Genomic DNA, 72,089 nt, shown 5'->3' on the forward strand with positions numbered 1-72,089 from the left:
AATTCTTCATAGAAACCATGAGAAATACTATGCTTTATGTTTCACATTTGTGGTATCCCTGTAGTATTTGAGCAGTTTTTGGCTAATGTTTTGATTAATACCCACTGGTGGTCAAATGTCTTGTACTTCGATGACCATCACTTCCTTGGTTTTCCTACATTTGATGTTTTTCTCTTACTTTTGCATTTTTAAGTCCATTAATATGGTAGTTCTTTTAAACATAAGCTATAACTGATGTGTTTATAGCACAGTTCTTAGTACCTTTAACAAGCATTGCATTTCCCAAACATACTGTTTATTACACTCATACTGAGTGCTCTAAACCACTTTCATTTTGAGAGTGTTTGGAAATAGGTATTTTACAATTATATTTATACAGATTCATCATAATTCTACATGTTTAATGAGTTTACCAAATGTTAGTTATTGTTAGAACTATTGCCTAGATACATATTTAAAATAGTGTTACCCAGTTTAACAACGTCTTATCACTCAGTACATTTTTATCTGATGAAGTGTCTGGTATAAAGAGCCTAATTCTCACAAATAAAAATATTTTAGTGTAGAGAAATGTCCATGTATATTTCTACACATTAATTTACCTACATTATGAGTCTTAAACAAGAAATGTTTTGTACTAGCTGTTATTAGACAAAGAGCATGATTCTGTATGATACGAGTACGAAATTAACACTAACTGTAAGTATATGAATTACAAGACACTATAGAGCACTATAATGCATAACATAAATACAGTTAATACTAATTGTTAATATATGAATGACATGACACTACAAGACAAAAGCTGCTCTGTATTGAGTGTCAACAGATATAAAACACAATTATGTGTGACGTTAATGTCAAGTTAACACTAAGTATTAATATGAGAATGACATGATTCTACACAATAAGAGTTTCTGTACTGACTGTTAATAAATATAAAGGATGATTCTCTATAACAAAGTAAAGATTATAAGTTAATATATGAATGATGATGCTACATAAAAGCTGTTCTGTACCGACTGTTAATAGATAAACATGATTCTGTTAATACAAACTTTTAACATGCAAATGACACAATATATAAAAAAACTGCTCTACACTGATTGTTAATAAAATTATATCTAAAGAAAGAATACTGTTCATACACACTTCTTGGGAAGAGGAAATATAATAAACACTTCACACTATAGCATTATATAAAGTTAGGTAGTTTTGATAAGAATTGTTTGAGAGACTTAAATGTATGACCTCAGAAGAGTTAGTCACTGAAGAGCATTAATCATTTGGACAAATATTAAATATCAAAAGTAAACAATAGCAAAAAAAAAAAAAAGACTGATCCATGGAGTGTTAATTTTTTCTGTAGTGCATCTGTGTAACAGAATAGTAAAAGTAAAAAAAAAAAATTAAAAAAATTAAACATTTATATTTTTAAAAATAATTTTGTCCGAGTGATGCCACAATTATCTAATAATTTTTACAATTACGATGTGCTTTCACATTTTTATTTCAATCTTTCCAAAAAGCTAGACAGAAACAAAATATTACATAAAAAACAATTACATGAAGTTGTATGTACATTATGAAAAAACTTACAGAAAATAAGAGATGCTTCAGCCACTTACTTTTAAACACAGATCACTAAGTAACAAGGAGGAAAAAATAGTAGTAGGTTTTTGAAAAATGACAATTCTTTGAATAGTCATGATAAGATCACAGTCATGAGTTAAACTGAATTTGAGTTTGCCAAAAACAAAATGATTAACCTTTGTAAATCATGACACTAAACAGGTTAAATTAAACAAGGTTTTAATACAGCAATTTGTCACTGTGTTGTTCAGAGCTGTCAAGTATTCATGAATATTCATGTCTATAACTGTCCTCCTTGTGTAGCATCCACTTATCAGTTCTTGTCTGCTACCACTCTGCATCTCCAATAGCTTTCTGAAAAACATAATCCTTACCCCTAAGGTTCATTATACCATCCTTTAAGTGAAACTTCCATCTGTTTCTGCTTCGAGATATCTAAGCAAATCAAAAGAAAGAAACATTCTTCTGAGTTAAAAGTTACGGACAAAATATAAATACAATGTTGAATAATTTCATAATAGCTTACCAATTGTGTTTATTTTTTACATCAGTGCTCTAAATGTTATATTAAAATAGAAACAGTATGTTTCAGAACTTTATAAGAGAATAAAAAAAGGATGATATTTTAAATTCTATACTGAGACCTCCTTCAAATGGAACTCGTTAAAGTTCTCAAACCTATTATTTCAAAACCTGATATTACTGAGCACTCCAAATGACACAGAACCTGGTGTCACTGAACCCTATCCTTGTTACAGTTCTGTGCAAACTTGTTAGGACAAAAGAATATTTTGTCATTCTTTCCATGCCATAGGGCTAATTCTTCCATGTCATTAAAGAATGTAAATTACAGCACTATCACAATGTTTCACTGATCCCTGTTGACAATGAGGCAGGGTGAGAATACTTGTTCTCTAGAACTTCCATATACTTGTAACAAGGGTATGCCATAAGAATTTTGCTTGAATGAGCATACTGATCAAAGTTAGGGTATAAAATAACTGTCATGGTACCCTTTGCAGTGTCTTAACTACATAAAAAAGAAGCTAAAATATACCACCAGTATATGTCAAAAGAAATTACTTTAATAGCACTCGATAAAAAAACCACTTAACATGTAATGTAAACCACTGTCTTTATCAAGTTTTTTGTCATGTCATGACCCAAAAAGTAAAGGAAAACTGTCAGTAGAGCACAGAGTTCACATAAAAGCTTTAAATGATGCTGGTTGAACTCTGATAAATTGCTGCAGACTTGAAATACTTCCCAAACATAGTCAAGTGCACCCTATATCATGAGACCAAAACATGTAAATTTGAAAATAGAAAAGGAGGTAGAACATCTATACTCAATGATACTGCTGTTGAGTATCTTTGTTTATGTAGCATTCAAGACAGAAGGAAAACTGCCATTGATCTCAAGCATGAGAAAAATGACCATGCTCTGAGCAACAGGAAAGTGTCCAAATTTACAGTACTAAATAGGCTCAAAGAGAATGGAGCTTGTGTGTATAACTGTAGAAAAACCTTTACTTTGATCTCCAAACACTGTCAAGAGATTGAAATTTGCTAAAAAGTACAAAAACTGGATTGTTTATGATTGGAATTGGGAAAAAAGCAAAATGATACCTCAATGCATAGTATGTATCAGGAAGCATGAGGGAGGCAGTATGATGGTTTGGGGGGTGTTCTTCTGCTGAGGCAACAAGAGATATTTCCAAAACAGATGAAATAATGGACCAGCACAAGTACCACCATATACTGACCTATCATGGTATACACAATAGTTTGCATAATATAAGTAAAGGATTCTACTACCAAGAAGATAACAACATATAACAATGTTTTGAAACAATGTGGGATCTACTTGTCCATCTAGGCTATTCCATCCTCTAAACCAATCTAAAATAAAAATCTTAAATCCAGTCCTTATTGTAGAACAATAACTGCCTTAAGTAAATATAAATGAAGCACACGCTTTTGCTTCTTGATTGACTGTCTTATTGCATAAAATGTAACATAACATTTGAGGGATAAGAAAGTGCTACTTAACTGGCCCATTGTGCCTGTTCCACTGGTTTCATCAAACACACCTGCCAATATCAAATTCTGATTTTAATGGTTTAATGGAAAACTCTTTATTATTATATCAGTATGATGCAAACTTATGTTACCTCTGTAATGTCAAGCGATGTATTTAAGTTTATGATTGCGTTATAAAGTTAAGTAATCAAAATAAAATACCTTTCAATTTATTATCCGGTGCTATTTCTGCTATCCATAATTTAACTTACTGAAACTTCAGGTAATTGCACATTTGTGGGCCATATTCTGATTATAAACTTTATTTTCCCCCTTCTTCAACTACTATATCCTCCTTGTCGAGATTGTCAAAAATACAAATGTATTATTATATACTATTAATTATTATTTTTGTTTTTAATGTCATTGTTTATTTTTAAAATTGTTTATTCCTAATTTGAATTTATTATAGTCAGTACTTATATGATATGTAAGTCCAGGGGGAGTGGAGAGGGGAGAAGTTCAACTACCAGCACATGGCCAGAAAGGACATGTAGATACCAAAGGTAACACTTTACCGGTGTGCAAGAAATACTGATCTTAAAATAATGTGCATATACAACTTCTATAAGCATACATGTATACTGAAGTTCCTGATTTACCTGAAGTAGATTAAACAATGATTAATATTTGTTTAGTTCAAGAGCTGACACGCACTGTGTGTCCAGTAAATAATGTTAATTATCTTGAACAGTTGAAGATGAAGTGGAAAAAGTAATAAAAAAAATCATCATGATAAGCAAAAGGTTTCTGTTGTAATGCAGTTGTTTTATTAGGCCAATCACGTTTTAACACAATTTTATTCATCAAAGCTTTATATTTTAAGTTATATTTGACTTTTGCAAACACACTTTACCATATGCTTTACCAATATTATTTAAGGCAAGGCTTATGCCTTCTATCCAAATATTTTAGGAAATGTCATTTTACCATATACAGCTTAATCCAAGAATATTTTAAAAATATAATCTATCCTAAATTTTTAAGTAAATTGTTATAAATATGTATTTACTATTCTCTTTAAATAAGCATTTTAAATATTTTTTATTTACAAAGGGTGTTTTAAAAATATTTCTAATATTAATCTTACTCAACCTAAAACATTTTAACAATAATATGACATGCAAGATACAAGCTAAGGTATTCGTTCTTTGTCCAGATAATGAACTTAAGAAAATATATGGATAGATGCTATGATAAGTTACACAAATTGCTAACTTTGATACAACTTTTTATAACAAAACTTATTATTACACCACCAAAAGTTTTCAATACGTATATACTTAAAACATCGTATAACACTGTACAATGGTCAGTATGACTTTGTTGGAAGAGGTATAGTAATTAAGAGAGATGCATAAACATTTCCAGAATTTAGAAAATTGTAGATGATATATCATTATTGAGGCATTACTAGTGATAGTAGTATCAACATTACAACTTTATAAATTGAAATTCAGAGACAACGTAAGTTAGGTACAACAGAAGCGTCGCGGCCAGGAGGGTATGATTACGACGCTTTTTCAGCCAAATACAATTTATGAAAGAGTGACTGAATCTTAATTTTCTGAGCTTTGTCTTTAACATTTTAAGATATAGACCTATGATATCTTTGAATGAATAAATCAACAAGACCAGCTCGTCCTGGCTACAACATAACATGTCTAAACTATGAAAATGCTATCATTCTCTCACTAGAGTAGCTGCCACAAGGTAGCAAACTTGCACATTAACGTCCTTCCAATGACCTTGCCTGATTTTGGCAACATACTATATGAGTGTGTAACCAAAGAGAATTGCAAGTGTATAATGAAAGTTTTGTCAAATGTGCGGTTTTTAGCACGTAAGGGTCTCACACTATGAGGTCATGCTAACAAATCTGCAAGAAGCAGATGATACTCAGATTTTAACTTGGATTGGTAAAAAGACTAAGAAATACACATCGCCTGAAATCCAAAATGAAATGCAAATTTACAGTACTAAATAGGCTCAAAGAGAATGGATCTTGTGTGTATAACTGTAGAAAAACCTTTACTTTGATCTCCAAATACTGTCAAGAGATTGAAATTTGCTAAAAAGTACAAAAACTGGATTGTTTATGATTGGAATTGGGAAAAAAGCAAAATGATACCTCAATGCATAGTATGTATCAGGAAGCATGAGAGAGGCAGTATGATGGTTTGGGGGGTGTTCTTCTTCTGAGACAACAAGAGATATTTCCAAAACAGATGAAATAATGGACCAGCACAAGTACCACCATATACTGACCTATCATGGTATACCCAATAGTTTGCATAATATAAGTAAAGGATTCTACTACCAAGAAGATAACAACATATAACAATGTTTTGAAACAATGTGGGATCTACTTGTCCATCTAGGCTATTCCATCCTCTAAACCAATCTAAAATAAAAATCTTAAATCCAGTCCTTATCATTTATATACTAATCAAGCTTTTCTTTAAACTTACTTAAATTTACTGCTTTTACAATATTCAAAGGCTATCCACCCTAATAGAAAAATGAAGCTGTAATAGCCAAAGATAACTCCTCCCCTGCCAAAATCTATACTTGTGTCCTCTAGTCCTACTATTCTCACAGTGGAATATATATATGCATGCACGCACGCACGCACACATACACACAAGTACTTTTTTCTGTAAGTTTTGGATAATTTTTGTGTATTTATTCAAATTTTTTGATAGTTTTACCTTTACAAAATTAGGGGTTAGTTGTTCTTTTCTACATTGTTGAATGAAATAGATGTCATTTCTTCTATTGATAATTCTTTGGTTTAATTTTCTTAGTTTCTTAACGATCGTATGAGCGTCTACTGTTAATAGTGTTGTAAGGTATGCTAGTTCAGACATAATGGTAACAGGTAAGTACAAAAAACACAAAGATTTACACTTCTCGTACAATCACTGTGATGAAATAATAATCAGTGATGTCGAGAAAACCCACTTGTAGAGAAATATATATGTAAAAACGAATTCTTGACTGAAGAAGGTCGAAACGTTGTTCACTCCTCTACGTAAAATATTTTCTCAACCCAAACGAGTCGTTTTTACATATATAATGGACGTATAATTACTGGCAGAAATTTTATCACTTCCTTTAAAAAGAGGATTGATATTAGTTAACTTCCAATCCTCTGGTACCTGCTCACTGTTCAGAGACTGGCAAAACAAAACTAATAAGTGGCTCACATATCCAATCTTTAAACTTTCTAATTTTTACTTATCCAGCTCAGAATTAATACAGTCATTCTGACTGATCTCATTATCATTTACCAACTTTTCAAGATACAGACTACCCCTTAAATCTTTATTTGCAAAAAATGAAGAAAAAGCAAAATTTAATAATAATAACCCAGCCACCTCATAATCATCAGGCATTTGCCTTCCTTTATCATCCCCTCAAGGGTCCTACTTTCATTCTAATATTGTACTTAAATAATAATGTGCTTAAAGAAATCCTTAATGTTAATTTTTACATTTTCAGGCCAATCTTTTCTTATACATCCTTTCTGATGTCCTAATTTCCTGTTTCACCAACTTTCTTTATCTTCTATAATCTTCTCAGTCTCCTCTTATAACAGTCAATTTAAATTTCTTAAATTTATGATGCTTTTCTTTAATTTAGTCTCTTAAACTATTTGAGACAACCTGTTTTTTTTACTTGTAGCCACACTTTTCTTTCTGTAAGGAATGTGTTTATCTTGAATATTTAAAAACTTATCTTTAAAAATTTTCTACATCATATAAGTGTCTCCAAATAACTCAGTTGGCCAATTCACAAGATAAATTTTTATCTCACCCCTTCAAAATTTGCTTTTTTAAAAATTGTTAACCAATACATCATTATTCCTTATCTCTTTGTGAAGCAAAACATCATACCTAACAAAGCAATGATGACATGCATCCAGATGTTCTCTCAATCATTTCTATATTTGAAGTTAACAATAAATCTAAAGTACCATTGTTTCTAATAGGCTCCTTGACCAACTGAAGAAAGCCATCTTGAAATGTTTTCAGAAACTTTTTCCTTCATGGTTTAACTCTAGCATTTCCCAGTCTATATGCCTGAAACTTCATTAACAGCTGAAGTCTTAATCTCATTGCAAAGTTTCTCAGTAATTTTATTGGTATCATTTGGTGGTCTGTAATAAATTCAACTAAAAGCATTTTTCCTTTTATATCCACTAACAGAAAAACCAAGTGTATTCAATCTCCTTACTGTTATCTTTTATACATTCATCCTCAATAGGATGAAACATTTTGCATATAACCACCCCCTTTAATATTCTATCTCTGATCCCAAACATTTATCCAACCTATGCAAAAATTACTTATCTACAAAAGAAGCTGCTGGAGTAATTCATATGATGCAATGGCTACCACAGAGCCCAGATCTTAACCAAATTGTTTCCAAAGAAAGTTTGTGGAAATGTATTAGAGACATCTGCAAGTAAAATTACAATGGACATTTTGATTAAATATGCTGCAACAATGCCTGTATGCAGTTATTAAAGCAAAAAGGGAGAAACACAAAATATTAACAGTTTGTTGAACTCAAACACTTCCACTAAGTTTCAGTTGTATTAAATATGATGATTAATAAAATTTTGATATTCCACCTGTGATTTACCTTCCATTATTCTTTGAAAGTAGCCTGAAATCTGACTTTTGACTTTGTTCTAACACTATTGCACAATGCAATACATGTAGAACCTGCTATTACTGAGCATTTCAAACACATGTAGAACTTGTTATTACTGAGCATTCCAAGCATGACATGTAAATCCTAGTACCATTGGGTATTCTAAACATGGTATGTAATATCACAATTCTCATGGCTGAGGATTTTTAAAAGCATTTCCTTATAAAATTAAGAGCTTAAAACATATAATATTAACATATAATTATAAACAATATTTTGATGCCAACTTTTATTTTTATACATTGATGATAAAGTGGTTTGAATTAAGTTTCGAATGCAACTCTGTACAAGGTCATAACATGCATACAGTGACCTAACTATAATAAGATTAGTCATAATTAAACTTAAGCTTCATGTATGATTTTATTACTCATATATTTCCTAAGCTGGCAAAACCTTGTGAGAGTTTGTTGGGATTACAGTCACAACTACTAAGAGTGAGTGTTCCTAGTTGATTTGTTGTAGTTTGAACATTAAGGGTTTTAATGTTTGGGTGTATTGGTTTATAAAATTAAATACTTCTAGTCAGCATGTGAAATATGACTGTCTCAATTCAGTGTACTTGTCCTTTTACTTCTAATTATATATTTATCTGACTTTTGATCAGAGGATCTTATTGATAGCTGCTACTATAGTGTAATATTGATACAAGCTTTATTTTGTAACATTTTAACTACAACTATCCAACAGTAATTGATACAAATTATATAAAAATAGCAGTTTAAATGTATTTAGTCTCACAACCCTTTAACAATTAGTTAACAGCAATAGCTAACACAAATCATACAATAAATAGTCTGAAGCCTTCTCAGAAACATGCCAATGGATAACACTAATGGTTGGCCCATCATAAAATCAGTGTAAACAAAAATGTTTCAAATCATACTCATTAATACAGGAAAATTACAGAAACCAAAACAAAATTTTCAGCATCCAACTCTAGTAAATTCTTTTTCCTATTTACCTTATCATACTGGCATACAACTACATTATCTGTTTCAAAGAGTTCTGAGGGGTCCTCATCACTTACATCATCTTCAGAGTTTAAAGGTTCCTAAAGAAAAATAAAAAACCTGAGGATATAATTGAAACACCTTTAAACTCCTTAGGATTTCCAGTTCTTGTTTCTATGTAAATTGGTTTTGTAATCTATTAAAAACTTTTTCACAAAGAAAAGGAAATTTCATATTTTCTAGAATCAGTACAATTAAAACAAATAACGGTATACATGAATTACTGCCACAACTTTTTGGTTCTAAATTAGTACCATTCCTCTACTTGATACTAATTGAAAATTGATGCTTGAAACTATTTTCAGCTCCTCCAGTAATATAATTATAGATTATTAGGACATTACTTTCTTCAAAAATTGAGATTTGAGAAATATTTTCAGTCTTCTAATAAACACATTATATGTCTGTGATATGCTAGTCTTGAAGTATAAATCAATTCATGACAAAATTATTTTATCTTATGATTTACTTAACTCTATCATCTCCAAGAAGCTTTAATCACTATTTCCTGCAAAATATCTTGTAAGTCATAAATATGCTTAATGTACGTCAAACGTATTCTTTAATCCTTTCATTATAGATTTGGTAGAATTCACCCAGCTTGTGACAATGAAGGTAACTATGAGAGTAACTGTTTGTATTGTTTTGTAAAATACACTCACATTTCAGTTATAATACATACACATATATACATACACACACATGCACATTATTACTGCTTACAAATAAGATTTTTTTTATACTTATTGTTCTCAAAATACAGAACAGTAAATAAAGAAGTGAAGCAAACAATTATCTCTTCTGGTTACAACCTTTGCACTTCATTGCAGCTCGTAGAATGTTGCTGAGCCTTAAGAAATTATGCACATGGAGGATGTCAAATGATATAATGTTTTTAGATTTTATATATACAGTTGAATGATCAAAAAATAATAAATAACTATATCAATACCATGAAAATACATTATCATTTATTAAGTCTAATAATGGAGCTGTATGTGGGTCAAAAAGAAATTTCTAACAGGCTAAAGACTCAACTTACCAGCATGAAGGCTTGTCTCAAAAGAAAGAAACGATGGTATTATATTCGAAAATAGCTAGAAAAACCATTTGTGGGACATTTTAAGCTTTTGATTAGTTATTCACATCACATATAGAACGAAGTGTATATGAAGAATATTTCCCAAAAAATTGATAAAGGTAAGCAGGGAGCCAGTGTGTTGGATTTGCTACATTAGTAATATCTCATCATATAAAAAACTAGGTGGTTTTTATTTTATATTCTAGCTTTCAATATTTGTACTTTTACTTTCTAATTTGTATAAAACTGCTGACTTTGTATTATGACATTACAAACATCTAATATGAACCAATGATGCACACACACGTCAATATTTAGGTTTTTTAAATATTTAATTTTCAATTAAGAAATTAAATTGTGTATAACATGAAAATATGAGTTATACTTTACAGTTTGATATCAAACTACATGACAAATTCATAAAAAAGCAGTTCAATAAGATTTTGAATGCGATTCAACAAACATGATGACATGGCCTATGAACCATGACTCATAACAATATGGTTAACAGAAGCTCACATCAATGGATTTATTCAGCTCATACTGATTTTACTTTTCTGCTCTTTCAAGCCAAAACTCCCTCTTATTCCTTCAGTAAACAACCACAAGTTAAATCAGTTAAATTAATCTCTATTTTTTCATTATCATTTTCTTGTACAAATATACCAAAATATTATTACAATTTGAAAAATGACCATGGAAATGTTAAAGTAAGGACAGTTTTATTGACTAATTACTATAGACGTTTTTAAATAGAAGCATAATTGTGTCAAACTTACAAACTCTTCTTCTGTAACACACTCATTTTCAAGTTCATTCTGTTCATCATCATTTTCTCTATCATCATCATCCTGAAAATTATCATCATCGTCATCATCTTCATCACTGGTATCATGTGATCCATCCAGTTGAGGTATTCCACTAGGCTGCAAGTTAAACGTGTATAATAGATTTTAGCAATATTTACAATGAGACAAAATTTACAATTTTAAAGTATGGGGAACAAGAAGGTAGTTTAGGTCAGTGAACACTTTTTTCATGTGGAAGTGGAACAAATTTCATTTATCATGTAAAACACCTAACATTCTTTGAAGTTCTATTACAACAGTTTGGTGATCATAATGAATCACAAATAAATATATCAACCTGTGGCTCTGCCACTGAAAGTGTATCATGTTTAATTTAATTTCATAATATGTACACCATACTTATCACATGAAGGTTCAAGCCATCTACACAATATTTCTATTCCATTCATTATGAATTTAGTCTAGTTAATTTTTTGTTGCCTTTCAAAGTTTGTAGTGCATACTGGAGGGATTTATACATTTTGATAAAAAGTTTGGAAAAAAACGACCTTTACAATCCAGATGTACGTAAAATATTTTTTCTTTTTGTTGTAACCTTTCTTTCACCTATGCAGGTCCCAGAAGAAACCACAATGGTGAAACATAGGTTAAAATAAAAAATATTTTATATATTCTAATTAATCTATATATACCTAGTCTAGAAGACACATACTACACCATGAACACTATGATGAATACCAAAAAGAAAATGTTCTTAAATATCTCATTTTATTGGCTGGAAAATTACCTCATTTGTTTTTTTTAAAGCAAAGGAGGTGTAATTGTTTAATATTAAAAAAGTACCAACATGTAATGCAGATATGATATAATTTATAACATTTATGTATATTAAAAAAAAATAATAAAAAAAAAATTAAGTGTCATACCAGCTATTTGATAAAGGTGTGGTACTTCTCACCTTCTCCGAATTTCTTAACACAATATATCCTTTTGTAAGCTTCAAACTTAATTATTCAACATTAAGCTGATCATTGTTGAATTTAGATAATGCTATACACATCAATAAATGACATGCTCATATTTAAGCAAAACTTCTGTTGAAGTTTTGTCTATAATATCATTCACTTCATCATTCTGCAGTTTAAAAATATATAATAACAGAACACTTTAAAAGATTGTAAACTTGCAAGCACATCTAGAGAGCAAGAGGTGTCCTGATAATCTATCTAAAGCAAATTACTGACAAAGTCACAGATTCTGATAAGAACAAACAAATGGAGAATGTTTTTATGATCAAAATATTGCATGCTTATTCAAGTTTTGGCAGCTTCATATGAATGAAAGATATCATTATAATTCTTTTACTAGGAAATAATTTATCTGGTTGGTCCAAAAAGTAGGCACATCCTTAAGTTATGTAACAAAAATTCTGCATATAAAACAAACATGCAATGCCTGTACACAACATGCAAAGATCACTGCTAAGAAATACGATCATGTAACAAACTACCTGTGAAGAATGTTTGGCCAGATAAAATCAGGCCACTATATGATAATATTTCAAAGATAGTCAATAGTCAAAGGTTCCACACAACCAATGGAATTGCAGAAAACTATGCTGAGAAGGTGAATCCCTTTATCTTATACAAAAATTTTAGCAAAACAATGCAGTTTTTGTATGTGATATTAAAGGATCTATTTTATCTTCCTCCAAAGCAAAATAAAACAAAGATATACAATACACAAGTTGGTCTTTGTAAAAATGGAAGTGTAAGGTATTTCTCACTGTATCATTACAACTTATTCATTGTAATAACTGCATTTTGTAATGTTGGGGAAATATATTTGTGTGCATAACATGCAGATTTACACCATCTTATAGAGAGGTTGAATATGTTATATTAAACTTATTTTGGAGCCTCTCCAGAGCAAAGTCCATATCACTACATTTGGTCAAACTATCTGATGAGTGTATGTCTTGAAAACAACCCTGCATTACAGTTTCTATTGGAAAAAGTCTCAGTTGTAAAACTGTCCTGTTTGAAGCACACCACTCCTCTCTGCACTTTCTACAATCCATCTAATGTATAGGGATGACAAACTTCCATCATCCATTTCAACAATCCAATCGCATAGAAACACACAGATACAGGATTTAGAATAACTTTCATACCCATTTCATTATCTAATTGCTTGTAGCAGTTTGCAACTGTTGGATAGGTAAACTGTGAAAGCAACTTGTATACACATGACTTGCATAATTTTTCAAGATAGAAGTCCTTAATTATTTAATGTCTGTTGCTTAGGGATTGTGGACAAGTTTTGACAATGCCCTTTTGTGTTCATGGGTTTTCACCTGTTACAAGACTGCTTACCACAACATCAGTAGAATACAACTATTGTAGGTTAGTTGATTGATACTTCTTTGTTTCCACTGCCATATCTTCATCTTCTTTAACAATTTTAAATGTTCAATATAAATTCATCTTCATGATCTGAGTGTATGAATATCTTACAAGTGTTGTTACAATCTTTTTCCAAAAAAAAAATTTTCAGTAGCATCATGCTAGTTAAGAAAATACAAACAATGCCAAAATTTAGTTTTAATATATGAACTTCCATATCAGTTTACACCAGTTATGGCTGTCAAATGACTTGCTGATTTGCATATTCAAAACTGTTTTAATATACTCCACCCTCAGTATTATTGACTTTACCAAATTTATCTGCAATTGATTATTGTTTTCTTTAATACTGTTAATATAGGATTTCAAAAAATGTTAGTGTTAAAAAATACTTGCCATTTGTACACAAATGTATTTATTTACTTCACATCTGCATTATACACTGCTGGTCAAAATCTTAAGGCTAATGAACATAACACAAAATATGCATTTTGCATTGTTAGACTCAACAACTTATTTGAGTACAGCTTCGAAAGATAAAAATAAGAAAAGGGAAAGTAAAAATAAAAACTTTTTTAGCATTTAATAGGGAAAATGTGAACACTATGAAATTAGCCTAGATACCAGCTGGTCAATAGTTTAAGACCACACTGAAATGAAGCATTAATTGGTAAACACGTAACGAAATTTAGCCATTTATGTTCAAGCGTTAGTGTTGTCAACATCTCCCACTGACATCTCCTGTGTTACATTGGGTAAAAACATAGCAAAGGCTAAAAAGTTGACAGGGTTTGAACGTGGCAGAATTGTTGAGCTGCAAAAGCAAGGTGTCTCTCAACATGCCATTGCTGGTGAGATTGGGCATAGTAAAACTGCTGTTGCTAATGTATTAAATGACCTTGAGAGACACGGAATGATAATTTCAAGTGGTCGGCCCAAGAAAATTTCGCCGGCATTGAGCAGGACGATTCGATGGGTTGTCTGGCAAGACACCAACCAATCGTCGAACCAGATTAAGGCCCTTATGGATGTAGAATACAGCTCAAGAACAATAAGACAGCATCTACGAGAGAAAGGCTTTAAAAACCGTAAACGTCTTCAAAGGCCACGCCTCCTTCCCCACTACGAAACAGCCCGGTTAAACTTTGCTGAAAAGCAACAAACATGGGACGTAGAAAAGTGGAAGAAGGTTTTGTTCTCTGATGAGAAACAATTTAACTTGGATGGTCCAGATGGCTTTCAACGTTACTGGCATGGTAAGGATATCCCACCAAAGGTATTTTCTACACAACACAGTGGAAAAGGTTCCATCATGATCTGGAGTGCTTTCTCCATCCATGGACAATGGAGCTTCAGGTTATACAGGGGTGTCAAACAGCAGCTGGCTACATTGGCATGTTGGAAAGAGCATCTTTATTTGAAGGCCCTTGCTTGTGTGGAAATGACCGGATCTTTCAGCAGGACAACACTGCAATCCACAATGCCGTAGGACAAAGGACTTTTTCATGGTGAATAACGTTATTCTTTTGAAACATCCAGCGTGTTTGCCCAAACTGAACCATATTGAAAATGTTTGGGTTTGGATGGCAAGGGAAGTCTATAGAAATGTATGTCAATTCCAAACAGTGCATGATCTTCATGAAGCTATCTTCACCACTTGGAATAACATTCCAGCCAAAAAATGCTTATATTGACCATGTCAAAGCGAATTTTTGAAGTTATTCGCAATGATGGCCATGCAACTCACTATTGACACCTCATGTTGGGCATTTCATACCCTGTTTAGGACTTCTTTTTGGTATGGTATTAAACTTTTGACCAGCTAGTATTTATGCTAATTTCACAGTGTTTACATTTTCCCCATTAAATGCTAAAAAACTTTTTATTTTTATTTTCCCTTTTCTTATTTTCATCTTTCTAAGCTCTACTCAGATAAGTGGTTGAGTCTAATAATGCAAAATGCATATTTTTTCTTTGTGTTCATTGGCCTTAAGATTTTGGCCAGCAGTGTATCTTATACCAAGTTTCATTGGTGTACCTAAGGTGAAATACTTCTGAAGTTATATGAGAGAAATGTGGATAATAAAAAATTATATTCTGTAAATAATGGCTTTATATACTTATTTAGTATAACGTGTTTAGAATGAATCTGCAGTTTAGTTAGAATTTAATTTACATTTATAAATAAAACCTTAAAACAACGACCCAAAACAAGTTTATACATGGTGTAAATTAACTACGTTGTTACTATAAATATACACACATTAAATAAAAATATAAGGGGTTATATATGAAGGTACAATCCAATAAGAAATAAACAAAGGATTACCTGTAAAACTGTTGAGTTGGCAGTTTGAGGTACATTTACAGTATAATGAACTTGTTTGTCCAATGGTAGAGTTTGAAACTGGATTTCTTTTCCTTGGTTACTAGTTTCTGAAATTTTAAAGTTTCACAGTGACTAGAATAGCAACTGGTATGAATTCTTTTAATTATTTGCTTTATAATACAAAACATATAGCATGGATTTTCCTCAAAACTTTTGTTACGCACGAGAGAAAAACAATAAACATTATTCATTATGAGTTACTGAGTTACATGTTATTAGAAATATACAGGGTGTTCGGAAAGTCACTGTGCAGTTTTGTAATCAGCATTCATTCAGTCTATTTCAAGCCAGCAACTGATTGCAGTGTTTAGAAACAAAATAAGAAGGATCCAAGCTTGTATTGATGCCAACAGAGATCACTTTCAACATTGTTTATAATTGTCATTCATATTTACCTCCTGTATTCCATATTGAAACATGTCTGTTAATAAATATATAAGTGCACAGTGACTTTCCAAACACCCTGTAGTTAGAAGTTCTTGTGCTGCTTATAATTATATTGCACAACAGGTAGAGAATATAGTAGTATGGATATTATATTACCATCATACACGTCACATATAATTTTAGTCAAAGTTTTAGTCCCACTACAATAATGCAAACATATATCTTACCTGTCTTTTTATGTGTTAAGTATAAGTAACCTAATAAATGGCTATTGAATAGAAACAAGGTCCTGTATAAAATAAATATCTTTGTAGCCGTACTAAGCATACAACATAATTTGAGCTCATATATGATTTTATGCTGTTTATCTCAAAATAAACATCGAACAAGAATTTTGTTGTCAAGAAACTCTTGCATTGAAGGAAATATATTGATAATTAGGCAATAAAGGAATAGATTTCCATATTTTATTTTTAAAAAAAACTAAGTAAGGTTTGACCTTGCATCAATTAATTTTGATTTAATTACATTTGTTTGGGAAGATAATTTAGTGAAACGTATATATGAATGAAAACAATTAGCAAATTGTAACATCGATCAGCAATTGATTTATAACTATTGAAAATCAGAAGTATAAAACACTGACAGTACCTACATAGATGTCGCACAAATGTCACTTCAAAAACAAGTACACACTATCTGGATAATAAAACTAGTATTATATCACTGATTAGTTAGCATGACACCAACATAAAGTAAGAACTACATATCCCTCTCTCTGGGTAAGTGATCAATGAATACTGACTTTTAAGTCTAATCTGTGTAAATCTACTTTGTCTGATATCAAACAAATGACATATTGGTACTTAATTACAGAAAAATACAGAAAGGAAAGCCTCAAATCTTTGACAAAAAAATGTGTGTATACATATATTAAAATATGAAACAAAGTAGAAGATTATCATTAGTATTTAATTACCTCCTCTTTAAATAATTATGTCAGAAACACATTTTCAAGTTGTATTTACAGGATCTGAAATATAGGCCTGTTGGATTGCATTGTTATTCTTGGCAAAAGAAAACACAAGAATGTCTTTAGAAGTTGAGTGTTTAGAATATTTTCACCAGGAATAATCAAGGGTGGATTGCACATGCTTGGTAAGGTTCATACCCAACAAATGCTCTGGCTTCCAAACAACTGTTTCATGACTTGAATTTAATGAATGGAAACTATTTTATAAAAGACACTGCCATGTCTAGTAATCTGGTCATTAGAATAGTCATGTAGAAGGCCTTGCTCAAGTAGCAATGACAGTCCTATCACATATCACTTGCAACCATCCAGCTACTCAAATGACACCCATACACTAACAGAAAAACTGCCGTATTTCTTTATGGCTTACAGATAGTTCAAAGTATGATCATTGGAGAATAGTCAGTTCAGTGCCAAAGAATTGTGCAAACTTGAATTCATTGAAAAAATTGCAGTATCAGGATGGTGTGATAGAATCTATGATGCTCTCTGATGCTGACATACAATATTACCAAGAGTGGCTCCAGTATAGTTAATATGCTTTAGTAGCTCATACTACTAAGTTAATTTATAATCATATTGGAACGTGAGGCGACACTTTCAGCTGATCTGTAATACAAGTAGCCATTTGACACAAGTCATTTTCCACACTTTTCCTCATAATGCTCAAAAGTCTGTTCTCTTGGTTTTGGATACCTGGGCTAAGTTGTTTCCCAACTGAGACTGTATCTATACATTAAGGTTAGTTGCATATGACATCATGGAGATGGTGTATTTGTATTCTTACAGTTTATATATTTACTTATTAGTAGGCCACATGTTTATATAGCAACAATGTATTATGGTTTAAAATGTTAAGTTTAAATCTACAAAACAAATACTAAACCTGAAGAAAATATAAAACTTACCATTCTGAAGGGTTGTAGCTTGTGGATTTGGACTATTTAATATACCTGCTTGGCTTAAGGCTACTTGCTGAAACAAGTTAGCTGCCATCTGGGGACCTAGGGCAAGAGCAGCACTTGCAGCTGGGGCAGACTGAAAAATTAAAAATAGTTGAAACAAATAGGTTGCAATTACAAGAATTAAACACATTTATATAATTTCTATCATCTAGTATCACTTTAAAGTCTATAAGGTTCAGCTCAGTTTCCAGTTGCTACATATAAAAAAAAGAAAAAAATGTAAATAGAATGTTTTTTCTTCTTCTCTGGGATAATTTATTCCATGTTATACAATTACCTTTAAAATTAAAGAGCAAATGACAGTATTTTACAAACAAGAATGTACATTTAGTATTACATAAATATTAAAAATACATGTTCAAGAACAGTTATAATATGCATGTCATTTTGAATATTAGTAATCCTATACCATAAATCATTAACAACTGCAACATATTATACAGGTAATTTACTCCATAGAATAAAGCATGTAACTTTGATATGTTATATAGAGCCATATCATAAAACAGAAAATCATTTAACTTTAAATTAAGCTAACAACAAAATTCTCTGTTTTTATTGTAATGGGTTAATTTTAGTATTTCATAAATTATCTACTGACTATGACACACTTTATTAATCATCAAAGTTATTGTTGTTGAATACATAATATTTACATACCTTCTACAAGTTTTGCGAGACTTATGAATTTTTGAATCTCAACAATTTTTAGCTTGAAGTTTAAGCAAATTTGAAAGCATTTCATTCTTTAGAATATAATATGCTGTGATAAAGGTACATGATTTACAAGAGTTCTGTTGGCCTCATTCATTTACCTGATGTACTTTTCCATGGGCCCTTCAAAAACTCAATTAGCTTCAGAGGCAGCCTTGATATGGGAAGATGATTCTCAGCAGTTTCTAACACATTCAATTCTATATGAGGTACAATCAGTGAAAACAGTTCATCTTTTATTAACAATATCTTGTATTTGTTGATAAACATTGTAATTTATACCTGCATAACTGTTCTTGATGCCTCCTTCTTCCCATGATGATCTCCTATGACTGCAAAGGAGGTAGATATCCTAGTACTAGAACTGTGCAGAATTTAAAGAAAGAGCTTTCCATGCAAGTTTGTCAACTTCTTCTAACTTTACCTTTGCATGGCTTACCGTACACACCCAGGTGACAGTTTTACCAAGTAGTTGCTTTACCACCATCTGTAAATGCACAAACCACTTTAAAAGTTAAGTAATGCCTGCAAGTCTAATTGTGGTTCATTACCTTTAGCAAACTAGAGGAGTTTGCCTTATGATTTCCAGCTCAATTTCCACACCAGCCATATATGTACAATGTTGTTATTACATAACATAATGAATGCCCAAACAGCTCCTTCAAAACATTTGGTGTAACAATTATCTGTGGCTATGGTGACAGATGACTGTCCACCCTATTCTTTAAACAAATACTAACATGCTTCTTCTGTTTCACTCACTGCCAAATTTCCAGATTTTCTTTTCTAAGCTGCTTTTCATATATCTCAGAGGCATAACATCTTTATTCCACAGAATTAAGAGATCTGCTGATGATGAGGTAGCTAAAAGATGACTTCATAACACTTGTACAACCATGATTATCTCCTGAAGCACCTATTAAGTGCTTGAACAAAATGTTTCAAATCTTATTTTGAATTCAATGTAAATCTAGAAGGGTTGTTGGCACTAGCTATCCCTAATTTAAGGAAGGCAGTTAATAAACACTACTCATATTGCTTACTCTTTTACCAATGAATAGTGAAGCTGACTGTCATATTATAGCACTTTGTGTCTGAAAAAGTGAGAATGTTTGACAATTCGAATTTAAACTATTGATTTACAGATTTTGAGTCATACTTGCTCTTACTACTGGGCCATGAAAAAGACATTGGGTTGATGACAGAAACCAAGGCTCTAATGAAGAATTTTACTTCTAAATGCTATTGGTCTTCTGTGATGCTGCAAAGGTGTGCAAAAGGTTTGTTAGGGATGATTATAGTACATCTTGTAATCAGTCTGGAAAGGTACAAAACACATTTAAAGTTTTATCTATATGTGTAGAACTCATTATGATAATTTGTAGTGAATAATTCAAGGAGGAGCAGGTAAGACTTGGGTACAACATAAGTAGGTGATGTTTTTCAACTTTATTTCTTGCTGCAACTTTATGTACATTGATGCCTTTGGCACATCTATTTATCAGGTGTGAATGTGGCTTGTAAAGTTGTCCATCAGAGATAACCCCCAATTACTTCTGATTCTTTCAGAGAGATAGGAGTTCTCACAAAGTTGGTAGCAGCTTATCCTTATGAGCATGCCTGTTGTTAAGTGTAAAGAAAAAGGCTGTAGCAGGATTGTTATTCATTCCTCTGTCACTGCACTGTTTGATCACCCTTCTGAGAAAACTATAGTTTTCTTCCAATTTAAACTTTGGTAGAGTCTCTGTTGTACATCAAACTTTTGTCACATGACATGTGGTTGGACTGTCAAAGTAAGCGAGATCTTGGTATATATGTCAAAGAAAAATTGATAGTGGTGAATAGAATATAAAGTAATAGTGAAAAACTCAAATTAAATTTTTGATAAAATATGAAAACGTTTTGCACAACAACCTTTCATAAGGTTTCCAGTGAAAATGAATTTTTTTAATAAAAGGGTTACTTTGAAAAAACAAGTAACATGGTTCAAAAGCTCAAGAAAAAGTTCATCTGAATGAGTTAAGTAATACAAGAAAAAATAAGAAATACAAAACTGGTATAAATATAGTAAATCAACTAAATTTAAAAAAGGTACAACATGATTTCAGTTTACAATGTAAGGAAGTGAATAAACACATGCATCAGGTAATACTATTTAAAGGAATATAACAATAAAAGGTATGTGAACTTAATAGAGGTGAAGAATGACAGTGAAAGGAAATGAACATAAAAGTAATAAAAATGACAGATTTTTCAACATTATCTTATATTCTATTTTGCATTCTGTTTTAACTTGCCTACCAAATTATTTTATTACATTTTTAATGGTGATATCCAATCTGATTGTCAGCTTCTATAGTTCATGACATGTTATGTTAACGTAACTAAAACAACTTACACACATTACACTAATGTCTATTCTGGGCATTTTGACAACAAGAGTGAGCAGCTGGACTTTATAAAGACATTTTTCACAAATGAGGACTTAAGTTTTTCTGACAAGCTCCAAATCCTTCCCATGATTCAGTTTTGAATTCAGCAGCGTTGATCCAGTTTTTGTTTCGTTGTTATATGAACTTAATTATGTTGATAGCAGCTTCATTTCAGACTTGTAGGTAAACATTCTAACTACAGCTTTTTCTAGGTTCTTGCCAATGATATTTTGTAGGATGACAATTTGATGGCCTTTAAGTAGACTTATCCTTCATAGTGAAACTTTGTACAACACGCTGACTTGAAGACAAAAGGCAAAATACTTTCGAAATGTCATCCTCTACACTTGTGTCTCCACAACAGGCAGTTGCCATCCATTCTACAAAGTTTCATCATGAATACTCTCTGCCTAAACAATCTATCAAAGATTTAATAGAGGTAACAATCCATATTTCACAGGTTTTACTTACTAAGTTGATATTCCAGCACTAGCTTCAACATACTGGCATCTGTAATGTTCTTAAAGATGGAAATTCTTATATTATCTGGGCCTGAAACTCAATCGTTCAATTTATTTATGGCTCTGTGTATTGAATTCATGCTAAAGGTGGCTTCAATGTCAGTATGTAGTTGTAGTATAGATGTGAATTCCCAAAATAACCATAGCCACTGTGGTTAATGTGTTTGAGCAAGAATCTTACCTTGATCTTCACCTGTATGAAGTGGAGTTCCATCATAATTTATGACTAACTGACACTGCCATGTTTTTGATTACTGTACAAGCCATAAGCTTGTGGAAGTACCATAATGAAGTACTTGTGAGACTGGTCTTGTTCCACAGACAACACCATTTCATGTCATGTACTTTGAAAGCCAAATGTCTCAACTGAACACAGGTTTTATTCCATGCAATCCTTACTTTGCCTGCCTGGGTTTGACAATGTGTTTTTCAGGTTTTATTAGTAACACTATTCCACCAGTATGGGATGTTCCTTTTCCAGAAGTTGTTGGATTGGCTTTGTTTGATGGTGCCTAAAAGCATGATACCATTATATTGATTTTAAAGACTGCTTTATAACATTCTGTATTCCAGTTTTCATGCATACCTCATACATGATGTATTCAATGAATACCTTATGCTACAAATGCTAAGTATACACAGAGTCTGTCACTATGATGTTCAGCAATGCTTGTACTCTTAGATAGATCAGTTGGCTACAGCACTGGTCGCATTTCTTTTTTCTTATCAGCTTTTTTATTTAAAATAATATGTTAGAAACTTTACTTTCATGTATTCATAACATAAACCACGTATATTAATAATAAATGTAAATGTGAGTTTAGTTAGATTTCTCCAATTTTGTTGGGTGGTGGTACATGAACCTACCAGTTGCCTGATCACAATAATATCAAGTAGTATGAAACTTAATATACTTAATATACAAAGTTTTAGAATTCTTTGTATCAGCTTATGATAAACTTAATATATAAAGTTTTAGAATTCTTTGTATCAGCTTATGAATATGAAACTTAATATTCATAGTTAAAACGTCTTACAAATGAAGGAGACAGGGATGGCTCGTATTCTTATATAACACAGTTGAGTACACAACTCGCTCTGTTAAATAAAAGTTTTAGAATTCTTTGTATCAGCTTTTATGCATAAAGCTATACAAAATGCTATCTGTGCTCTGCCCACCATGGGTATTGAAACCTGGTTTGTAGCAGTATAAGTCCACAGGCATACCACTGCATTACTTGGGGGCTTACAATACTGGATAAAAGCAAATAGTGCAAGTGAAGACCACTTAATAACCCTCAATCGAGCAGATCGAAAATACCCAATCAAACAACCAAATGAGGAAATCTGTAATAAGAGGAACAGTAGGAAAGGCAGAGAACCCATGATCCAAAGATCAATGGAAGAAAATGTTCAGTTTCCAAAAATAAACCTCCATGGAAGGTCAAACTAAGCATGCCAACAATGAAGCTCCTCACTGTGATAAACTGGATCTCTTCACCAAGGACTGCATTAAAACCAGGTATGGAGACAAACAGTAGAAATGGCAGGATGAACTTCCTGGGATCAAAGTTACTGGAAAAGAGATGAAGTACTGGGAAGAGGTAAAGGTGGAGCAGATTGGATCTGGAGCAGCCACTGCAACCATGGTTTGGCAAGCCAGTAAGAGGCAATCAGAAAGACTTGACAAGAAATGAATGATACAAATCACCATGGAAAGAAATCAGATAGGATGATACATTTAAAGGAATTTGTCTGTTAAATCCCAACTGAACCCCATCAACAGTGGATGAGGCACTAGAGACTAATACTGAAGGAATTTGGTACTGGTGATAGTGGGCAAATATAACCAGGTGTGAAATACCTATTTAAATGCATAACAACTGGAAAACCTGGTGATTTAGAAACAACTACACCTAACAAAGTTTGTTAAAGCAGAACAGAAAATTTAAGACAGTTGAAAACACAGAATATGACACACATGTGCATGTGGGCTTAAAAAAAGATCTAACATTCAACAATAAAAGGAATGAGAATAGGCAACTTCCTGATGAATGATATATGCTACCACTAAAATTTTCTAAATGGATTATAACTAGGTGGGTGCTGGCAAGAGCAAGAAAAATAATCCAAAGCCTAAGGGACAGCAAGAAGCCCCAGAGCATTAACATGGTAAGATTGTTAGCATGGATTGTTAACATGATAAGCAGACCATTAACCTGAAGTTACTTTCTGTTCAACCCTCCAGCTTTAAAGCAAAGTGTCTGTGAAAATATGTAAATCTGAATGAGGAGGAGGAAGTAGATCTGATCACCAAAGTGTTAGCCTTGTTCAACCAGCAGTGCAGATCATCTACAAGGGAAGGAGGAAAAGTAAGAGAAATATCCAAGGAATTCCACACACAGTTCTGTTCTATTGGTCTTGTAGAGGCAACCAAAGGAATCTGATATAAGCATAACCAACTGGGAAAAGTGCCATCATAGAGGATCACATCTCCAAAAAAAGATAGTATCTCATGAGCAGCAATAAAATTGGTGACTGCCAGCTCTGAAGAACAGAGATGAAGAGGAGAATGTTGCATGTATTTGAGATACATATTGAACATAACACCCAAATGGATTAGATACTTGGTAAAAGCAAGGAAGGACTTCTCCTATTTGATCAACAAACCAACCTGAGCCTCTTCTGAAAGAAACACAGATATGCTGAGAGGACTCCAGTTCCAAATGAGCCAAAGGAAACCAATTGCTTGTGCAATGGTAGAAGTGAAACCTTCAAATGTGCACAAGTCCAGTAAAAGCCTTCACTGTCTGACAAGAGACATATGGTGCTGCAGCAAGCTTGAAACAAAGAGCTTCAAATTGATAAACCATTCCATCATGAAAAAAACCAAAGATATCATCGACTGCCACAACATGGAATATGGAAATAGGCATTTGAGACATCAACCTTAATCATCCATAAACCTAGAAAAAAAAGCCCACCTGAGGGTGAGAAATGACTCCATGGTAAAATTAAATAGCAACAATGGGGAATTGAAATGTGACAGATCAATCACAGGCTGCCAGTCTCTGGTTCTCTTGGAGATAACAAACAGCAAGAAATAAAACCCTGAAAAAGAGTAAACCACAGATTTTATGGCATTCCAAGACAGATGCTGACATGTGATATGATTCCAACACAGCAAAAAGGAAACAGGTATCTGAGACAATGCAAGAGAGGAAATGAAATGGATGTTAAGTCCATTGGATAAAATCTAAAGGACCCATTAATCCCTCATGAAGTCTTAGCATAGATGAAACAATTGTGATAAATGAGCCCCCCAACAGGCCAGAGCACACAGGGTAGTCACTGATACTGTTAGCAGTGCAACACTCTGCATAAAAAAGAAAGGAAAAGCAGATCTCCCACTGGAAGAAACAGGTAAGGGATAGAAAGAATTAGGACACTGAACAGAAATAGAGGATGGTTGAAGCTCTGTTTGAAACAAATGATCAGCCAACAAGGAAAAAGTTCACTGCTGTCTTGCAGATAACACTTGGGATTCCAAAGTTACTGGGAGATCTCCAAACACCAACTGATGGAGAAGAAATGAGACAAAACATGGGACAAAAGAGTGTCTTTCCCTGAAAGGTCCCAACAACAGAGAACCCATGTGTAAATAAAGAGCTAAAATCAACAAACATACAATGAAGCATGTAATTAGGGCAAGTATTTCTCCACAAAATTCTTCAGGATTACAGTAGATTGCCTTGGAGAGGTGTAAACATACATTATTAGGTGAATACGAGGTCAAGATAAAGGTGAGAAAATGGGCATGGGACAAAAGAACAGGATAATCAGGAGTTATCCACCAAATGGGTAAAATAAACTAGGTGTTGAGATTCAAGGTATGGAAGATTGGCCTAATAGTATGTTAAATAAACTGATTTGAAGCCTGTGGAGGGTGAGGTATGCCCATGCTATCACATAACAGATACTGAATGCTCAGCATGAACCCCAATATCAGGATATAGTGGAAACAAAATACTGGGAGGAAGAAGTATCATGTAACAAGGAAATAAATTAATATAGGAAACTGGGGAAAGGGATAAAACTGAACATACTTGTGAAGTCATATTTAAAACAGCCATATTAAGCCTAATGGAACCTATAGTTGGAGATTTGGAAATTTAGGCAGAGGAAAAAGACTCAAATGCTTCTTTGTCTCAAGCAGATTTGATTTGTTCAGAAGAAAGTTGGACTGGCTTAAATAATTATCAATCTGTCAACCAAAAATTGCCAGACATGGTAACTTGCACTTCAGAATTCATGATACAAATGAAAGCTAAACACAACTGGTTGATAAAGAAAGAAAAGAACAGAAAAATTATTATATTTTGTGACTGAGTAAAAAAGTAAATAATACCAAAACAAAATGAGATACAAATAATAACTATTTTAAATATGTAAGAGACTAAAAAAGTAACAATACAAAAGTTAAAAATTCAAAGAGAGCAATACATAAAATGTCTAAACACAAGGATTGCCAGACAAGAAGCGACAGATAGAATACCATAGAGGGAGTCACATGTGTGTGAGGCATATCTATTAGTGGAGATTTTGTGTGTGTGTGTGTGTGTGTGTGTGTGTGTGTGTGTGTGTGAAAATCAGTTAAACCATATAAAATGAAGGGTGCATGGGAGTAAAAGGTTTGTGGCATATGAAAAATATTTTGCAATCAGAGGTCAGCCCCAAACAAGACTAAATATGTATATGAGCAGAAGTAAGGTAACTTGTCAGAAAGACTATAAACTTTCTTGTGTAACCTAAAACAGACTACTAATTAAAAGAATACAACATAAGTGAACCTACCATTACAGACCGTAAACCCTGCTGGGAATTCTGTGTGGGAAGTGTAATGGTCACTTTTTGAGGCATTGTTATGGTAACTGTCTCCAACTGCTCAAAAAACATGAAATTAATTTTTAAATGTTACCTTTTCATTTCAACTGGTTTCAGCAAAACAAATGTTAAATTTTTTTATGTGGCATCAACTTGTATATCCACTAAACTGTTATACTGTTGACATTAAGCTCAAGAAGCCTTCAGTATAAAGACTGAAACACTGTGAATCTCTAAAACAGTCAGGAGTAGTTTATTGAAATAAAAACACAAATAACACTTCGTCCAGCTGGGCAACAACTGTTTTCATAAAAATGTCTAATATTCTAATTTCCTAATAAAGATGAAAATGGTTGACAGAGCACAAAACATTTTATTTTCAAGCTTCCAATGTTTCGAAATACACACATTTCATCTTCAGCAAAATCTGAAAATAATGTTACAAAGGTATTTACTAACTAATGCTACTGTATGACTTATAATTAGTTTACTTAACCTACATTTTCTCGAAACCCTTAAAAATAAAAATATATCTGAAACAACTTTTCCCCAAACTGCTCCATGTGGCAGTAAAAGCAGTATTCTTTATGGCATACCCAAAGTGCACAAAACAGGATAACTTCTATGTCCTATTCTCTCTATTGTAGTCTCTTATAATTACATTTAAATTTTTCATTCTTAAACCTTCAATTGTGAATGAGTTTATCATCACTAATTATTTTATTTCTCCTTCTGAAACATATAAAATTACCTCTGTTAATCAACATGTTGTGGCTAGCTTTGATAGTGAGTCTCTGTACTGATATTCCCCCTTGATGAAATTTTTACACTTAATTTTAGACCTTAGTTTTCCCTTCTGACACTGAGCAGTATCTTGGTTTCACCTGTAAAACATTCTTTGAACTTCTTGCTCTCTCCACCTCATTATTACAGTTTTCATACTATAGCTTTTAATACAGTATGTGCATCTTCACAAAATTTGACACTTTTAGTAAATATTACAATTCTTTTGTACACAGAAAATCAGATTTTTTTTAAATGAAGTATTCGTACTAGTATACAGTCAACTGTACACGTATAGTTTATTTATATTCTGAGTGCAAAGTGATTTCCACATTAAGATTGAATATATTTTAGTAAAACTATATTTTATCTGTTATTTTCTTGGTAAATTTGATTGGCCTCATAACCACCAGAAAAGAAATAACCATAAATCTAAATTACCTATTTTTCTCTTTCTAGAATGACTTCAAATTGTGTTTAACATGAAACTACATTTGTTTATTATAAATAGCTGTAACAGCATACACCTATTTATACCTAAATTGTATTGTTTTTATTGCTCTTTGGCCTGTGTCTAACTACTGTTCATAAGAAGATGTAAATCAATTGGCAAACATACAGCTTATATTAACTATCAAATTACATTATGCATAAGCTGCTTGCAAATGTACATTTTGAAAAATCATTAAATTATTTATTTATTTGTTTTACCTAACCTAATCTTAGGTAACCTAAATATGTTTCCTATTTTTAACATTTCAGGTACTTTCATAATAAATACAAAATACAAGCAAAACAAAAAATAAAGTACTTACCAGGGCTTTTTCTTCTGTCAACTGTCAACCTTACTTTTTTAATATACTATTAGATAGTACTACAGTAAATAATTTTTTATTTAAATAATGCACCTAAGAACACAGAACAATAAAATTCATAAAGCAATGTTCTATAACTATTACAATTTCTCTGGCTTTAAACTATGCAAAAAGAGCTGTTACAAATTCATCCAAGTTAGTCAATGTGTTTCCACTAAGAATAAAACTTGTATTAAAAGTGAAATTTGCATTTCTCTCTAGAGAAAACAATGTCATATGTCATTTGACAGGTGAAAACCTTCCCTTCTATTTGTTATTAATAACACAGTATTGAACATTGAAGAGAACTACTTGAAATTTCTGAAAGAGATTGTGATGGGTGAGCAGTGCAAAAGGGTTCTAATTTTCTATTTGATGGCTCTGTAATTAAATAAGATTGAATAAAGACTATGAAATTTATATTTTGCATGAGCAATAATGACATTATAATGGATAATTTACATTATATTTCATACTTACTGGAAAAGTGGTAAATAAATTATAGAAGAGGGGATGTCTAGAGAGAAAATGTCATAGTTCTCACACTACAGAAAATTCAGGATTTTTTAAAAATATTGCCATGTCAATCTAAAACTTAAGACATATATACTACTAAAATATGTATCACTAGCTACATTTTTATGCTATTCTGATTTGTATACCATGAAAATAAGGTACTTGAATTAAATTTTGAATGCAATCCATTAAAAACCTTGACAGGAGGGCAACAATGATGTCAAAGGTGAGAGGCTTAATAATGTCATTAGTGACCAGACAGATAGAATTACCATGGGATCCCCACTGGGTCCAACAACAGCCAGTAGTTTTCTATGTTATCAGGAATTCAAGTGGCTTGAACACTGCCCATGTAAATTCAATCCTGCCCTTTACAAATACTATACTGATAACACTTGGTATTTTTATAATCATGTCATATTTTTATGTTTCTGTCTCACCTTAATTACCAACAACATAATATCAAGTTCATATCAAAAATTGAGGAAAATTAATCTTTAGCCTTCCTACACTATCAGGACTACTAAAGAAGTAAATACTTTTCTACTTCCATTTATCGTATAAGCACATTTACAGGCTTTTATACTGATTTTAATAGTTTTGTCTCCAAGTTCTTCAAATTTAATCTAGGTCATGCCATTGTTACACAGAATTTTTAACCTTTGCTTGAAATACTCTATTTTACATGAAGAAATAACAGTTCTGCATAAACACTTGTTAAGTAATTACTATATGACTGATTTTCAAACAAATATTACTTACAATTTTCCAAACAGCAAATTCCAACCATCTACTGTTGTGCACACCATCCCCAAATTTTCCCTCATTATTATCTACCTTTTTTTTTTACAGGCTTACTATTATTTAAAATTTAAAAAAAACCAAAACAAATCTTCCCTTTAATACAAAAAAACTTATACCCTCAATTTCAACACAGACTAATATATAGACCTAACTCTTATATCAATATAAAGATTAAATACTTAAACTTTTAAGTTTGTAGCTGATATATAATTATACATGCCATAACAGTTAACTCATGTATATTGGTGAAACAAAATACCACTTGAAAATTAGAGTACCTCAACATTTAGGAATATCAAACAAAACTGACCATCAATAACTTAAACATAACCATTTCTCCATTTATTCACAATTTGAAACCACGGGTCATAATATTTCATACAATAATTTCCCTATCATTTCTATAGGGTTGTCAGACATTAAAAAAAGTTTATTCACAACTAAAGATCACCTTACTCTTAATGATTTACAAACCTCTTTAGATCTAAAATTATTCTAAATTTTCATAGTTAAAACTCAACTATTTCATATTATATTCTGTAATCTGTTTGTTCCTTTCATTTACTCAATATCTGATAAAACTAGTTACTAATAATACTATACCATTAATTAATAAATATATCTAATGCTATTTTGGGATTTTGCTGAAAATGTAATAAGTATATATGAAAACATTCAAATCTTGTAAATAAAATGCTTCATGATTTGTCAACTATCTTCATCTTTATTACTAGACTTCATTTTCCTTACCATAAATCCATTATAATGCCTTTTTTTTTTATTACAAGTACATCAACATTTGGCAAAACTTTACTGATGTTCCAGATAAAAATGACTCCAAAACTAAAAATAAAAATACTCAATACAGAATGTATTAGTCTAAAACCAAGAAAGTAAGAAAAAAGAAATATCAACCTACCCCAGTGCCAGTACAAGTGGAATACTGACTAATAGGCTGTACTAAACTACCTGAGGATAAAGTCAGCTGATGAGCTATTGCTAGAAATACAAAACAAGACTGTTACAGGTAGTCATTACTGGAGTGAAATGCTAGTGCTTAATTTATAAAATAATTTGAGTTGGTTTCATACTGTTGTTGATATCATGCTGTGTAAACAACATGAGATTGAAGGGGGAAATAGGTCAGTTATCAGAAATAACATTTACATATTAATAATGATTTTAAATAATGTGATTCAAAAAAATAAACATTTTGATACCAGTTGTATCTCAAGCTCTGCAAAGTGATGCATTTATTATAATTTGATAGAGAAAAATGTAAAATATTCAGTATGATAATGCATTAAATGCACATTTCATAAATAATGATTTCATTGAAATTCCTCATTAATGTTTTTTGGATTAAATGAATGTAAGAACACTGTATAATTAATCATAAAGTAGATTTAATACATACACAACTTTCCTTTCTTCTATAAAGCAGTACATCATTCCTATTATCCTGTAGTTATACTTTAAAATAGAAAGTTCAACCTACCTGATGAGGCAACCTGAGTAAGCACTGTTTGCTGAGGTTGAGCCAAGTGACTGGTTATTTGATGACGAAAGTTAGAAGCGCTGATAATTTCTGGTTCTTTGTGCTCTACAGCTTTGGATTCATTCAGCTTCTTCTCCCATGTCTGTAAACCACATTATTATTCTAATGGTAAAGCGATCTTTATTACCATGCTCAATATATTTAGTTATTATGAATACATTAAACAAGTACATTTTACATAGTACAAATTCCAATATCTGTGTGGCATTCAAGGGCATTTACATCCAAAAGATAAATAAATGCTTATGCACAATGCAGATTCAGAATGTTAAGCAAATAATTAAAAATATACAACAAAAACAAGCAAACATTAGTGAACAAATGAACAGTGCAATGGGTGAACATGAAACCTAACCCTATTTTGAAAACTAGGCCAGTCCCAGTTTATTCAACTGGAACTGCAAGGTGGGCAGCAATCCTAGCACTGCTTTAGTTATGATAGTCCACAAGTATAGTCTGGTATAGGCCTAATTTATGAGCCAAGATATAGCAAGGTAATCTCCAAGAGTCTTATGGAGTACCCCATCTCTTCAATGAGTATTATAAACCTGTATGGCCATAGGGTGCAAATACATGCTTAAATATACATGTAATACTTGCTACAGTGCAGAGTTCAGAAAAAGAGAAATGACCACTGGATAAAAAAATAAATAAAAAGGAAATATTTACTTTTTTTAGAGTCAAAATGATGCATGGAAAATGGCAACAGATGTCAAGAAGTAGACAGATGAGGGGGAGATGACCAATGAAGCAGGTATTGTGCTATAAATATGCAAGCCATGTTCCACCACCTGCCAGCATGTACAACCTCTTCTAATGAATGACAGAATTAGGCAGCCAGGAAAAAGGTGAAAGGTGGGAGAAAACTTAGAAAAGGCAAGAAGTATCCTTGAATAAGGTCATACAATTATGTTGAATAAGTTGGCAGACCCATCTGGTAAGGGTAATAGGGAAAGATCATGGGTAGAAAAATATTCTAGGATATAAAAATACAGGAATAAGATAATGGATAACATACAGATAGGGAGGGAGATAGTACTTCTCCAGCTTCACAAGCCATCCCAAAGGGATATATCTGTGAGAGGCTTGTTGGGATGGAGTTAAAAAGAGTCATTTGTCTATATAATAACGGAACCACAAAAACTTTATGTGTGGTTGGGCTGGCATTTTTTGCATAAATCAACATAGCTATCATAAAAAGTAAAATTTAATAGAATGTAAAAATGAATTGAATTTAAACTAAACAATATGCCAAAATTCTGATAAAAGACTCGTACAGAATAAAAAAGGCCAAAGTTTGTAAAAACTTAAAAATACATTAAGTCGAACAGTGTCATTATCACTAATAATACTGTCAACAGGCTCAACTGGAAAGACCAGACTTAAAATGGGAAAAAAAAAGCAGGCAGAAGGGAAATAAACTTCCGATGCCAAATAATGTGGTTGGTTGGTTGGTTGGTTGATTTAGTGGCTAGGATATCTGCACCAAACATCCAATAAAAAGGTAAAAGTAAATTCAGTAAAATTCATAAAAGGAAATTAAGGTAAAACAAAACAAAACAAAAATAAATAAATAGCATAAAACGAATGTTAACATCTGGTCTTCAATGTCAAGAGAAAAACTACAGTAATTCAAGTTGTAGGTAGGTATTCAATGTTTATTGGCACAAAGCTACAAAGCTATCTGTGCCATACAAGATGTACAGTAGAGGTATAGAGCAATTAAGGTAAAAAGTAAAATATGTAAAATTAGGAACTGCCAGGAAGACTGAAGCAAGAAGTACACTTGAAGTTGGCCTTTCCAGTCCTGGGTTCAGTTCAAAATAAAAATAAAAACTAAAATATATAAAATTAAGACATGCCAGGAAGACTGAATCATCAAGTTACCTGAAGTTAGCCTTTCCAGTCCAAGGTTCAAGTCAAAATAAAAATTGAAATGTGAAAAAGAAATTGTGTTAAAACATTAAAATGCGTAAAAGCAATCCATGCTAAAACACTATAGAGTTTGATAAAAAAAACCTCAAATTAAGTTTAAAAGACCAGAGGCTCTTAAAAATGTAAAAAGACGAGTGAGATGGGCAGTATCACCAAAAACATGGGCCAAATTCAAGGGCATATTTGCCTTACAAATATCTTTAAAATGGTGTTGTCATTCTAGGTTGTAATGACAGTAAGATAATAAAATGTGGATGATTGTGATCTGAGTGCCACATAAACCACACATTGGTGCAGCAGTACCAGATAAAAGGAAGTGGTGGGTTAAAAAACTGTGACCAATGCATAGACTTGCCAAAACAACCTCCTCTCTTCGATCCTTACAGAAGCAAGAGGGCCAAAGAGCGAGAAAAGGTTTGATTTCAAAAAGCTTGTTATTGTGTTGCTCATTCCAGATTGCCTGCCATCTGGTGTACAGTCTGGATTTGATAACTGGACCATAGTCCATGTATGGAATGGGTACTGGGATGATAGATCCAGAACACAGATTTTGCTGCTCTGTCAGCCAGCTCATTCCCAAATACCAACATGGCCTGCTATCCCAAAGAATTGGACGGAGACAGATGAGAGAGAAAGATGGGCCAGTTTGTTTTCAATATTGATGAGAAGAGGGTGGAGACTTGCATGGAATGATTCCAGAGCCAATAAACAGCTGAGTGAGTCTGTAAATATTGTACAATTTGTATATTGCATTATTTCAATATGACTTAGGGCAAGAAAGATGGCATACAATTCAGCAGTGAAAACAGAAACTGTAGGAGGGAGTCTATGTGCCACAATCAAACTCTCACAAACCATGGCAGAGCCCACTGAGTCACCCGAATTGGAACCATCTGTATATACAGGAATGGATGGATCACATGAAAGATGTTTAGCACAAAAAGAGCAATATTTCCAATCTGGTGTATCTGCTTTCCTCACATGAATCAAAGACAGGCTACAATTGGGGACAGTAATTTGCCATGGTGAAATAGGCTGATGTGAAAAATTGTGCCTGGATACAGAGATTAAAAGGAACAATGGCAGATTTTCTGTTATTAAAAAGTGTGGTCCATTGTGGTTGGAAAATACAATTCCAGGTAGGATGCTGTGCTAAGGATCAAAGTTTGGAAGCATACATAAGAGACAGTTGCAAATGGCAAATATATAGAAGGGGTTCGTGAGATTCCACATACAGACTTTGCACGGAAGAAGTACAAAAAGCTCCAATTCAAAACCGAAGCCCCTGGTGATGGACAGGATCCAACATTTTCAGTGCTGAGGGTCTGGAAGAACAATAAACCACAGACCCATAGTCAAGTTTGGATTGGACAAGAGCACGATAAATTTTGAGCATGGAGTATTGACCTGCTGCCCGAAAAGTAGGAGAGAGGACACAGAGAATGTTTGAAGCTTTTAGACATTTGATACAAAGTTGCTTGATATGTGATATAAAATTTAATTTACAATCAAATATAAGACCTAAGAACTTTGCCTCAGGGACAACAGGAAGTACAACATCATCAAAACGGAGGCCTGGATCTGGGTGGATTCCCCATTTGCGGCAGAAATATATACAAACAGTTTTAGAGAATGAAAGTTTAAACCATTTGTCATGGTCCACTTCAGTATCTGATTGATTGCAGTTTGTGGCTGCTGCTCAATAAACCTCATGTTTGATGACTGAAATGAGATGTGAAAGTCATCAACAAAAAGACTTTGCATTTGTAAGGGGTAGCTGTTCACTGATGGCATTAATCTTTATAATGAAAGTGTGACACTCAGAATACAGCCCAGAAGGACTTCAAGTTCCTGTGGGAAAAAATGAAAAAGTGTTGAGCCCATAAGGACTTGGAATCAGCACTTCATTAAGAATTGCTTGATGGAAAGTGGTAAGTTGCCATACAATCCATATGAGTGAAGGTCTTGTAAGATGCCATATCTCCATGTTGTAACGTAAGCTTTTTCTAAATCGAAAAAACAGTAAGAAGATGTTGCTGCCTTAAAAAGGCTTCTCTGATTGATGTTTCATGGAAACTTAAGTGACCTATCATAGAGTATTGTCTTCGGAAAAAGGTGGCGTAACATCTTATAATATATATTATCAGGTCCGACTGATGCATTGCCAGACTGATGAATTGTAAGTTTTTGAGTTCCATCAGTGTGAGAAGGCGATTGTCGTCATAGGAATGGTCAATTGAAAAGGAAAGAGGCAGATGCTCTGCCTGTGTTTTAATTGCTAAAAAGGAAGGGGATAAATTCGAAGAGCTAGATACACAAGAGAAAAAGCCCCAAGAGTATTGGCAATGCTCTGTGCATCTGCAACTTCGTGGCCATCATATATTAAGATAGAGAGGGGGGCAGAAGTTTATCTTCCACTCACCCTCCAGATCTTATCCCATATAACTTTTGTGCTAGTGGTTGAAGAAATGCTGGAGGTGTATTTAATCCAGGACTCCTTCTGGTTTTGATGTCTAACTTGCTGAGCGTGTGCATGGGCTTGCAGAAATGCAATGCAGTTTGAGAACGTGGGATATCTTCGAAATTTATCCCAAGCACTTTTCTGAATTTTTGTGTTATACAACAGGCAGAATTCCACCAATACAAGGATGACGTGAGGAACATGTCAAGGTTTTAGGGATGCATCAAGTAGCAGCTTGTATAATACTGTTGGTTACTGCTGCTATAAAATCATCTATGGATGATTTACATAATATGACAGGATCTAGTTCCAAGAGAGTAGTGAAAGAAGACCAGTTGGCCTGGACCAACTTCCACCTGGGTACATGGGTCGGGTGGTACTCATCACGGCCAATTTCTCATAAAATGATGGGAAAATGATCACTACCTCATGCATTGATGTCAACCTCCCAGGAAAAGTGAGTGAGTAGCAAAGGGGAACAGACAGAAAGATCTATAGTTGTAAATGACTGACTAGGTGCATGAAATATGTGGAAGAACCAGTATTGAATAGAGACAGGTTGTGGTTCAGGAGCATATGCTCTATGGCGTGCCGTGTCATATCAATACGGGAGCCATCCCAGAGGGGATTTTGCCCTTTGAAATCTCCCAAGATTAAAAAAGGGGATTGGCAATTGCTCAGTGAGAGTATCGAGGTCTGATTGATTATAATGCGTTTCAGGTGTAAGGTATAGAGAGAAAATAGTGATGGTACAACCCAAGGAGACATGGATGGCTTCAGCCTCCAAGGGTGTGGTCAATGACAGGGATTGGGTGGGCACATGCTGATCAACCAGCAATGCAACTCCCCAATGTTCCCATTCTACAAGTAGCCTGTCATTCTGGTGTAATGAATAGTGTCGGATAGTAACTGTATTCGTAGGCTGTAGAAATGTTTCCTGCAAAGAAAGACATATGGGATGATAAAAGTCAATCAGATCTTTGATGTCAGCCACATTTGATTGGAAACCTCGACAGTTCCATTGGGTTAGTGTGGCCATGTGTAATTATTTCAGAGGAAAAGACGGTAAAGAGTCCTTCTGCTTATGACCATGTTTTTTTCTTTATTGGATGTGGGTCTATCGCCCCTCTATGGATCCTGCTCTATCTCAAATGATTAGGTCTGAATTTATCAGTAGACATACTAATGATTGAGAGCATGGATGAGTGGTTTGTTTAATTTTTGGGGTATCAAGAGAGGGAGACCCCATGGAAACCTCTTGACTTTAAGAAGGTGAAATTCGGCAATGATTAAAAAATGTGGTCAGGACAGAGATGGAAGGAGACACTGATTCGTGAACTGTGTTGATTTTGGGAAGTGTTTCATTAAGATTTCCTGGTGAAGATTGTGTAGGGAATAGGATAAGGTCTATTTGGACTCCTACTGTAGTTGTAGAATGGGTTACAGCAGCATAAGTTCTGAACAGAATAGGTAATAATAATTTTTGAGCCTCTGTGTAAGTGAGATTGTTAACTGTCTTGAGACATTGTACATCTTTTTCTTCTACCCATTTAGGATAAGAGGTAAAATAAGAAGGATGCATACCATTACGGTTTATATAATGTGGTTCAAGTTAGCATTCGGCGGCATTATGGTCTTTACCACCACAATGGGCACAGGTCAAGGAACCACGGCAAGATTGTTTTAAATGACCAAATCAATTACGATGGAAACATCGTACAGGATTTGGAATATAAGGTTGCACCTTACAATTCAGATATCTTGCTTTTATTGTGGTGGGAGGATGTGGTACTGCAAATGTTAGTATTAGAACATTTGTTGGTTCCAGAATTCCATCTTTTCAAGTGAAGATTTGGTGTACTGCTGTGACACCTTGGCTGGAGAGACCTGCAGAGATCTCTGATTTGGGACAGTACTTAAATCTCTTTCAACTATGACTCCTCTGGAAGTATTCAAAGTGGAATGAGGAGCAACCTCAATGGGTATGTCCCCCAAGGCAAATTCAAGTTGTAAAGGACTTTCTATAGCGTAACTGTAATAATTATAACTCGCCAAGAAGACTAACACGTAAGTACAAAAACCATCGTCAGTCACGTGAAGTTGGCCTTTCTAGTCGTGGTTTTGATTTACTTAATGTTATGGTCAGTTTCTAATTTCAAAATGAACTAGATGAACTGTAATTTTTAAAAGGGAGCCACTTTAAAAAGGTGTAAAGTATAAATTAAAAAACTTAAAAGGCATTAAAAGATTAATGCCCATTAAAAAACTAAAAACTTTATCATGATGGACAGTGTCACCGTCAACAATAACACTCTCTAATGTTATGGGCAAACCTTGGGACAGAACATGGTTAAAATAGTGGCATCGTTGAGAGTCGTGACGATGGCAAGAAAGTAAAATGTAGCTTACAGTGATTTGAATGTTACACAAACTACACACTGGTGCATCAGTTCCAGATAATAGAAACCGATGAGTTAAAAAACTGTGACCAATGCATGGTCTAGTTAGAACAACTTCCTCCTTCTGCACCTTACAGAAGCTAGACGGCTAATGTCCAATAAAAAAAGTCCAATTTGAAAAAGCTTGTTGTCGCGTTGCTCACTTCAAGTTGACTGCCAGCTGGCACGGAGCCGAGCCTTGAATACAGGACCATAGTCCAAGTATGGAATAAGCATAGTGGTGATAGTGCCATAGCAGATAAATTTAACTGCCGTGTCTGCAAGCTCGTTCCGGAGAATACCAACGTGGCTTGGTATCCACAAAAACTGGATAGAAGTAGCTGTTAATGAGAAATGGGCCAGTTGGTTTTGAATATCAGTGAGAACAGAGTGTGAACCACCATGAAGCAATTCCAGGGCCAATAGAGAACTAAGCGAGTCAGTATAAATCATGCAGTTTGAGTACTAGTAAGCTTCTATGTGATCCAGGGCAAGAGAAATAGCATACAGTTTGGCAGTGAATACAGAAGCTGTAGAGGGGATTCTGCATGCAACCACTAAACCACAACAAACCATGGCAGAAACCACACAGTCACCTGACTTAGAACCATCTGTATAACGAGAAATGGAAGGATGGTTCAAAAGATGTTCAGCAAATAGCAGACAGTATTTCCAATCAGGAGTGTCTACTCTTCTCAGATGACTTAAATTGGGGACTGTAAAAAGCCATGGTGGGATGGGCTGACCAGTGGATACAGCAATGTTATCCAAGGACAGTTCCAATTCATCTAACTGTGCCTGGATACAAAGGCCACAAGGAGACAATGGCAGACCATCTGGTCTGAAAAAGCATGGCCCATTGAGGAAGAAAAACACAACCCCAGGTAAAATGCTTTGGTAAGGGATGAAGTTTCAAAGCATATAGTAAAGACAGTTGCAAACGACGGAGGTGCAAAAAAGGTTCTTGAGACTCTATGTATGAGCTCTGAACTGGGAAAGTGCAGTAAGCCCCAGTGCAGAGCCAAAGTCCTTGATGATGAATAGGGTCTAGCATCATTAAAGCCAATGGTCTGGCAGAGCCATAGACTAGTGATCCAGAGTCTAGTTTCTATTGAATGAGAACACGAATTATCTTTAGCATATATCATTGATCTGCTCCCCAAAGGCTGGTAAAGAGGACATGAAGGATGTTTAGTTCTCTTGTACATTTGACCCATAGCTGCTTGATGCATTGTATAAAAATTAGCTTACGGTCAAAGGTAAGCCCCAAGAACTTAGTCTCAGAGACCACAGGAAGCACAACTTCTCTGATACCGAGTTCAGGATCAGGGTGAATACAGTTTTAGAGAGAGAAAAAGTAAAACCGTTTGCTGTGGTCCACTTCAGTAAACAATTGTGGGCATTCTATAGCTGCCGCTCAATATACCTCATGTTCGGTGACTCACACGAGATATAATAGTCCATTTGAAACAGTGAGAGGGAGTTGTTCAGTGATGGCATTAATTTTTATAGTGAAAAGTGTGACACTCAGAACACAGTCATGAGAGACTCCAAGTTCCTGTAGTAAAAAATGGGAACGTGTCGAACCCACAAGAACTCGGATTCTCCTGTCCATTAAAAAATTTTAATAAAAAATGGGCAAATGGCTTCATAACCCATATATATGGAGGTCTCACAAAATGCCATACCTCCATGTTGTATTATAAGCCTTCTCAATGTCAAAGAATATTGATACAAGATGTTGTCATTTGAGAAAGGCTTCTCTGATTGATGTTTCAAGTCAAATCAGGTGGTCCATGGTGGAGCACTGTCATCGGAACCCACACTCGGTGGGCGAGAGGAGGTTGTTTCATTCAAGGAACCAAACAAGACAATCATTAAGCATCCTCTCTAAGGTCTCACAGAGACAGCTCATCAAAGGAATTGGATGGTAGTTTGAAGGAATCTTTGGATCCTTCCCAGGCTTAGAGAAAGGTAGGACAATAGCCTGGCACCAGGCATCAGGAAAAACATTATCCTGCCAGATTCCGTTAAAAAACAACCAGAAGGATAGCAAGAGAAGCAGGAGATAGATGGTGCAACATCTCATAGTGTATATCATAAGGTCCAACTAATGTACTGCCAGACTGACAAAGTGCCAGTTTAAGTTCCACCAGTTTAAAGGAATGATTATAGTCATGGAGACAATCAGCTTGAAAGTAAAGAGGTGATTGCTCTGCCTGAGTCTTGATGGCTAAGAAGGTGGAATAAGAGGCAGAAGTGCCAGATACCCAGCAAAAGCTTTCACCTAGAGTATAAGCAATGCTCTAGGTATCAATTACTTCCTGGCCATCAGAGAGCAATATCGAGAGGGGTACAGAGTGATATTGCCCCCTGACCATTCAACTCTTATCCCAAATGACTATGGAACTGGTGGTAGAGGATATGCTGGTTGTGAACTTAATCCAAGATTTCTTCTGGCTTTGATGTCTTACCCATTGAGCATGTGCACAAGTCCACTGGAAAGCGAAGCAGTTAGAGAGTGTGGGATATCTAAGGAAAGTATCCAAGGCTCATTTTTGAGCCTTCCATGCCATGTGGCAGGCAGGATTCCACCATGGACAAGGATATAGTGGAAAACATGTCAAGGTTTTAGAAATACATTGAGCAGCTGTTTGTATATTACAGTCAGTTACTGCTGCCACACAGTAGTCTATTAATAGCTTACAGACAATGACAGGATCAAGTTCTGTGAGAGCAGTGAAAGAGGGCCAATTTGCCTGATACAGATTCCACCAGGACACATGGGTTGGGTGGCATCGACCACTGCCAGTCTCTCTCAAGATTATAGGAAAATGATCACTGCCTCATAGATTATTATAAACCCTCCATGAAAAATAGGAACGTAATGAAGGGGAGCAAATTGAGAGATCAATAGCAGTAAAGAACTGACCAGGTGCATGGAAATAAGTAAATCAGAGAGCATATGCTCTACAGAGCAACCCCTCCTATTAATATCAGCACTTCCCCAGAGGGGATGATGTCCATTAAAGTCCCCCAGGATGAAAAAGGGAGACAGCAACTGTTCAATGAGAGCATCAAGATCTGATTGATCATGTCTCTCCAAGTGACAGGTAGAGAGAACAAACAGTGATGGTATGACCCAAGGAAACATGGATGGCTATGGTCTCCAAGGATGTGTCGAATGGCAAAGACAGACTGGATACATGCTGATGATCCAACAGAGCCCCCCCTCCATGCACTCATCCATAACACAGCCTGTTATTTCTGTATAAAGAAAACTGCCGAAAGGTGACTGTATCGGCAGGTTTCAGAAATGTTTCCTGTAAGGAGAAACAAACAGGATGGTAGAAAGCAATCAGTGTTTTGATGCCATTCATATTAGAACATAAACCTTGACAGTTCCATTGTATCAGGGTTGCCATTTTTATTTACGGGTAGGTGAATTGGGTGGAGAACCCTTCTGTTTACGACCATGCCTTTTTCCCTTACTTTCCTTATTTGAAAGAGGTCTATTCACCTCCATGGATCCTGCCCTGGGTCGATTGGGCAGGTCTTTGCTGTTAGGAGGGGATTCCAGAGACTGAGGATGTGAATGAATGATTGTTTTGCATCTTGGGTGAGAGTGGAAGATGGATCTGAGGAAATGCCTGTACCTGGAACCAAAGGATGTAGGTCTTGGGGTTTGGTGGAATGTATATTAGGGACAAAGATAGGTGTCAAAGTTGATTCATCAACTTTTGTAACCATGGAGATCAAAAGACTTTTCATTTGTTTGGAGATAAATTATTTAGGAGGCACAGAGAGATCTATCTGCACTCCCACAGTAACTACGGAATGAAGGGCAGCAGCAAACATCTGAGATGAGGTGGTGGACAGCAATTTACTTGCCTCAGGATAGATAATGTTATGAATCGTTTTCAAACACTGCACCTCTTTTTCTTCCAACCATTTAAGGCATGAACGAAAGTAGGACGGGTGAGAGCCATTGCAATTGATGGAATGAGGGTCTGTTTTACACTCATAGGCATCATGGTCCTTGCCACTGCCATGAGCAATGTCAAGGCATCACGACATGATGTCCTCGAGTGACCGAACCATTTACACTGGAAACATCAGAGAGGGTTTGAAATGTATGGCTGTACTCTTCAATTAAGATAACCTGCCTTGATGGTGGCAGGCAGAGTGATGTAAATGTTAGAACAAGGACATTGGTCGGCACCATTATTCCATCTATGCGAGTGGAGATGTGCCTCACTGGGTGGAGAAACCAGTTAGGATCTCGGACTCTGAGATGTTCTTCAAATCCCTCTCAACAATAACTCCTAATGATGAATTCAAAGTAGCATGAGGTGTAACCTCTACAGGTATATCCCCAATTGCCTTTGAATGCAACAGAAGTTCATTGTGTTGAGATGTGGATGTTTCCACCAATATGTCACCAGATCAAAGCTTTTTTACTGACTTTAAAGAGTCAGCAAGTCCCTCTAGTCCCTTCTGAATAAAAAAAGAAGACATTTGCCCTAAAGATTTGTCTGAAAGTGCAATATAAGAAAATGAGGTTCAACAGGTGGAACAGATGGCAAGGATTGCTGCTCAAAATCTTTAAGATGTGGTCATTTACATAAAAATTGTTTCTCACTATTTGATTAAGATTTTTAATTGGAGTATCCATAATAAAAAAAGGGAAATTTTGGTGCCCACTGACCCTACCCACCATGAAGCCCTACGAGGGGACGCACTACAATGTCAAACAAGGACACTGCAGCAACGCCAGGGTTTCGGGAGCACTATACCCAAACACCAGCATCAGATATAATGTCCACAACACCTGTTGAGAACATCCAACACTGGTACTTGGTTGACCTTAGCACGATTGGACCAGTCAATTGACCCAAGGAGGCCACCCCAAGGCTGCCCATCTACAAGAATTCAAGGCCAAAGTGGTGTGTTAGGACTGGACCCCTCAACCACCAAGATCTTCTCCTCCCCTTCATGGCAAGCATGTGGGTGGATGTTTAGGTCCCAGAGGAAATAAACTGAAGAACAGAACCTTCCCTGGGAGTTCCCCTCACCATGTACTGGAATCCACACTGAGGGAGTCAAATAATGTGAACACTATGGTTAAAAATATCAGTAGTGAGCATGTCATACTATGATTCACCATAGCCCTAAATGAACATGGTAATTTAATATTTTCACAACATTAATGATACCTTGTCATGGACTGAAGTCAAATGACAGCATTTTGCTCCATTACATAACCTAAAGGAACAACTATGAAATGTTTAGCTCCAAGAATAAAGAAAGTTCTCAAGTATTAACTCAATTGGATAGAATACATCAAGAGAATTGTTCGAGTCTTAGAACATACTTTTAATATGCATTCATTGCTGTAAGTATCACAGAGATAAATGCTGATGAGAGAAAACAAAGTTGCCATCAGGTAAGTAGAATGACACTGCAAAATAAAAAGTAATATAGCACTAAACAGAGAAAGGCAATTACATAGAGCAACTAGAAACTGAAAAGTACAGGAGGAGATGCATCTGAACATATTCAGTGTTGAGTAAAGAATGAACACAACATCATGAGCTAGTACTCGTACAGATTGCTACACATGGAGGTTGTGTGGTCCTCCTATTGGTGAAGGGCTACAACATTGTGATAATTATGTCATAAACTTATGCAACACGTGTCACCTTGCATTTACTATAATTAAAGATCATTTTACAAGTATCTGTCCTTCTAAACAACTGATTCACGTCATTCCATACTATATCAACATCTTCAACACAGCCAGAAATGCACAAGAGTTTAATGTTATCTATATACTTTACCATTTTCCTAATTATGTTCCTGTCAATATCATTAATATTTATAACGAAAAAGCAAATTCCTAAGCACTGACACCTGTGGCACTTTATTGGAGTCTATTTATTCCAGTCTTTTCCTTTCTGCAAACCAATCATCTTTTTATAAATACACACACACAGTCCATATCCCTTCCATCATACAGAAGACAAGCAATATCCTTGAATAAAATATAACAGATTAATAAAGTAATATTTCATTTTTAATAAATCCATGTTGTTTTCCTTTATTATAAAGAATACAGAACAAAGAAATGAAGTAGAACTATGTGGTATATCCAGATGAACTTAACATTACAGTTGTATTAAATAGGTAAGCAACATAATAAGAGATTCAATCAAAACTTATGAATTATATTACTGATGGAATGAACATACATGAACTAACAAAACTGGCCACAAACCTTTAAAAAAGTTCAGTCTTTATTAAAACACTAAACATAAGCAAACTATGTATTTGCTTGAATATTAATACAATATGTTCTAATGTATCAGGTTGTCCTCTAAAGAATACATGCAAATAAATAACCAACTAACTTTACAAACACACAAAGATTCATTAATAATTTTACAGTCTAGCTTGTTACTTTGACAAATTTTTTTTCAACAGTTTTATATCTTCTTTAATTAAAACTCTATATTTACAATCAATATTACTCTGAATGTCAACTTTCAGTTACTAATATAAGAATAATAATAAGAGACAATTCAAGAGGATATATAACAGAAAGAAACTTACTTGTTTAAGTTCTACAAGTACTTGTTCATCTACACCTTCATCTAGAAAGGCTTCCCTAACATTACTGATGACATCTTCTATCACACTTCTGTACAACTTTGGCTAAATATATATAAAAGAACTATTCACCTATAAAAAATTGGTTTTGTTATAAAATATACATTCTACAAGAAAACAAACTTGCAAAGCAAATCCAACTTATAATTACATGGATGGACTGAACCATGTTAGAAATATCACAGAAAAATGTTGATGGATCAACATTATCAAAAACATTTTAGTCTTAAACACTTCGGTCAGAACCCCTCTTTTTTTTTCAAGAGAAGAGAAACTGAGGAGAAAATGTTAAGGATCTTAATCTCTCCTCATACGAAATCTTTTCAACAATTCATCGTCTTTCCTGAGGTAAGGATCCCAATACTAAACATAATATTCTAAATGTGGCCTAACCAATAACCTGAACAATGAATTTCATAACATTTTTTTACTTGTATTCAATATTTCTGTAGATACAACAAAAATTCTATTTGTCCTACCACTAGCAACAGCACACTGTTTAGATGGCTTAAAAGACTGATCAACCCTTAAATCAAGATCATTTTTTTCATGTAACTCTTAAGTTTATTCCCATCCAAATTATAATTCAAATTATGATAACCCATATGTAATATCTTGTATTTATCATAATTAAATCCCATTTGCCAGTTCCTTGCCCAACTCACTAAATTATCTAAATCTTTTTATAAAGCTGTTACATCCTCTTCACAGCCAATAACACCCAAAACCTTTATATCATCAGCAACTTTTAGTTTATTAACCATTCCTTCCTCTATGTCATGAATATAAATTAAAAAGGAGCAACAGTCCTAAGACTGAACCCTAAGGTACACCACTCGTTTCTTTACAAGCCTTTCATGTGTCACTTTGTCAAATGCTTTCTAAAAATCCAGATACACCAAACCTATATCCTTACTTTCATCTACACAAGATTTTCCCTTAGTGAAACCATGTTAACTTTCCAATAAAGCTGAAGAAGTAGAATTTAATAACCTAGCCATTTCATAATGATGAGATACAAACCTTCCTTTATTATCCCTCAAGGATATTATCCCCATCCTAACAATTTGTTTACCACTAATATGCTTTAAAAAAATCATTACTGTTAAATTATACATTTTCAATACATCCGTTTAGCTGTCCTAATTTCCTGTTTGACCAAATTACTTGGCTTTCAACAAGCTTTCTAAATCTCCTAGAGATAGGTTTAAAATTAGCTTTCAGAAAAGAATGGTAATAGAAGTCTACAAGATGTGGGGATAATAGAACAAAGGTTACCAATTTCTTTGTGCCATATAATTAGATAATATGATTACAGGATACAAATTTAAAATTTGAAAAAAACAGAACTGGCTCCAGTTAAGATTGTTTCATTCTTCCAACAGAGTAATTGGTTTATGGAAAGAATTGACATTCACAGTATTGGATAACATCATTTAGTGATTTCCTGATAAATAAGGGGTGGATTTAAATTCTTACTTTCCTCAAAGATGTGCAAGGATAGCTTTGAAAGACAAAGTGGTCCCTTAATGTTCATATACAATGTTAAATTTACTCCATCTCATTTTTTTATAGTTCGATAAAAGTTAATTTCAGGTTTATAACTTAACAACCTGTTAGTTTACTGGGATATTTTCACAAGCCAAAAACAATTACAAATTTTCATGAATATTTTCAACAGTAAAAAAAAAAGAAGCAAGTCTAATTTCAACCCAATCCTTGGACAGGAATAATTATAAACAGTGAAGAAAATGTTTTATTCTGTTTTCCCCTAAAACAATACACACAATATATGAAATATAAAACATTCAACACAAGTCACTATCTAAATGTATTTGTTTTCAATATATGAATCAATTTTTACACTGTTGTGACCAGTAAAATAATAATTTCATTCTTAGAAAACGAGTTTTCCTTTAACTATAAGGTATGCAAGCTAAACAAAAGTGAAGGATGAAGCACTAACTCTAATCATGAAGTATAAACCTTATGCTGTTCTGTCAAACTGCACACTCCCAGTTTGTTTGTTTTTTCTTTTTATGCTCCCTTAATTTTTACCACGTACAAAATATATAACAGTACATAAAATATGAACTACAAAAATTAAGGTAACATTTTGCAAAGAAAAACATTCAACTCAAAAGTTTACCAAACTTTCTAAATTCCAAATATTAGCATTATTGGAATTTAAAAATTCTTTAAACATGTAAAGTTGTTTTTATATTATTTATAATAACGTATATTAAGCTGTAGTTAAATTTTTTACTGTTAAGTGTAAAATAGCATACGCGATCCATGAGATCAAATCCCGAATTTTTTTTGTCGTAATTCTCAACTCACGCTCACCGGAGAGCCATGAAGGATATTTCCTATTAATAATATATTATATTAAGCAGTTATTCGTGAAATAAAGACGGTTTCAATACACTGATATAGCCTACTACTTACAAATGAACTTAGGGTAAATAAAACATTTTAATAAATGATTTAAAACATGTGAGGAAACAGAATTTTACTTTTGTTTTTTTAATAATCCGTTTTCAAAGTTAGATGACCCATACACGCTCCAATAGTTTTATTTCCATTTTATAAGTCTGTTACTATTATGTTTATACACTGTAAGCAGTCATAAAATTAACTGTAAAAAACTGCATATAATTTATATTCTGTATGCAATGCACCGATTACCATTACTGGCAGTTTAATGCGATACTGCCCTATATAAAATAAATTACGTTTCACACTTCCAGTTGCATAACAGGTATATAAATTATCAGAACATATTAAACGAGCCAACGAAATACTTGTAAGATACCCGCAAAATTTAATTTTCCCATATTGCAATGCAACTACTGAAACTCGTGGCAAGCTACTTCCTCAGTTACATTTGGAATATCATTTTAGATTTAATTATACAAAAATGATACTAATTTTTGTTGTTTTGGGCAACTTACCACAGTTGATGCTGCCATTTAACTAAATTTTCAAAACACTTTACACAAACACTCTAAGACTTCCGAGAAGCCGAAGTTTATTCCCACGAACCTCCTTTATATAGACGGCGACCATTCCACTTGCTTGTAGTTCCCTCTGTAACGTAAACACCTACTGCCAAGCCATCTAACGACTAGTACCTACGTGATTATTATGTTTCTGTAATAATAATAAAATACATAAAACGAACTTTATCAAAATAACGTTTAACCACATTTTAAAGGTGCTACCACTTGCACAGTAACAAGATTATGACTTATAGAACAGGGTTGTTAGTATTAACGTAATTACAACAGAAGCAACTTGAGTATATGTGTTGTCTTTTAACATTTATAACAGGCCTTACAAATGAATAAGAGCACGGAGGGGTCTGGAGGGAGCAATTGCCACAGCACCAAGCAAAGGGACGTTATCTGGAGCTAGTAACAGATATTTTTTAAATATTATAATTCACAAATTTTGTTTCAGATATCCATTTTCTATTTCTATCCTTTTATTATTGTTTTTACTTTTTAAAACAATTCTTGCAATATTAAATATAATTTCTCCTTTGTACTTTTCTCTCTCGGGTTTGGGTATAATATGTATGTATCCTGAAGGGTCAGGTGCTCTTTGACCTTTTCCTCCTTCCTTTACTTATGTAGTAATGCAGCATTTGTTACTGGTTTTTGGGTCAGAGTGGACTGAATTGCTCCGACCCTTTTCAGGGCAATGTTCATGAACTGGTATGCATATATAGATATTCTTGTGCCCTATCAGTAACATGTCTAGTTTGATGATGGCTTTTTTATATATATAACTCTTTATTTATACTTTTATTGTTATTATTTATTCATTTATTTATTTTTATGTTTAAAATATATGTTGATCGGGGAGAGATATGAGGTACCTATCTAGTTCGCATAGTAATTAATAGCTGGTATGGTTGAATATTTATGTATAAATTGAGATAATGTTGCTCTGGGAACTCTATATGCTGTTGTGAGGAGTGTGTTTTGGATTTTTGTAGTTTGGTTTTAATTGTTTTATCACTAACAGTTATCCATGCTGGAGCTGCCTGGTCGATTTCTGGTGTAACGTATGTTTTGTAAATTTTTAATGTTGTCTGTTAATGCTCCACTATTCTTGCCAGTTAGGCTCCTAGCATAGTTTTTTTGTACTTCTTCTTAAATGTATTTATTATATTAAATTGGCACCTAAATAAATTTTTGCATGGTCATCGATTGTAGGGTTACAACATCAACTGTTGTTTAGTATAAAGTTGAACTTTCTTGAAGACGTAAAACCACTCATTAAAGATGTTTGGAAAGAAATTTAGTGGAGTCCAGAATAGAAAACATAAAGCTAAATAATACCAAGAAGCGAAAATATCAAGTAAAGTAATAACAGTTTTTTTATAGAAAGAGTAGTTCCCCGCTGCAGGAGCGGTAAGCTACAGATTTAGAACGCTAAAATCAGCGGTTCAATTCCTCTCTGTGGACACAGCAGACAGCTCGATAAGGCTTTGCTATAAAAAAAAACACACATATAGAAAAAGTAAGAAAAATAACAATAAAAACGGACAGCTCGATAAGGCTTTGCTATAAAAAAACACACATATAGAAAAATTAAGAAAAATAACAATAAAAACGGAAGTTCAGATCCACCAAAATCAAAGATAATGAAAGAGAAGAATTCGAAATAAACATTGCAAATGCAGAAAACACAGGTTAGAATGCCGATGAATCTGAGGAGAGTGAGAAAGAAATGAAAAATAAGAGATCAAGACGACAATTTAAGTTGAAGTGTGATTTAAAGTGAAAGTACCGAAGCTGATTCTGTATCTCAGGACAGCTGGTATGAGTATTAACACTTTCACTAATAAAACAGAGAACAGCGTTTCGACCTAAGATGACCTAAGAAGGTCGAAACGTTGTTCTCTGCTTTATTAATAAAAGTGTTAATACCCATACGAGCCGTCCTGAGATACAGTTTTACTTCAAGTGGGTCACCTTGTACTGAATAATCTCTTAATGAACCAACGGTGAAATTTGGATCCAACTCCTCCTAAAATGTAAGTTCTATCCTCCACAGAGAAAAATAAATGACGAAGGCTATGAGTCTAAGGTTGAACAAAACTGGTTCATCAAAGACCTACAAAATCGGGAGTATATCTCATGCACCCAGTGGCGTATTTAGGTAGAGGTTAGAAGGGGCTCAGCTCCAAGGTCCATGGTCTTAATAGGAGCCCATTGATAATTTTATTCTATGTAAAATTAGATGTGATGACTTTGCCAATACATAGGAAAGTGATGCCAAGTAACTGTCACTTTATCAAGATATTTTGAATTGCCATATGCTATTTAAAAAAATAAAGAATTTAGAAGCTTCACTATCAAAATCTGCAAAAGAGATGTTGAAGGCAACTGTTCAATATAGGTAAGACGTTTCCCTAAACCTGCACGTGACCTTGCAAATTCTATTGACAACGCCTTTTTCTATTGCCAGTTGTGAGAGATCTTACAGTAACTTAAAAATCATAAAACTTATCTTCGTCAACCAACTTAGCCATTCTTTTGATCGAGAAAGAATCTATGACCTGATATATTTTGCTCACATCATTGACCAGTTTGCTGAAAAAAAAGGCTTAAAACGCAATATTTAAAAGCCAATAAATAAAATGGCTAATTTTGTCACGCAACCTCTGAATTTTTCAAACAGTAGTTTATATAAGCTATGTGAGCTGAGAGAAATAAATGCATAATTTTCTCTAAAAAATTACACAGAACTACAGTGATTTTATTGCCTTGAAATTTTTACATGTTTTTTTTACTTCCTGATTTGCAAAACAATCTTTATGTCATATAAAAGGTAAATATTATTTTCAAAATCTGCGTAGCTGAATTATAATAAATCTGTTATTATAAACAAAACAACATTTATGGAGTCTAAATTCAAAGGTTTATGTTCTTTTCTTTGTTCTAACTATATGCACAGTAGCACATAAATAGTTTATTAATTTATTGGAGTTACAAAAAGACAGATGTTTCTTTGTTTGTAATTAAGTACGAAGCTACACAATGGGATATCTGTGCTATACCCATCACTGGTTGTACTTAAAAATTTATGAATTTTAATAGTAAAGTACTTCAAGTGAATGGTAAATTTTGCTATTTTAAATATTTTCTGTAATAATAAAATCATTGGATAAACACAAAGTCATTCATTTATTATATTTATTTGTAGAAAATGACATTCAGATAGAAACGTCTCTCAAAAATTCTTCAAACTTTTGTGACTTATAAAGTCAAATATGAAAATAAGAGCCCTTTTCAGGTAGTGATAGAAACGAAAAACATTAGAAAATGTGTGTGTGGTTGTGTGTTTTTCTTATAGCAAAGCCACATAGGGCTATCTGCTCAGCCCACCGAGGGGAATCGAACCCCTGATTTTAGCGTTGTAAATCCGGAGACATACCGCTGTATTAGCGGGGGGCTAGAAAATGTGAAAAGTCTGATTAGATATAAAGTTGAAAACTATAATCAGTATAGAAAACTCATAGAATCACAACTGACTTTCTAGTTAAATACTTATACAATCATTATGTATCATATGATAAAATCCTTTCATAATGGATAACTGTAAAAGTATGTAACATAAATTATAGGCTATAATATCTGTCTCATTCAGATGATGAATAGTATGTATACAAAAAACTGGCATGTGTAACAGTATAATAATACTTATTTCATTAAAATGATAAATATTACTTGTAACATAATTAATTCTATACACTAATGACGTAATCACATGAAAAACATGCAGAGACACACTATAAGGAGATCATGGTGGGCTATCAAAATGCTTTCTGGACAACTTCCGCTTGTCATTACATCATGGCAATTCGCCGTCTGGTGACTCTTCGTGGAATTAGGATGTCATCATTTCTGGTGTCTATGACATTATAATCTCTACCTATACTTCCCTTTTTTGCTTGAGGTCGACACGCAGGTGTTGTCTTCTGACTGTGTGATGCAACAAAGAGGATAACTACTAATGTGTTCCTGTTTGTTTTTCTTTAGATTGAGTAAACATTCGTAATTCTCATAAATCTTATTTTGTTATTGTTTAAATTGTGGAAATTAAAATTCCACTATGTCTAAACAGTTACAGTTGAATTAAGATATACTATATACAGATCTTTAGTGAATTATATGTGTAAACAATAATTGTTTTAGGCGATTAATGTGTAAGTTCTAGACCAAAAACAAAGTAGTAACTTACAACAAAAAATAATTTCTTAATGAGAATTTTATGAATGTACATTTAGCTTTCTGTATTGTTATATAAGGTGCAAAAATAGATAAATTTGTTTTTACTTATTGTTAAGTTCAGTGACATATAAAATACTTTCGTCATTGTAAGACTTAAACTATAGCGAACATACAGTTTATTTTGGTTGTAAAGTATACTTTAAAATAAATATATAAATAAAAGATATAGACATAAGATTACACAAGTTTAAATCTGTATGCAATCCTACGGAACTATATATATATATATAATTATATAAATTACAGAGCTCGTCACCTAGTAATACATCAACCTTTATAAAACTTATGTAAGCGAATACTGAAAAGTAGCATGTGTAAAACGAAATATTTTGTCATTAACAAAAAAAATTAGAGCCATATGGGTAGATAATATGCTCTTAAAACAATTATTTTAAACTTGTGAAACAGAAAGATTATCGTTAAAATAATGCTTTTACTTTAACTTTTAGGGCACCTAATTAAATCTACACATAAATCTACACGATAAAGGCTGGTGGTGGTGATGTAATGGTGTAGAGAATTTTTCCTTGGTACACATTAGGCCCCTTAATACAAATTGAGGATTATTTTAATGTCACAGCGAACCTGAGCATTGCTGCTGACCATGTGCATCCCTTTGTGGCCACAGTCTACCCGTTTTCCAAAGACTACTTCCAGCAAGATAATGCGCCATGTCACAAAGCACGCATTATCTTAAGCTGGTTTCACGAGTATGACAGTGACTTCAGTGTACTCCAATGGCCTGCACAGTCCCGAGATCTGAGACCAATATAGCACCTTTGGGATGAGGTGTAACGAGAGGTTCGCAGTGTAAATGTGTGCCCAACAAATCTACAGAAACTGCGTGATGCTATCGAGTCAGCATGAACCAAAATCCATAAAGAATATTTCCAGCTTCTTGTTCAATCCATACCGTGAATAATTCAGGCGGTTCTAGAGACAAAATGGGGTCCTACTTTGTACTAGATAGGTGTACCTATTAGGACTATTTCAAGTTTGAGACAACTGATCTACATCTGATTTGAATTTCATATTAACATAAATTAAATGTCATGACAAAAGAGTAATATGCTTGTATCCATGTGTCTCGCTGATGGATTGAATCACTATAATACTACCTTAACATGGATTTCATTGTTTTCTTTTGGATTATTGTAAGATAAAGGACATACGTACGTTTTTCTTACATTAACACTATATTAAAAAGAATAAACGTGCACTTATTCATTCTACCTTAAAACCTGAACACAAAGACTTTATTAAAGAAATACTACTCCATCTCTTCCTGCTTAAGTTTTCCATCAAATGTTAAAAATAATCAGATTTGTTCTTCTTTCTGTCTCTTGTGAGAAGATACTTCTCTTTTTGTGTATTAAATGACAGGAGAAGATGCTATTTTCAAAAACAAAACAACAACTATGATATTAGAAAACCAGGAAGTTCTCAGACTTTTTATGTCAACTGTGAGCATGAATGTTGATTTCTCAACAACACTTCTAAGAATTACAGTCATTGGAATTACTTTAGGCAAAGATTAATATTTTATATTTATCATATTTTGTGGAAGAATAGCTGGTATCAAACTCAGGGAGAACTAACCACCATTGTTTCCAGTGGGTGATACATTGTCCAAGAAATTAGTAGTACATGTAGGCACTTCTGGGTTAGCAAATGACATTTCATAGGGTGCAATGTCAAGTGACAACACTGATCTGATACGTACAATCAGCTTTAGACGGCACACAAAAAAACAACAACAATAGGTTTAAAAGGAGGTACTAGCCGGCACAATAGTTGACAACTTACTTAAGAACATGGATATCTTAGAAGTAACCTATGATGCATGTAGAGGCTAAAGTCAAGGTGACCTCTGTTATTGATGTAGCTGTAATTACCATCACTAGGACAAGAGTATCTCTTTGACTACTATCATTAGAGCTGCCTATCAAAGCTTAAGTTTCTTCCGTTAAGTGTTCTGGCAGGAGATTACTTAGAGATGGTGGTTCTTTTGTAGAATAGCAGGTTATGTTCTGGAGATGTGTTCCTGAAGCTGTGAACTGTATCAACAAATCTTAAATAGTGACAGAACGTTGGCAGCTCAAAGGTGAAATGGAATAGGTTTGGAGTAAATATCTATGTTCGGAGTCTTCGTTTAGGCTGTGTTGGCCTTAAACCAAAAAGGCGCTGCCACACTTGGATACTTCCACTAGCCACCAAATAAGTTAAATAAGTGGTGTGTTTCAGTGATAGTTTTCCAAATGTTTATCTGTTTACTTATCTGCCATGCCTTCTTTAATAAAGTACATTCTTTATTGTTTGGATATTTTAAATAAAAAATTAAATGTAACCAGACTATTTGCATCGGTAACTGCGAAAGTGCAGTAAATAATTTATAAAAGTAAAATAATTTAAAAAATCAAGTTATAAGTTTAAAATGTATGTAAATAAAAGTTAGGAGCTTAAATGAAATATCTGAAATCGAAAATTAGAACTTCAAAGTATAGCATGGTAAAAAATTAAAAAAGGATGACGACAAATCAGTGTAAGAGAGAATTATAAGCAGGACGAGAGACAAATCATTTATAGGCAGCATTTGTACCTTTACCCAGTTTCTGTGACAACAAGAAAAGCAAGATATTCACAGACTACGTTTTTACCACTATTAAGTTTCCATAATAAATCGAGAAACAAAATTTTTACAGACGTTGTTTGTCCCTTTGCACAATTTCCCTGATAAATCATGAGATAAAACATTTTCAGGTGCATGATGTTTGTATTTGTATCCCGCTTCCATTGTAATAAGAGGCAAAACGTCCATACGTGATGTTTCTACATATATCTATTTTCCATGATAACACGAAAAGCATATTTATAAGTGATGCTGGTACATGTTTCCAATTTCATTAAAGCAGAGGATTTCCTTTACAGTGACTTCTGCCAATTTAATTTACATGTATTTCTAAGTTTTTTTAGCGCATATGAGTTCTTGTTTAAACGCAGATTTGGGTGATAGAAAACATAGCAAACTTGTATTTAGTGAATTTTATGTTACATGGATAAGTTTAAAAGTTGTTAACCCAGTTTAAACTGTGTTAAGCATTTTGTGACACAAAATGATGCTGATACGTCTTTCCGCATAAAAAAACATCGTATATAAATAAAAAAGATGGTAAAACATATATCTATTGTATGAATATGTATTATTCATAGAATAAACCAGCTTAACAAGTATGACAGTAAAAATGGTGTAAAAATAATTTCCCAAGAGATAAACAACACATGGTCTGTATCTGTGTACTGTGTTTATATAGATATAGATATAGATATAGACGTGTATCCACAAAGCAATTAAAAATCGTGAATATATATATGTGTGTGAGTGTGTATAAATGTTATCCTAGAATAAAATTTTGCTGATTTAATGCTCAAAAGTGAATACAATTAAAACAATTAAAGAGAAATTGCTTATACAATTTACTAAGAGTTCTGAATCATTTTGATTTAATACGAAGGTTTGATGAACACATGGTAATATAACCTCTTATAAAACTTGGTTATATTGCTGATTTCAAATCTTGACTCTATAATTTCTTTCAAAACTTAGAACTATGCAGCCTCTTTCAACACTTGGCACAAGAGTCTCTTTTTAACCTTTGGCTCTGCAGCCTCTTTCAACACATGGCTTAATAGCGTGTTCTTCATTTATTTATTTGCTTTTGTATAGGTGGAACGAAATGTGAGAGATTAGGAATGTTTATTGCTAAAGCTGCACTAAATATGACAGTCTCATGTTCAAAATATTTATAAGCTTAACATGATGTCCTTTCAAGATAGTACAACGTGATCATGTGGTACTGTTGAAAGATTAATTTAAAAAAAGCACCAACAAACAAGACAACTTCAAAGCTTCAAGCTTTAGATATTATTATTCGGTTAAAAGGTATTGTGTATTTGAATTACAACGTGTAGGTGAAAACGTAAAGAAAGTTCCAGGACAATAAACTGAAGAAATTATTTAAACTTTAAATACGGAAACACGTTTTCTATAATACATATAGGGTATAATAACGAGAAGGGGTAGGCAAATAATTTCATTTGATTTCTATATAATTCAGATAGGTTATGATAAGAGAAAGGTGACAGACAGCGTATGTGGGTTGGTCTTTGTATAATAAATATAGGGTTCGAGCAAAAGTATTCCCTCTCAGTGAGGGAGAAAGTTTAAGTTAATTTATCAATTTAAATTATGTCATGAATTTTAAAAATATTAATTGTGTTGCACTCTTGGTTTCACTCAGAACCAAAGTTCTCAGCTACATATATACCACCCACCGCTGAAAGTAATTGTTGAGTATTTTAGTCATCCTAAGAGCCGCTCAGCAATAAGACACAGTAAATCTACATTATTTATTCTTCAAATTACGTCACATTTTGAAATATGAATGATGTTGTGATTAATTCCTAACACTTTATTGTAGAATATCCTTCTTGCAAAATAATATTTGGCATCAACATTCTTGTTCTCCCGAGATTTCTAAAGTGGTTTGGTTTGTTTTGAATTTCATGCAAAGCTACACGAGGGCTATCTGCGCTAGCCGCCCCCAATTTAGCAGTGTAAGACTAGAAGGAAGGCAACTAGTTACCACCACCCACCGCCAACTCTTGGGCTACTCTTTCACCAACGAATGGTGGGATTGATTGAAACATTATAACGCCCCCACGGCTGAAAGGGCGAGTATGTTTGGTGTGATGGGGATGCGAACCCGCGACCCTCAGATTACGAGTCAAGCGCTTTAACTACCTGGCCATGCCGGGCCTAATTCAAAAGTGAATGTTGAACTTTGCTTGCGCGCGCAGCTTTTCGAACGCAACGCGGGAAGGGGCAGAAGTAAGACGAATGTTGAGACAGACGCCACCGTTTGCATTACGAATATGAGATGATAATAAATAGTGTATTTAATTTGGTTCTTCTAAAGGCTATGATAAGAAGGTACATATTGTAACTGGTTTGGTCTTTTTATGATACATACAATATATATAGGGTGTAGACAGTTTATTTGTCTTTTTACGCTATATATAAGTTATGATAAAGTAAGAAGTTAATACTGTATTTGGGTTTGAATTTTGTATAATAGATAGAGCATATTATTAGGTGTGGTAAATGGAGTATTTTATTTGGTATTGTATGATACAAATAGGTTATGAGAATGGAAAGGGGTGGACAATTTATTTTGTTTAGTCTTTCTGTATTACTTCTTCCTTATGATAATAAATAGCAAATAAATACAGCCTTGTTGAGCAGGGCTGTATAGAATAAAGTTTATATCCACTGTTGGATGTAAACTTTATTTGATTTTAAATTACTCTATTTTACGATATTATGCCTTTGTGTGATACATAATTGTTAAGGTAGGACAGGATAGGCAATTTATTTGGTTAAGTGTTTGTATAATAATGTATATGTTATGATAAGAAAAATGGGAAGGACATTGTATTGGGCTTATCTTTATATGATATAGTGCTGGCTAAAATGTATACATGCTGTTCAATACTGATGTTATTGTCTACATGTAAAGAGCAGTTTTTGAGTTAATCTCTGAGTAGTAACAGAGAAGGCAAAGTATAATTGTTCAAGTATGTACGAGTTGTTATTTTGATTTCTATCAGTTGTTTTGACCAGTTTTTCGTCAAAACACACACACTCACTTATTTTGTATAAAAGGGCGTAATTTTGATATAATCTTTCTCGAAACAAATCAGTGCTTTGTTCGGATTTTTTCATTTTATTTGGTGTAGAGTCATGCCTCGTCATGTGCAAGAACACTGACGACATTTCATCTTTTCAGATAAATCTAGTTTCTGGCTTGTTTAAGCTGATGGTAGAATTCATGTTCGTAGTTTTCCTGAAGAACAGATGAGAGAAGACTGCCTTTCCTACAAGAGTTAATGCACTATGTGTTTGGGCAGCTATTCTGCTCTTCAAATCCTCCAAGGAAACATTAATGGCGCCCCCTACAGGCATCACGTAGAGACAATATTACTTTCATAGTTAGGGTAAGGTTTGGCAATTATTTTTGTTCCAGGATGACAATGCAACTGTCAACATTACATGTACTGTGCAGGATTATCTCGATCAGTCAGATGCTACAAAATTGCTATGGCCAACAAAGTCTCCAAATTATAATCCGATTGTGAACTGTTGAGCGGAATTCAGCCGAGAAATTACTAACCACAATCTAAACCAGCTATTGTAGTTGAGTTGCAGTACCATCCAAGTTAAAATGAAATCACAATGGGTAACATCAATAACCTCATAGACACCATTCCATGTCGCCTTGTAGAGGTTATTACATTATGAGAAGGAATAACCAAGTGCTGAATGTCTAATAGGAACTAGTATAAAATGACATACAATATCTATAATACTTTTATGTTATGTTTTGTCACTATATTTATTGGTAAGGTTTTGTTGTGATAGATGAAATGCTGAATTACACTTCTTACTACGGATGTGGGATAAAAAATGTTTGTTGTTCTAATAAATCGTCTATGATACCAACATAACCTGTCTCGTTACACAAATTAATTTAGATATTTGATATAACATGCATTTCTCAGTTTGACAGTGCTAAGCGTATTTGTATTTCATTTTAACAATAATAATTTTACTCGTTACAAAATAAGTAAGTATTTGACTAAGACTGTGTGATATATGTAGGTTATGTTAAGATGTTTATTTGTTTAGAAGTAAGCACAAAGATACACAATGGGTTATTTGTGCTATGCCCACCACAGGTATCGGCATCCGGTTTCTTGCGTTACAAGTCCACAGACATACTGCTGTACTACGGGAAAGCCTGTGAAGATGTAGAACATTTATTTGATTTGTTCTTCGAATTATGCATATAGGTTATGATAAAGTGGTGATAGACAGAATATTTCGTTTTATCTATCTATAATACTTACAGCTTATATTAAAATGAATAGGGATAAAAAGTGTATTTGGTATGATCTTTGTATGATGCACATATAAGTTATGATAAGGAAAAGGCGATAAACAAAGTATTTGTTTTGGTCTTTCTATGATTCATATAGTTTATGGTAAGGAAAAGGGAATAGATAGTTTATTTGATATGATCTTTCTATGATATATATAGACTGTGATAAAATAATGTTACATAGCGGATTTAGTTTTGGTCTTTATATGAATTATATAGGGTTTGTTAAGGTAGACGGCTAGACAACGTGTTTGTTTTTTGCCTTTCAATGATACATATAAATTATGATAAGGGAACGAGGATACACATCGTATTTTGTTCGGTGTTTGATAATATAGGCTATGATATACCTATAGGGAATAGACAATATACTTGGTTTGATTTTTTCTATGATGCATAAGAGTTATGATAAAGGAAAGGTGAGATAATATATTTAATGCGAATTTTCAATGATGCATATAAGTTAGGATAAGGTAGGAGGTAGACAGTGTATTTGGTTTGTCTTTAAATAATACTTATAGGTTATGATAAGGTAGGAGGTAGACAGTGTATTTGGTTTGTCTTTAAATAATACCTATAGGTTGTGATAAGGTAAAGGGGATCGACAATGTTTTCGGTTTCGTCTTTGTATGATATTCATATAGGTTATGATAAGGTAAAGGGGATCGACAATGTTTTCGATTTCGTCTTTGTATGATACATACAGGTGTGTTTGTACGGGAGGGTAAAAACTTCTTAGTTTGGTTATCAAAGATGGTTCATAGTAGTAGATGATGAACAAGGGTAATTATATATTTTTAAATTCGTGGAATATGAAGTAAAGAGGTTATGTTGATCTGAACATTTTAATTTTGTTATATTATCCTATTGTTTGTTGAATTATTTCTGTAACAGTTGGTTTTTGGTATAAGGCTTAGAGCTAGGATGGTTAGTCTTATTTATCTAACATCAAAATATAACTGAATTGTTAAACTGCAGAGTATTTGGTATGGTTATACCGGAAAAGATTTCGATAGAGAAGTTAGTGTGATTTGTTACAATTCTGAGAGACGAATGTTCAGGTTATCCTTAGTGTTAAGAACACAAACCGGTTTAATGTGTACATGATTTCATCCATATACTGACGAAGCGTCTTAAATGTAATTACTAGAGGTGAGTATCTCATTACAGTAGTCGATGTGATACATATCTAGATACTGATATCGCTATACGTATGTATATACAAAACTTTTACCAACAATTTGTTATAAAGTTTGACAGAGTTGTCTGTAATTTATTATCTGTATTATTAACATTGTCTTATTTAAGTATTTTGGCCCCCGCTAGTACAACGGTACGTCTACGGATTTACAACGCTAAAATCAGCGGTTCGATTCCCCTCAGTGGGCTCAGGAGATAGTTCGATGTGGCTTTACTATAAGAAACACAGACACATACACAATTATAATATTTGCCAAAAATTTGCCAAATTTTGTGAAGATTCATAATCGTATTGATACAATCGTATAATGGCTTCAGAATGCGATACTTGTGTCATATCACTATATGTCCACACCTTTAGTAAATTATGGTCAGAAGGCATTAGATATGTGAAACAGTTCTGGGAATTTATCAAGGCTGTGTTTATTATAGAAAAAAGTTTACAGCCACTATTGGATGTAAAATTTATTTTACTCTACAGTCTACACGGTATTGTGTATATACTAGCTATCTCTATTTACTGTGTTTATGAGTCTGGAGGTATTAGATTACAAAATGCGATTGGGGCTTGATTAAGTTTGTGATTATTATGTGTATTGGTATGGAAGTGTTAGACAAGAAAAACAGGTATGGAATTTGATTAAGGTTGTGATTATTATAATATGAAGGTGTTAGACATGTGAAACGGCTTGTAATTATTATAATTATCGTCCTGGAGGTGATAGATATGTGAAATTGTTTCGTGGCTTGATGAAGGTTGTATTTATTGTGTGTACTGGTTTGAAGGTGTTAGGCACGTAACTTGGTGCGCTTATTATACAGGCTGTATTTATTCTGTATGCAGTAGTCAGTGTACAATTTAGTTAGTGTGAGTCACCTGTCTTGTTTGTTGGTTAGTTCTAAGAAGAGTAATTTTTAATTGAATTTGGATATAGTAGCATTATTAGTACATAGTCGTGTAATGCAAAGTTCTCATAGAATAATAAGTAATGCAAGTAAGAGCGTCTAATCTTGTGTCCATGTAGCGGAATTCAGTCTGGTAATGCTGATGTTATATTGGAATAGTGAGTGTTGCCCAGTTTAATCTGAACGTGAAAGTCTTTCTACTAGGTAAATCACATGTGGTATTGTGGTCGTGAAATGATTGCCAGCTGTTTATCTGTAAGTTGATCATAAAGGAAGTCTATTTTAACGGGGTGGGAGAATCACGCACAACGGCTTCTCCGTGGCCTAGAATACTCCCAATCTCTGTATTTAAGAGTATATTTATCAAGTTTCCCTCCAGAAGGACAAGGGTTAAGAAGTCTGTAATTCGATATTTGCTACTCAAAGTATGAGCATAGGCTTTGTTTTGAATTTCGCGGCAAGCTACACGAGGGTTATCTGCGCTAGCTGTTCCTAATTTGACAGTGTGTATATGTAAGACTCTAGTCTTACACTGTTATATTACTGACGGATAACTAAGATAGACCTCGTATAATTTTGCACAAAATTCACAATAAGCAAACAAACTGTACTATTAGAGATTCACTTCTTTTGGCCGAAAACAGAGAGCAACCTTTTACTGGACGGGAATGAAACAACATTAAAATTAATTTTTCGAATTATTCTTGCCTAGTGTTGCTGATGGAGGTGCACATTTCCAAAACCAATATAATTCAATGACAAATAGTAAATCGAACGAAGATTCGGTTTCGAATTTACTTTTTAAATATAGAACTGATACCTCATTGAAGTCCCCTGTAATTCAGTCATTATCTGAAATGGGCATAAGGCCAAAACATTACAGAATAAAGTCATTTAGTAGGTGTATTCATTTATTTTAAAGTGTTTTATAAGATAGTTAAAAAATGAACTAAAAGCAATGCAATTCCAAATGTGCATCGAAAGTCCATCGAAATGAATTATGAAAATTAGTTTAAATTTGGTTAACTGAAAATTACAGCAAAATTAACATTTCAAAGATAATTAGAATAGCGCAATGAGGAGAATAAACGATATTTACTAAAAGCAAAATGAGCATATAGAACTAATTTTATATAGAAAAATGATGGAACAAGGAAAAATTATTATTATTATTTGTAAACGAAAGTAATATAAAGTGGAAATAAAGTTTATTTAGTAAATATATGAAGTTGTTTAGTATATAAATATCCTGTTACCTGAATATTGTTGCAACTCACAAACAAATCTATTGGGATTGTTGTGTTCCAGTAAATTAACTCAGAAATTAATTTTTTTCTATAAATAAAACTGTTAGCATTATGAGCATAAATCTGACAAACGTTTAACTAGCGATAAAAACTGCTGTAGTTATAAAACTGTTTTACAAAGAATGTTTCAAACTATTGTTCAAACAGCACAAGATATTGGAGTTATAAGAATTGTTGTTTTTTTGTGCGTGTTTTCAAATAATATTCTAAACCATTGATAATGTAGTACAACAGGTTAAAGTTATAAAGTTGCTTTTGTAAATATTTTCAAGCCATTGTTCAAAGCTTTACAACACGTTGAGTTGCACTATAATTCTAAATAATAATTCAAACCATTATTCAGAGCATTACAAAAAATTTAAGTTACATGTAAAATATCTATGGTTTATAAATAACGTTTAAACCATTTCTTACAGGATTTCAAGAAGTTTAACATGAGTGCTACGACAAATACCATTTTTGTAAACATTGTTTCAACCATTGTTCTGGGCACTAAAAGTGATTAAACACACTATATATATATGCGTATGTAGGAAATTGTTTTGTAAATAACATTTAAACCATTATTTCAAGCTTCAAATACTAAGTCTTATTTAGAAGTAGTATTTGAGTAAACAATCCTAACAAATTTTGCTTATTTTACTACTTGCATGTTTGCTATAGTTTATTCATTACAAAGGAATTTTCACACAACAACACACATTCACAAGCAAAAAGAAAATATTGATTGTTACTGTGTAGTTTGTAACTGTTAGAACATAACCTACAAGTCGGTTTTAATTAGCACATGGAGAAAAATATTAAAATATCCAAGGAGAATATGCAACGTCATCTAGAAAATAAAAAAGCCAAAAGAATTTCAATTTGACTCAAAATAAATGATCTTTCCTACAAAGAATGACAGTTTTAAGTTTTTAATATTTTGTATTTGCGAACGTCAAGCAATGGAACTTGGCATCACTTTAATACAAACTTTTTAAAATTGATTTAATCACATAAAATTAAAACAAAAATTACAGTACTATATTAATGTGAAAAATATAACTTGTCAAATGTGGTGTTCTGTTAAATGACAATTATGGTGAAAGCATGGAAAGTAGAAATAAATCATGTATGTTTTTTTATACATCACATTAATTTATTCAAAATAACAACAGACAAACGATTATTAATAACTTGTCGAGTTTAATACGCGGTGGTCACATTATTCTCTGTTTAGCAATACGATGATTGAGAATCCTGCATAATCCACATGTGGGCTAGGTCAAACCACAGCGGTCAGAGTCTGACATCGTACAAAGTCACGCCACTCGGATCACTTTAGCGAACAAATGGTGAACTACTCGAGTTAATTGTTTTCTTTTTCTCAGGCAGAACGTATAGAAGTGAATAACGCCTACTTCTCGAAAATTCAATACTCAGTAATCAATTCAAGCCTTAGATTTCTAAAAACACATGACCATGAGTAAAAATACAGTTTGATAATAAACAAAATACTTCGTATATGAATATTGTAAAGATATGATGATTGTAATCAGAAAATACGACATTCAATGGATTATTTTCTAAATTATAAGTAGAGAACATAAAAACCGACATGGAAAACAATATTACAAAAACAAACAGGAGAATTCTCTTTGATAACTTAAACGAAACTGAAAATAATTTATTACGAAATAACAAATTTAATAACGTTGGTACATTTTAGACAAGACTTTCTTCTTCATGGTTGAACTGTGAACGTTTCTTCATATTCCAGAAGAGCTTAGATTGTCGAATTTTCTTGTTATGTAATTTATTAGTTTTCCACTTTGTGCAGTTTCTAATATAAAGATTATATTAATAGTATGCACCACAAATTTGAACATAATATGAAATCAATCAAAAGATTACTTCAATTTGAAATAATCAGTTCTCCATCAAGATCTAATAAGACTGCAATTCTCACTGTAATTACTGACCTGGTATGGCCAGGTGGTTAAGGCATTCGACTCGTAAACTTAAGGTCGAGGGTTCGAATCCCCATAACTCCAAACATGCTCGCCCTTTCAGCCGTGGGGGCGTTATAATGTGACCAGTCCCACTATTCGTTGGTAAAAGAGTAGCGCAAGAGTTGGCGGTGGGTGGTGATGACTAGCCGCCTTCCATCTAGTCTTACATTGCAAAATTAGGGACTGCTAGCGCAGATAGCCCTCGTGTAGCGTTGCGCGAAATTCAAAACAAATACTGTAATTATTAACGATAGGTTATAGAATTATTTCTGCCCAGCTGTCGGTCATACTATTCCCTTTATTAGTTACCACCATTAGATTCCATCTAGGAACATAGGCCCGCAATCGCTTGCGGATTTTTCAACAAATATTTAAGTGAGTAGGTTATTAGCCCACTGCACCGAGCCGTCCCTAATTTAGGAGTGTAAGACTAGAGGGAAGGCAGCTAGTTATTACCACCCACCGCCAACTCTTGGGCTACTCTTTTACCAACGAATAGTGGGATTGACCGTAACATTATAACGCCCCCACGGCTGGGAGGGCGAGCATGTTTGGCGCGACGCGGGCGCGAACCCGCGATCCTCGGACTACGAGTCGCACGCCTTACGCGCTAGGCCATGCCAGGCCCATTCCCTTTATTATCTTGGCTAAATTCAAGTGTGTGGCCAAGAGTTTTTCACTGGGTATCATTCCTGAAATAAAAAAACACGTGTAGTCGTAAATGAGTAACGGGGCATAGCATTTATCAAGCCACTGTTGTGTTGGTTTTTAGAATTCGTAATAGATATTATAGCGATTTAGACGTTTCGACAATAACGTTATTGTATTATTTGCCCTCATGAAGCAGCAAGGTGAAAAGCTGGCTGAAATAAAATTATTTTTTTATCAGTATCTGGACAGTAAATGTCGTGTTTTTTCTACATTTACTGTGAAAGGTTTAGGTTATATTTCTACATTCTTAATGAAAAATGTTATAGATACAAAATTATAAAGCTACGTTAGGCCGTTTTTGCTGAAATAGGTTTAATTTGCCGTGACAAAAAAACGCAGTTGAAATTCAAAATGGTAGCCTTTCACACCCGACGATCCCATCTACCCTGGTGACTTCCATAAAATCTTGCAAAAGTTGTAGATACAGTTTTAAAACAAACTTATAAAAGCAAAACAAACGAAAAACAAATATTACAACCCTCTAGTTGGTGGAGTAAGACAATTCCTGAGTAATAATATACGTGAAAAAGAAATTTAGTTTATTTCTATCGCATTTGCCGTGATGTTTACCATGTTTAAATAATAGTAAGAATATTACCGAGGTAAAATTTTCTTACTGACTAACATTTCGACCAAATGGTCTTTGAACGCTTAAGTAGAACGTAACAAAAAAATTAGTGTATATTAGGTAAAATCAGACGGAGAATGAAGGTAGAACTGGTAGCACACAAAAGCTGGGGGTAGTTGAGGGTCTTACTACAAATAATTATATGATTAACTATTTAGTTTAATTGGTCGAGAACTGGCTTGGCATATTTTTCTTTTGTTGTTGTTTGTTTGTTTTAGAACAAAACCACACTGGACTATCTTTTGTGTCCACAGCGAGAATCGAGCACCGGATTTTAGTGTTGTAAGTCTCTATATTTATTGCTGCCCCCCTTCCCCCCTTTGTGAACTCAGCATACGAGAGGTTCCGGGTATATACTTAAAACACTCGAAATTTAATTTTATTTGTTAATTATTACTTATTTTGTTTTATTTAAACACACGTATAATTACTTTTAGAATAATAATAATAGATTTAACCAGTTTTTGTCAAGCCTTTGTTAGTATATCACTACAACAGGAAAACACTTAAATTTGTATTATATCAAACGAAAAATATCACAAAGCTTCAACAATACCACTACAAGGAAGACAACTTTGCTTGCAAGAAAACATCTCTGCTGGCGACAAGTTACTTTATCTTAAATGTTTTATAATAGCTTAATAGCTTGTTAAGTACTTCAAAATAAAAAATGAAGACATATAAGATTACATAATAGTATTTGTAGTGTATACTAATTCAGCATATAGAAATGGAAATGGTTATGGAAACAGATGAGTGGTACACATGCAGAAATATTTGTTATGCATTTATTAATGTAAGATTATGAAATATTGTTCCACATGCTCTGTATTACTCCTTGCTATTCAGCCATGTTATTTGGTCACCATTTCGACCTTCTCAATTTTCACGATAAGCCTATGCAGACTCTAGAATGTTTATAATGGGAGTTTGTGCAAGCCATGATTGTGAGTTTTCTATCAGCTTCATGATAATCAATATATCGTTTCATTGCATTGTTAGAAGATTAAGTACTGTATGATAAGCATTTTCCTGAGGGAATGGCATGATGAAGAAAACTCTGCCTGTATTTGTCAGAAATCAGAGTACAATCAATTTTGAGTATATCACCGACATCATTGTACTGACCTCCAACCATGCATTATTGTAAATGTACATTGACTGCAAAACCGCTCTTCTCTTTGCCGTCGAACAAACTGTCATCAGTTGTCGTCAAGTATATTCTTCCATTTCCACTCATTCCATTGTGTGTGATCCAATGTAACATCAATTCAACCTTTTTGTTTCGAAATCTGTTCTCAGCAACTGTTTTAGAGTCACTGCACGTGTCCACTGAGACCCCTTCTTGCTAAAGCATATCCTACTGGAACATTATTCATGTCTGTATATGCAGCATGATCATTAGCAAGATCTATACCTCAACCATTTCAATGATCAACAGTGCCGGTTCCGGATAGCCTCCTTAAATTACATAAGGCTTTTACTAAAGTATGAAATCTTAATAAAAATATTTGGAAATAGTGTGACTGCTTGTACTTTTATATAATTTATATTGATGTAGGTGTCATTTTTCACTTGGTTGAATGTCAACAAATCACAGTGTAAACTAACAATATGAGACTGAACTTTGAGCATTTAATTTTCTCACTATAAACATATCGAATTCCTACAGTATTTTTTATGGCATTTTAAGGCATTTTCTCTCATCGTTTCCATTACCATATCCAGTAATATTTTTTCAAAAAGATTATTTTTAAGTTACACTCTTTAAATCGTAATGGTACTTCAGCTTATTTTACACACTAAGCACTTCTTTTTTATATGAATAAAGTTTGTGTATTATTTTCATTAAATTAGCCTTGTAAAGTTTTAAAACTCTAAAAACTCTACTTTTTTCACAAGTTTCTCATCTTTTTCTAAGAAAAGTTACTTTTGGCATCTGTTTTCTTTTCTTCAATGTGATGCTTACCAAAGCATATAATTCATGTACCTCACAGATGTAGGTAACTACTTCCACTATATGTAAATCAAACAATTCCAGCAATGTAGAGAGGGGAGTTATGAACTAGCTAGACTCTACTTTCCAGAATGAACAATAATTGTAGTACAGAAGATGTTAAGGATTACACTATGTAATAAAATTTTTACTTTTTCTTGTTCCTGGGCAGAAAGAGTGATTTCCCAATTGCTTATGCCTAAAGTAAATGGAAAAGACCTATTTTTCTCTTCAAACTTTGCTTTTGTGACCCGGGTAATGAAATTTTCAAATTTACCAATTTTCCAGAACATTCCAGGTAGATTCAGTGCTGAGTAGCTGATAGAGAATTTTCTCAAACTTACAAGAACTTTTTAGAATGTTGTAGAACTTACGAGAATTTTCAAGAAGCTTTTAGAATATTCTAGAACTTTCCATAGTAATATATATACAGGGGCTCACTACTCACCACTTCAGTTTAGTTCTAGCTGCTTAAGTGAACACATAGACCTATCTGATTTTATCAGAGATGGCATCAAGAAGCTGCAAGCATTCCCCAGACGCATTCTGCTATGTATGTGGCCAATTTATCAAGACAAGAGCGATAAAGTACTGTGTTACAGCATCTGCTAAAATGTGTGAAGACTACAAGGCATATTTAGACATGCCCGTCGGAGATCAAAACAAACCCTGGGCACCTCATTTTACCTGTGAGCACTGCAAAAAAACTCTAGAAGGTAAGACGGACAATTTTTGCTTGCTTGAAGAGTAAGATTTTATATTATACAAATTTTAGACCTTTTAAAATTTAAATATCTTTTCATTTATTTTTTTCATTTCCAATAGTATAAAAAAATATAACATAAAATATTTTTCATGAACCTCTTACACATTAGTTGTGGACGAAATGAATTTATTCTTCATAATAACGGTTTTATTTTGTTCTTTTGCAGGATGGTACAGAGGGGAAAAGAGAGTCATGAAGTTCGCGACCCCCCTAAGTGGCACAGTGGTATGTCTGCGGACTTACACACTAAAAACCGGGTTTCGATACCCGTGGTGGGCAGAGCACAGATTGCCCATTGTGTAGCTTTGTGCTTAATTCTAAACAAACAAACAAACAAACAAACAAAAGTTCGCTATTCCAAGAAATTGGCGCGAACCCACTGACCACTCAAGCAATTACTACTTCTGCATGGTGGACCCTTTCAAACATTGAGCTGGCAAGAATACATCTACTATCATGTATCCGGACCTTCCATCATCCATCGCCCCAGTATCACATTGCCCTGAGCTCCCTGTACCCACTCCGCCAAAGAGAAAACAGCCATCTCGAAAAACTACTCACTTCTAAACATTTTTGTTCATTTTTGTATAACTTTAGTGTAAATGCATGTAAATCTTGATTCATATGTTATTTTATTCAGACCTTATGTAAATGAAAATGTGCAAATTTGCCCGTTTTTACATAGAAAATAGGTTAACTTCTAAATTTCATTATCCAGGTCACAAAAGCAAAGTTTGAAGGGAATAATGGCCATTTTGTGTACTTTTAAAACACACGCAATTAAAAAAGTACACATACTATCCAGGAACAAAATTTGTATTACATAGTGTTATTTGCTTCTATATTGAAGTTCATCAAAGCTAAGCGAGGTCTATCTACACTAGTTATCCCTAATTTAGAAGTGATAGACCAGAGGGAAGATATCTACTCAATACCACCCGCTGTCAACTCTTAGGTTACTGTAACTGAACAGTAGAATTGACCGTCACATTATAACGAACCCACTGCTGAAGAGACGAGCATTTTTAAATAGGAGGTACAAATTTACGACATTCAGATTGTTAGTTGAGTGCACTAACCATTAAGTTACGCGAAACCAAGAAAAGTAGAAAACAATCACTTTAACACTTCTTTATAATAGGTACACTGAACATTTGGTAAAGAGAGAAGATAAAAATATAAATCACCAAGAAAAGAAAGAAGAAAATTGCAGCCAAATTTTTCTGAGTCAAAGGTGACTCTATAGTGATACAAATATTGTGCGAACAACAGAAATTCAGAGCAGTATTCAGAAGCCATAGGAAAATATGATGATAGGGCAAAAATACGAAACATTCCCTTTGAATGTGGACTTTAATTGACTGGCAAAGTAAACAGTTTTGGTTTTTGGAATTACGAACAAAGCTACACAATGAGCTATCTGTACTCTGCCCACCACGGGTATCGGAATCTGGTGTCTAGCAGTGTGATTTCGCAGAACCCCCAAGTGGCACACAGCGGAATGTCTACGGACTCACACCGCTAAAAACTTTTGTCGAAATATAAAATTTTGCTATATTTAATATACCTTCCGATATCTCGGTAGTATTCTTGAGAATTTATATCAAAAGTAAGGTTAGATCCCTGCGTTGGAATGACGCAAATAGACATTTGTGTGACTTAGCTTTGTGCTTAGCAACAAAAAATAATAACTTCTTTATTTTCAAGGATTTGTTAAAGCGAAAATTTCGTTTATATTTAGGTAGTAAATATAATATGAATTATAGTTATCTGTGGTCAAAAAATAATCATCATTAATACTTGCCTCCCACTGTTTACTGTTGATTGCACTAAAAGAATTAAGAACCAATTACTTTAAACTTCGATGGGAGTAGCAACTTCATTGGCTATAACGTTAGGGGTTGGCCGAGAGCTGAACAAAATGTTCTGCGTCTGTAACTGTTAAGAACTTGCTTTCTTTCAAGAAGAGTTGGTAAGTGAACATCCAATATGAAAAGACCTTCAATGATGAAATTCTGGCTGAGTTCAGTTCTGGTGTTTGTTCTTGCTATTTATATTGATGCCCACTTGGTGAATATTCAAGACTGTGGTAAGTTCAAATCTATCTTTAAAATTCAAGATTCAAGGTTAACTATGAAATGCAGAGTTAGCGTCAGTAAACTAAGCTAGGGATAAACAAATGTATTTTGAATAGCCAAAACTATAAACGTATCGTATTTACTTTACACACAAGAAAGTACAGTCTTGTCTTATTTATTAATCACTGGAATCATAAAATAGTTAGTAAGTTACATTAATGGTTACGACGGTTTTCTTTAGAAATAACATATTATAACTATATAAAAGCAAATAATAGTAGGCTTAGCTAAACCTCATGTTCCCAAGTATTTATTGCACTATTTGTGCATCAGAAATTGTATAATTGAAACAGATATACAGATTTATTAACGTTTTACCTAGAATCGTATATATTTTATCCGGTTGTTACTTCACTAAAACTTATGATAATCTAAACAAGAGAAGTCTATAGAATGATTGAAAGATTATGGTGAGTATTGGATATTAGTTTAAGTTATTGTTTAGTTTATTTAGTGATTTAATATTTAATGGTTATTTAGTTTTAGGAACAAGACTATTAAAATTAATTATATCAAAAACAATAGTTATAGCAATTTTCGTTACATAACTCAACTGTGTACGAGTCCTACGTTATGTATGCAATTTAATTAACATACTAGGCTTTTGTAATATTGTTGACATGATCTTATTTGGAGCTTGTAAGATTTTCTCGCAATTTGTAATATTGTTGTTATTAAAGGGCTCGATATTTTAAGATTTTTTCCTGTAGCGTGTGATAAGTATCGGCAGATACAGATAGGAAATAAGTTAGTGAAAGTAAAAGTGAGGTTCGACTGGATAACTAACAGTTTAGCCGTAATGTGCGATTTCTAAAACGAATTTACCAGCTTGTATTGTAATAACAGGGATAGAAGAGAATAATTTGCATTGTCAAAGGTTATTCTAAAGTAACTGAACCAATTTGTGTGGACTTTGACCACAAGAAGTCAATTATTTAAAGCTCAGTAAACAACTGTGATAATTAATAGTTACAGTGCTAACCTTAAAGTGGGTGTGACAGCCTTGTATTGTAATAAAATTGTAGAGGAGAATAAATTATATTGTAAAAAGGTGTTTTAACTTCATCAAACCCACCTTGTGAACTTTGATAAAA

At 33.5% G+C, this 72,089-nt stretch overlaps 2 protein-coding genes across 4 annotated transcripts in view; one reads left to right on the forward strand and one right to left on the reverse strand.

Moving 5' to 3' along the window:
- Window positions 1-1,492: 1,492 nt before the first annotated feature.
- On the reverse strand, window positions 1,493-48,391 carry LOC143244629 (transcription initiation factor IIA subunit 1-like). 3 transcript variants are annotated; one of them, XM_076489655.1, is made up of 10 exons: window positions 48,093-48,391; window positions 44,991-45,092; window positions 31,485-31,626; window positions 30,906-30,985; window positions 27,000-27,086; window positions 18,422-18,551; window positions 16,034-16,140; window positions 11,270-11,416; window positions 9,361-9,450; window positions 1,493-3,685 (listed from the first exon to the last, which is right to left on the reverse strand). In XM_076489655.1, the coding sequence occupies exons 1-10, from the start codon at window positions 48,114-48,116 to the stop codon at window positions 3,641-3,643; spliced, it is 954 nt and encodes a 317-aa protein (XP_076345770.1). In that variant the 5' UTR covers window positions 48,117-48,391; the 3' UTR covers window positions 1,493-3,640. The 3 variants fall into 3 exon arrangements, with proteins under 3 accessions (XP_076345770.1, XP_076345768.1, XP_076345769.1); XM_076489653.1 differs by having other exon boundaries at window positions 1,493-2,028; window positions 48,093-48,390; XM_076489654.1 differs by having other exon boundaries at window positions 1,493-2,028; window positions 48,002-48,160.
- Window positions 48,392-70,725: 22,334 nt separating this feature from the next.
- Window positions 70,726-72,089, forward strand: part of LOC143244630 (uncharacterized) — a 13,580-nt gene continuing 12,216 nt past the window's right edge. The window contains exon 1 of the mRNA XM_076489656.1: window positions 70,726-70,946. Coding sequence (XP_076345771.1) covers window positions 70,847-70,946 — 100 coding nt within the window. The 5' untranslated portion in view covers window positions 70,726-70,846. The remainder of the gene's footprint in view (window positions 70,947-72,089) is intronic.

Source organism: Tachypleus tridentatus, chromosome 2 (genome assembly GCF_004210375.1).
Source record: "Tachypleus tridentatus isolate NWPU-2018 chromosome 2, ASM421037v1, whole genome shotgun sequence".
In the NCBI taxonomy this organism is placed as follows: domain Eukaryota; kingdom Metazoa; phylum Arthropoda; class Merostomata; order Xiphosura; family Limulidae; genus Tachypleus; species Tachypleus tridentatus.

Bases quoted from the DNA above. Each gene is read 5' to 3' on its own strand.
- LOC143244629 (XM_076489653.1), bottom strand. From the start codon at position 48,116: ATGGTCGCCGTCTATATAAAGGAG. The intron at 30,986-31,484 runs GTAGGTTGAACT...TTGTATTTCTAG, and splicing joins TACTCAGGTTGCCTCATCAG to CAATAGCTCATCAGCTGACT. The intron at 18,552-26,999 runs GTAGGTTCACTT...TTAATTTTTCAG, and splicing joins AGGGTTTACGGTCTGTAATG to TCTGCCCCAGCTGCAAGTGC.